This window comes from Vicia villosa, linkage group LG1, assembly GCF_029867415.1.
Source record: "Vicia villosa cultivar HV-30 ecotype Madison, WI linkage group LG1, Vvil1.0, whole genome shotgun sequence".
Classification (NCBI taxonomy): Eukaryota; Viridiplantae; Streptophyta; class Magnoliopsida; order Fabales; family Fabaceae; genus Vicia; species Vicia villosa.
Window position 1 is genome coordinate 61089439 of NC_081180.1, and position 72089 is coordinate 61161527.

The 72089-nt window shown below is 31.9% G+C and overlaps 5 protein-coding genes across 5 annotated transcripts; 3 read left to right on the forward strand and 2 right to left on the reverse strand.

Moving 5' to 3' along the window:
• Window positions 1-13146: 13146 nt before the first annotated feature.
• On the forward strand, window positions 13147-14591 carry LOC131643883 (uncharacterized). The gene is made up of 2 exons (XM_058914232.1): window positions 13147-14028; window positions 14394-14591. Exons 1-2 carry the CDS (start codon window positions 13147-13149, stop codon window positions 14589-14591), a joined length of 1080 nt encoding a protein of 359 aa, XP_058770215.1.
• Window positions 14592-21711: 7120 nt separating this feature from the next.
• Window positions 21712-23706, forward strand: LOC131639227 (F-box protein SKIP2-like). Its single transcript, XM_058909728.1, has one exon. The coding sequence runs from the start codon at window positions 21792-21794 to the stop codon at window positions 23511-23513; it is 1722 nt and encodes a 573-aa protein (XP_058765711.1). The 5' UTR covers window positions 21712-21791; the 3' UTR covers window positions 23514-23706.
• A 12653-nt stretch (window positions 23707-36359) lies between these two features.
• LOC131639252 (protein RER1A-like) lies at window positions 36360-39059 on the forward strand. Its single transcript, XM_058909752.1, has 3 exons — window positions 36360-36805; window positions 38245-38425; window positions 38539-39059. Exons 1-3 carry the CDS (start codon window positions 36462-36464, stop codon window positions 38590-38592), a joined length of 579 nt encoding a protein of 192 aa, XP_058765735.1. The 5' UTR covers window positions 36360-36461; the 3' UTR covers window positions 38593-39059.
• Window positions 39060-39828: 769 nt separating this feature from the next.
• On the reverse strand, window positions 39829-42614 carry LOC131639238 (cysteine proteinase mucunain-like). The gene is made up of 4 exons (XM_058909737.1): window positions 42015-42614; window positions 40677-40912; window positions 40376-40516; window positions 39829-40290 (listed from the first exon to the last, which is right to left on the reverse strand). The coding sequence occupies exons 1-4, from the start codon at window positions 42460-42462 to the stop codon at window positions 40012-40014; spliced, it is 1104 nt and encodes a 367-aa protein (XP_058765720.1). The 5' UTR covers window positions 42463-42614; the 3' UTR covers window positions 39829-40011.
• Window positions 42615-63525: 20911 nt separating this feature from the next.
• LOC131639244 (cysteine proteinase mucunain-like) lies at window positions 63526-65751 on the reverse strand. The gene is made up of 4 exons (XM_058909742.1): window positions 65288-65751; window positions 64973-65208; window positions 63978-64118; window positions 63526-63891 (listed from the first exon to the last, which is right to left on the reverse strand). The coding sequence occupies exons 1-4, from the start codon at window positions 65709-65711 to the stop codon at window positions 63613-63615; spliced, it is 1080 nt and encodes a 359-aa protein (XP_058765725.1). The 5' UTR covers window positions 65712-65751; the 3' UTR covers window positions 63526-63612.
• Window positions 65752-72089: the final 6338 nt, after the last annotated feature.

Below are 72089 nucleotides of genomic sequence, written 5' to 3' on the forward strand. Positions count from 1 at the left end.
ACAGTGATGAATGTGAAAGGCAAAACAAAAGATAATGAGAAGGCCAGACAAGACATGGAACGATGGTGTAACAGAAGAGAGTTGGAGTTGAAGCCTCTACCGAATGGAAAGTTATTAAAACCCAAGGCTTGTTTCACTCTGACTTCCCAAGAAGCTAACGTTGTTTGTCGATGGCTTAAAGATTTGAGAATGCCCGATGGGTATTCATCGAATTTATCAAGGTGTGCTAACCCTAACACTGGGAAGTTGCATGGAATGAAAAGTCACAATTGTCACATTTTTATGGAACAATTGCTACCAATTACATTTGGCTCGCTACCCAAACATGTTCTTAATCCACTAACTGAAATTAGTCAGTTTTTTAGAGATATTTGGGTGTCAGTTTAAAAGTGGAAGACATCATGAAGTTGGACCAAAACATTGCAATCATTCTTTGTAAGTTGGAACAAGTATTTCCTCCTTGTTTCTTTGACTCCATGGAACATTTACCTGTGCATCTTGCATATGAAGCTTTTCTTGGTGGACCAGTTCAATTTAGGTGGATGTATCCGTTTGAAAGGTTCATGGGTGATTCAAAGCGATCAGTGAAGAATAAAGCAAGAGTTGAAGGTTTTATATGTGCACATTACTTGCATCGAGAAACATCACATTTTTGCAGTCATTATTTCAATCACTTGATGTTAACTCCTAGAACCATACGGAATCCGGTAAATGTCAACAAGAGGAGTCAACTCACCTTATCAGTATTCGGTCTTCCAGGTCGACCTTCTGGAAAGAAGAGTGTGCATTGGTTGACCCAGAAAGAAATGCAATTTGCACATGTCCATGTCTTGATCAACTGCGTTGAAGTTAAACAATATCTTGAGTAAGTTTACCCAAATTTTTTTACCTTTGTTGACAATGTCTGTATACCAAACTTATTAAACTTATGGTGTATATTTTGTAGGGAATTTAACAATGCCTATTTTCATAGTACCAGTGTACAGTCAACATCCGACGTCATTCATGCTCAATTTCCCTTATGGTTCAAGCAAAGATTGTCTAGCGTGTTTCCACCAACTCCAGAAATACTCCATTTGAGAAACTTGGCAGAAGGCCCTATTCAAAGCGCAAATGATTGGCACACATACTTCATGAACGGATATAAGTTTCACACTGAGGCATGGACCGAAGGGAAAAAAACCATAAACAGTGGTGTATTTGTAAAAGGAGTTACAGATGGCGGTGAAGACGACTTTTATGGAGTTATTAAACATATCTACGAGTTGGTATACAATCACTTGGATTCAGAATATAAAGTTGTCTTGTTTTATTGTGAATGGTATGATCCAAGTAGAGGCACAAAAATAGACAAGTCATACGGTACTGTTGAGATTCAAATGAACCGGAAATACAAAGAGTATGACCCTTTCATAATGTCAAATATTGTTAGGCAAGTTTATTATGTACCTTATCCTTCATTTGTAACACGTAAAAGAGGATAGTGTGTTGTAATAAAAACAAAACCGCAAGGTCATATTGAAAATGGCGATCAAGTAGAAGATGTTGCCTATCAAGTTGATGATGTTGATCAAATTAATGAAGTGGTTGCAGCTGAAGACATTACAAGTTTGTCTGATACAACTGTTGAGGGACATCAAGTTGATGCATCTATATTGTTGGTTGAAAATAATTTGGATGAAGAGAATGATGAAGAGTTTGAATCCGATGACAATAATGAAGAGAATGACGAAGAGAATGATGAAGAGTTTGAATCCGATGACAATAATGAAGAGAATAACGAAGAGAATGATGAAGAGAATGATATGGATAACGAAGATGAAGAATAACTAAACATTGAATGTAATATCAATTAAATATCTATTTATGTGTTAATGAATGTCTATTAAATTTGTTAATGAATATATATTGATCTTAATGAATTTATTATCTTTGTTGATGAATAATAAAATAGGTAAAATGCCACCTAAGAGTAAAGATATTGGTAAGAAGAAGTCCCAACGTCCGAGGATAGTAGTATGTGACGTGCCTCACTCGGCCGTGTGTCCCCCCCCCCCTCAGAGTCATGTTGATCCTATGTCTTTAGCCAGTACTCAGGCTTTTACCCTATTACTCTCCTCCCACACATTCCCGTCTGGGGTACCTGCATCTTTCCAGTACTCAGGATCCAGTTTGCCTTTCCCATCGACTCAGATGCCGCCATCCTTCCAGTATAATGGTGCGCCCTCGTCCTTCCAGTAGGCAGGAGGACCTAGCTTTCCATTCACACATACTCGTGTGCCCTCGCCCAGTTTTCCATTCGCCCATACTGGCCTGCCTTCATCCTTCCAGCAGACTGGAGGATCTGGTTTTTCATATCCCATCCAGATGACTTCATCCTTCCAGCAGACGAGAGGATTTAGCAGTACACGTCCGACACAGGCTGGACGATCTCCTAGTCCACGTCCAACACAGGCTGGACGATCTCCCCGTCCACGTCCGATACAGGCTGGACGACCTCCCCGTCCACGCCCCACACAGGCTGGAGGCTCACGCACCCCACATCCCACACATGTACCAGCACGTGAGGTTGATGAGGCAGTTGATGAGATAGATGGAGCTGATCTTCGTGGGAAGGATGATCCCGATGAGATTCATGTCGTTGACGGTAGATTTTGGATTTGGCCCGAAGGAAGCAAGTAAGTTTCCTATTTAAAAACTTTTATAGTATGTATACATTTTCATTTTTTGTATAAATTTATATTTAACATTTTCATTTTTTGTTATAGTTTTGCGCCGAGTCGGACTGCTGCTAGGATTGTTAATTATATAATTTAGCAGATGTATAAATCATCTTTTAAGAGCTATAGCGAGGTCAAAATTAAAGATGAATGGTTTAAAATGTTTAAGGTATTGTTATTTATTGTTATTTATTTAAGTTGTGCATTTAATTTATTTTTTTAGTTATGGTTATTTAAATGAAATTCTCATTATAATTACTTAACATTTTATTTTAATGTCATACAACATTGCAGGAGAAATGTGTGTGGGATCCGTTGAATGAAAAAATGGTTCAGAAAGTTTTCAATACCAGATGCTCTAAAAGAATGTCTGATATGGTGCAGCGAGTAAGGGAGAATTATGAGCTTCACGGCATCCGTCCTAGCTGGATAGGCGAGAAGGTTTTTCAGGAGCTTGTTACATATTGGAGGACTCCAGAATTCCTGGCTAAATCAAATACTTTTAAGAAGACGAAGGCATCTGAAAAGGGGGGTTGTGTCAATACAGTTGGAAGTATTAGTACCGCGGAACATGCCCGATGATTGGCAAAAATTTTAAAATTTTTAAGTTACATCTTTATTCAAATATATTTTACTAATTATTTTTAATTATATTATTTAGGCTAAGGAGTTGGGGAGAAAACCATTGATGCCTGAGTTTCTTTCGAGGACCCGGACAAGGAGATCGGGAGGTTTTGTCGACGAGCACACGAGATTGTATCTTGTAAGAAATGAAATTTATGTTGTTTATTTTTTTTAATTTAATAAAAAAATTGTGACTTTATTTTCACGTGACAACCTATAAATTGTGGCGTGAATTTCATGTGGCAATTGATAAATTGCCACGTGAAAATCACGTGGCAAATCATAAATTGTGGCGTGAAAATCACGTGGCAACTTTTTAATATATTTTAATTTATAGTATGTACATATTTATTTAGTATAATTAAATATGCATGTAAATATTTAACTAAATTTTTTTTATTGAATATGTGTGCAGGGTGAATATGATAGATTGCTTGCAATTTTTCTGGAAAATAATCCTCAATACATGCCAGCAGAGGGGGAGCCGCTTAACGCTGATGTTGATCACTATATTTGGTGTGAGGTTATTAAAGAAAAAGGGCCTAATGGTTGCTTTTTTGGGGCTGGAAATTTGGCGTCCAACTATAGAGCTGGTGATCGCAATCTGTTTCAAAGAGTTATGGATGGAGAGGGTGGATCGCGTCAACCAAATCAGACACGGGAACAAACTGAAATAGTAAGGCAATTGGCGAGACGCGAAAATGAGGCCCTGAGGCAGCAACAAGCGCAGGAGATGGAGATGATGCGGAAGACGCAATCTGATATAGAGCAACAGCATGCGCGGCAGATAGAGGGCATTCTGAAGAAGCAAGCTGAGATGGAGGAGCAGATGAGACGATTTATGCAAGATGGTGGAAATTACAGTACTGTTCCTGATCAAGAGCCGGAGGATGACGGAGTGGATGATGATTTTAATCCTGATAATTATTTTCCGAATGATGATGATGCCTCTTAAAAACACTTTGTATTTTATTTGTTTTAAATTTATATTTATGTAACTTATTCTACATTTTAATTCATTAAAATACCAGTTTTAAATTTTTAGTTTTATTTAATTGAATTTATTATATAAAATTTATTATATGAATTTATTTTATAAAATTTTATTATATAAATTTATTATATAAATTATATTTTATACATTTTATTATATAAATTTTATTATATATAATTTTATTATATATATTTTATTATATATAAATTTTATTACATAAATTTTATTATATAAATTTTATTATATAAATTATATTTTATACATTTCATTATATATATTTTATTATATATAAATTTTATTATATAAATTAATTTATTATATAAAAATACAATTATACTTGCGTTATTTAATTTTTAAAAATAAAATAACATTCAAAGTAGCGACGTGAGACCAACGTCGCTATAAAAGTCAATATCACAGTCCCCCACACCAGCCACACCTGCTCTGCGTGCAGGGAGATGTTCCCCATATAACTTTATTGCGGCGTGGGAATCACGTCGCTACCTTCTGACGTGTTTTCCACGTCGCTACTGAGTTGCCACACGTGCTCCTACGACATAGCAGCACACATCGCTATTGTTTGACTGTGACGTAATTTTTAACGTTGCGACGTGACGTCTACATCGCTGCAGAGCAGTTTTTTTGTAGTGTTATGATCTTCTATGAAAATAGTAAGTTACAGTGTAAAATAAAATAATAATAATAATAATAATAATAATAATAATAATAATAATAATAATAATAATAATAATAATAATAATAATAATAATAATAATAAATAAATAAAAGTTTAAGAAACTTGAGAAAATAATTGTTGGTTTAAGGATGTCATGAGTAAAAACTTTTGATTTTAGAAATTAATTGTTGGTTTAAGGACATGTGTGTTGTGGTGTATTTACTGTTAGCAAAACGTATTGAAAAAAAAATGATGATTCTATGCAGGGGTGTACATGGGCCGGTTTTGATTGGATTTGGCCAAATCTAATATCCAATTCATATAGGACATTTCAGTTTGGATGAGGTAAAATAAGCATCTATTACATTAGGGAAATTTTCATTACACCCATATGTTTCGTCACAAACTCTCAGTGAAAACCCTAAAATATCCCTATATTTCATATATGCATCTCCGAAGACAAATCTTTTTTTAAAAAAAAAAAGGTAACTTCGCATATGCATATCCGAATTCAGCATATTTTACACAAAAAAAAGGTGATTTCGGATATGCATATGCGAAGTCACCCTTTTTTTTTTAAAAAAATGATGCCTTCGGAGATGCATATCCTAAATAAGTTGTGTTATATCAGAAAACGCAAATAGCCACCCCACACTCTTTGCATTCTCTTCAAACACCAAATACTCCTTACAAAAAAAATCATTTTTACCAAAAATTCTATTGAAGATTCACACTCCACAACCTCCATTCAAGCATTCCAACTTCAACTCAAAGCTCAACCACTTTGTAAGTTTTTAATACCTTTACCTCAAGCTCAAAGTTAGAATTTAGAGTTGTTAGATTTTAGGACAATGTGTAGGTTGATCTTATTGTAGTTCAATGTTGGTGTTTAGATGTACAAAATTGAATTATGGATAAGTTAGGGTAAGAAATGGAAGTTTCTCAAAAATGGATGTTCACAGGTTATTTCGGAAGTGCATATCTAAAATCCCCTCTTACCAGTTTCGGATATGCACTTGCGAAATGTGCTATGAGTTTTTTTTTTAATTTTCAAATTTGTTTCATACTCTAACTTAATTTTAATGGTTATTAACCAGTGGCATTTTTTTAGAAAAATGACTGACAAACAGGCACCGACCAATCGACTAAGACGGGGGAGGCCAACCCAGACAACCTCGGCTCGGCGTGAGAGAGACGTAGAGCAACGAGTGACTCGGGGAGGAGGTCGAGTCCATGTGGAGAAGCCGCCTAAGGATTCTCATCTACACCGAGGAGTCGTCTGTCTCGTGCGTCTTTCTCTTGTGAGGTTACTTAGGAGAAGAAGGAGGTACCACAGCACGATGAGTTATCTAAGGAGGAGGTTCACCTTGAGCACGACGAGGATGCTCAAGACGATGTTCATGATGCACGGGAGGACGACTACCCAAGTGGGCCTTCAGACACATCTGTCTTGATATACTATCACGACCATGCCGCTCGACATATTTGGGATGGCGGGGTTGTTTTTTATTGCACTTTTAAGTTAAACGGTTTACTTACAGATATTTGAAATGAATTTAAACAGTTTATCAGGGTACCAACTACAACTAACATTGTTTTCTTTGTTGTGAAATGAACGAATGCCCATAAAATTCGTGAACCATTCGCAGAAAATATTGATCTCTTTAAATCGCATGCTAAGTGGTTTAATGATGTTGTTGCTAGATTCGGACTTGGCAGATTATTGTACTGGATATGTTACCATGAGCCACGACATAAAGGGGCACTTTCTGAGAGGTGGCACAAGGAGACGTCATCTTTCCATTTTCTTGTTAGGGAGTTGACGTTCACCCTCTATGATGTTTCCTGTCTACTCCACCTGCCTATCAGAGAGGTTATTGGACCATTCCCGGATACATAGGGTTGAGGTCGTCGAGTGGATGGTGGAATATCTGTGTATGGACCCATATATAGCCGATTATGAGTGCAGATCAACAAATGGCGCACATGTCTGATTCTCCAGCCTGAGAGAGCTTTATTAGAACCACTTTGTGGCGGAAGCTGAGGCAGAGGATGAGGGGATGCAGTTTTTATTGAGTACCACTGAGCTTGTGTTTTACGGTGTTAGTTCATGTTCTTGCTTGGCACGTCCCTCTTTGTGGAAAAAGTGCCACATACGTGGACGTGACATACCTTTGGTACACTATGGATTTGAGTACAATTCACGAGGGGAACTAGGAGGCCGTCATTCTGGTATACCTATACCAGAACCTGAATGAAGCATGCAACTGGAGGACCAGATAGTTGACTGGCTCTTGCACACTCCTCACAGTATATTTCTTTTTAATTATATAACATTTAATCTATTATTTGTTAAGTTTTACTAAAATATTTTCATATTTGTGTTTTAGGGCTGGAATATCTCTTACTTCCACCGCATTCATGGCTACGATCCTTATATGTCGTACACTGACACCATGCCTAGGGCTGCACGATACGTCTTCCATAGGGGGAATCATGAAGTGGGGTCATATCGGGTATACCTCGATCGTACTGCTCACGATGACATCAACTAGACGCCCTTCCGTGATTACCAGGAGGTTGTCCCCTTCGACCGCATCTCGTTATATTCCAGATGGTTGGCATGTGAGATTAACACCATTGTCAGATATCTGCCAGAGCGGTGCATCAGACAATTTGAGCGCGTGCAGATGATACCTAGGTTTCCATTTGTGGCTGCTCCCGACACCATTACCTACCGACATCTCACTCGTATCTTTCAAGATTGGGAGCATCATTTGGTGCCTGAGGAGTATCGAAGTATGTGGTCCACCCAGAGTTGACACTGTGTAGATGGATATGTGACATGGTTTTATCAAGTGTCACATCCTATCTTGACACCTGATGCTCCTGGGCATCCACCTAGGCCAGTGCATGAGGAGCTCTTGGAAAATTAGTAGGCCGAGGATGATCATGCCACTGATCTCCTATCGATATGCCAGTGGATACAATTGATTGGGCAAGACGCATTGTAGAAATGGATCATTCAGGAGGGCGGTGCAGAGGCGGTTATCATACTGCAGAGGATGGTTAGTGGACATCCTGTGCGGCGGCGTATATGAGGCAGAGGAGGTCGCATGGAGTTAGGATTAGGAATACTCAGTAGTAGTGGTAGCCTATATGTTTATGACTTTTTTTTGGTGTTGTAATATTTCTACATTTTGCACTTATCAGAACAATGATTTCCATATTTTGATATTTTATTTTAGTCTACGTACTTTTTATTTACATTACATTTTATCGGATAAAAAGGTATTAAATTTAGTTACTATGATTATAACAATGTAATTTTGTAGTTTTTTTCAAAAATGAAATACTTAGAGCACATTTCGCATATCCGAAACTGGTTTAGAGTGTTTTCGGATATGCATATCCGAAACATCTAAAAATGTGAAAAGGGTGCCTTCAGATATGCATATCCGAAGAATATTTTGGAGTTTTCAGAGGTGTTTTTCACCCTATATGGGTGTAAAGAGAAATTCTACTACATTATTGGGTCGGTTTGGACAAACCCACTAATTTTTAGGTTGGATTGGATTGAGCAATGGGTTGCCCAAATATATATTTTTGTTTTATTAATTTTACAAGAAATGGATTGGATTGAGTCATCATAATTTTTCCTAAAAATTACTCAACATTTCTATCTTTTTTCAAGAAAATAGATAATCTATTTGTATTATTTTTTGGCTAAATTACAATTTTGGTCCCCCTATTTTAGCTAACTCATGAAATCAGTCCCCCTACTTATTTTTTAAACAATTTTGGTCCCCCATGTCCATTTTTCATTCAAAAAACATTGTTGTGTACTATTTTTTAGATACGTAGCATACTTTTATTGACTTGGAATAAAAAATATTAATTATTGACCACGTTTTCTTCCTTTAACCGTCTTCTCTGATCGTCGTCTTTTTCTCCCAGCTTGTTCGTTCATCTCTTTCATTCTCCAAAAAACGCTCTCTACATTCTCTCTCGTTTATAAAGTATCCCACAAATACAAAAAAACTAAAAAATCAACATTTTTTGGACGAAAAATGGACATGGGGGACCAAAATTGTTTAAAAAATAAATAGGGGGACTGATTTCATGAATTGACCAAAATAGGGGGACCAAAACTGTAATTTAGCCTATTTTTTTAATATCATAAAATAATAAATGATAACATAAATTAATAAAAAATATCAGAAAATACTAACAAATTAAAATTGTATAAGATAAAATCATATTAACATCAAAATAACCAAAAAGTTAAACATTCAAAATACGTAAATTTATTGTTCACTAAAATGATAAATGTTCAAGAGACTAAAATTGGAACAACTAACTTAAAATTCATCAAAATTATTAAAATTGTAATAATAAATATTTGATTAGTGAGTCAATGGATTTTTTGGGTCTCAGTTGTGTTTTACCTGAAATCCAATTTTTTTAATTTTTAAATCCATATTTATTCAATAATCCGACCTAATCCACTTTTTAAAATTTTTTTAGACGGATTTAACCGAATTTTGTGGATAGATTCAACCCATACACACCCCTAATTGTATGTTGTTTATACTGTGGCCTGTGATAGAAAAAAATATATATTTTTCTAATGAGAATGTTTGAAAAGTTTATCTTATCTATTTATAACTAAGATTTGCATATTCTACAAGCTAATTTAAACTTCAAATTATTAACATCATTAATTAAGTAGTAATATCATTAATTAATAGATTAATTATTAAATAAACTAATTAATAAAATACTTAGTGATATAAAAATTAAACTATTTAATATATTATTTTAGTAACATTAAAACATTTATTATGTATTATATATTACTATTGTAGTTAGGGGTGAAAATAGGTTAAGCCGATAACAAAGGCCAACAGGCTAGCCTATATAAGCTCAAGCCAGACCACACACTTTTTTAAATTGAAAAGATATAGACCTTTTATAAGCCTATATAGTTAAAAAGGCTAGGCATCAGGCCCTAAGCAAAACCTTTTAAGCCTATTAGGTCGGTCTATTTAAATAAATATGAATAATTGTTTATTATCATTATGTTATATTTTATACTTTGAATTAAAATACATAAATAAAGTTTGATTATCTTGAAGACCTTGTGAAAATAAGATGAAAACACGTGATAAACATTATTTTCATAAGTTCTCTTAAACAAATAGTCTCACAGAACTTATGCTAATAGGTAAGTTAAAATAAGTCAATGCAAACAAATTTTTAGTCTCTTGCTTTTTAAGTTAGTTAGTCTATTTAAATATTATTTTAATTGCTTATTTATACATGTATAAAACAAATAGGCTTTTATGTAGGCTAACCAGACATTCGAAAAGGCAAGGCTCAGGCTTAAAAACAAGCCTACGACAGGCTACAAGTTAGACTTAGACTTCAATTTTTTTTATCGGTCAGGCTCAGGCTTGACAAAACCTAACTCGATCTAGCCTATTTTCGCCTCCTAATTATAATTAATTATACAAAATGATAAGATGACCTAATAGATAGAGTATTACTTGTTATTGCAAAGGGGCAAGGATTTAATCCCCCTTGCGACAAACAAACAATTATTACGTGGAATAACTAAATATTAAAAAAATGAAAAAGTAAATAAAATAGCCGCCATGTCAGAAAAAATAGATATATGAGGACTTATAAAAACAATTAAGATCAAATTCAAAAATTCACTAACTTATAGACCAAAAAAATTATTTAAGCCAAATTATTTACCAACCTTATCTTTATCTTCAAAGAAATTCCTCAAGCCAAATTATTTACCAACCTTATCTTTATCTTCTAAGAAATTACTCAAGCATTATACATAAACACACTAAATAATCTACCACTTGAAAACATCAAACTGAGTCCAATCAAAAGAAGGAAGAAAAAGTAGTATCAAACATTCAAACTACTAATAAAATGGAACAAAAAAAAAAAAACAAAACTAGCTCCAACTTTTTCCTTTTTCAAAAACCCAAAAATAAAATCAAAACTGAAGACTAAAAATAAAATAAAAATGAAGAACACAACAAACTAAAAGCTATACAAAGGGGACCAAGTCCAAGTCAAAATTTCCACTTTCACTGTCATCACCGTCTAAAGTCATAACATATCTAGTGCTTTGCAAAAAGCAGCTAGCCATTATCAATCGATGCGAACGCCGAACTATTCAGCAAAAGCCACAGCAAAAGCCACATACATACATGGTCCCCATAATAAGCATTACTTCCATTTCCAAATTCTTCGTTGAATTAAACTATGAAGAAACATCGGTGACTTGGGCTTAAAATGATTTTAAATTATTAGTATTACTTTTTATATTCATTAGTGGTATTTGTTAATTTTACTAAACCGAGTCCAATGAAAGGAAAGTCATCGATATGAACGGTACACGTGAATATAATAACCAGTATCACACGTTAGTAGCTTGCAGGCTTATCAACGCGTACTAGAAACTACAATGCAGAAGGGGCATTTGCGGCCACTCGTATAGGGTTGAAGTGGAATAGATGTAACTTATGAGTTTGGTTCTTTTATAAAGAGTTGTTGTTGTCTATTCTAAAAATTAGTTAAAAGTATTAAATATAGAATTGAGTTTTTTTTTTTAAGTTATTAGATTAACAAATAACTCAAAACATTGTATGTATGATGGAGAAAAGATATCTGGAAAAATACTTGCATGAGCACAAACATAACAAATGGCTTTACAAACAACCAATCACAAATTTTTATTAATTAAAAAACAAAAATATCTTTTTTCTCTCTCCTACTTAATTACAACCACCCCATGAATCCAATTAAAAAAGAAGTTAAATTTTAAATAAATTTAAAAAATTCTCTTTTCTTATTGGTTGTTCCTAACACTAATGATTTATGTTCGTATCCAGGCAAGTTTTTCTCAGATATCTGTTGGAAAAACTAATTATATTAGTGGATTAGAAAAATATCTGTGCGTGGGCACGTATAAATTTATTTAAAACTATATATATATATATATATATATATATATAATTTAAAATAAATTATTTATTTATAAAATTAATAATAATAATAATAATAATAATATAAATTCTGTTATATTAATTAAATAATTATAAAAAAAAGTTAGTAAAATGGAGAAAGAAAAAAATTTAAAAAATTAATTCTATAAAGATAAAATAGGTATTTTGCTGATAGTGACCTGTAAGAAAAAGATTTTTTTTATATTTTAAAATAAGAATTTTGTGTCTCAAATAAAGGTAATTATTAATTAAAATAAAATACCTATTTTATTAATAGAGGCCCGTGAGAAAAAGAGAAATTTTAACATTTGAAAATAAACATCTTGTGTCTAAAATAAAGACAATTACTCCCTCCGTCCCATAATGAGTAACCCAATTGAAATAATTTAGTGTCCCAAAATGAATGACCCATTTCAATTTTCAATAATTTTTTTTCCTATTCTACCCTCAAATTAATTAAACTTTCACAATTTCCAATGCATGATTAGGGGTGTTATGGTAAAAATGTTATTCTCTCTCTTACTGTTCTACACTTTTTTTAATATGTGTGAAATGGTGGGCTGGGTCACTCATTGTGGGACGGAGGGAGTATTAATTAAAATAAAATTGATATTTTGCTAATAGTGACATGTGAGAAAAAGATAAATTTTGCAATTGCGACAACATAGGGGCGATTTCCAATACGTTGCGGCGATTTCCGACGTACTTTTAAGGCATCGTTTTCTTCTGGTTTCCATCGGTTGTTTGTGTCTTTGATTTGGTTTAAACTCCTAATCTTAGGATTAGGACCTTTCGGAGCCATTTTCAAGTGGTAGAAATCAGTTGGTTTAGAGTATGGCGCAGAGGAAGGCCAAAAAACAGGGTTTCAGCTTCTCCGATGCAACCCACGAGCTCGATGAAACAAACAGAGAATAGCACCACCTTACAAGAGATTCCAAGTGTTGTAGAAAATACTCCTTCAGAGGATAGCAATGGGGAGGAATTAATTTCGCAGGTTTTGAAAAAGAATCTGACACTTGTGAATAAACTTGAGAGTATGAAATAAGGGGGAAATTATGGGTTGATGTGATTAGTGGAAACTGACTTCCTACTAATGGTATGGTAATCTATTTCACCGCGCCTAAGATCGTCGAAGGTGAGTGTGAAGTTGAGATAGAGCAGGCTGATATTGAAACTGGGGTTTTATTTTGGGATTCTTCTATTATTATATACACTTTAGGTAAGAGTTTAAGCATGAATGCGGTTAAACAATTTATGACTAAGTTTTGGAGCTTTGTGAAACTCCCTGATATGTTCTTCCATGATGAAGGGTATTTAAAATTTCACAGTGACTTAGATAAAGAACAAGTTCTCATAAAAAGTCCTTGCACAATTCATGGGGTACCTATGATCCTTAGGGAGTGGAGCGTTGAGTTTGATTTTAAGCGAGATAAGCTAAGAACTCTTCCCATATGGGTGAAGCTACCCAACTTGCCTCTTCGTCTTTGGGGTGCAAAAAGCTTAGGCAAGATAGGAAGTGCTCTAGGTAACCCCCTCTTCACGGACGAATGTACGGCCAATAAATTACATGTATTATATGCTCGTATTCTTGTTGAGATAGACATTACAAAGAAACTGAAGGAGTTCATTATTATTAGGAATAATGATAGCAAGAAGATTAACCAGCCTGTTGAGTTTGAATGGAAGCCAAAATTTTGCGAAAAATGCCAAAAGATTGGTCACCAATGCTTGAATGAGAAGCCACAAGTCATGAAGCAATTAAGGGCCAAAGTAGAGCAGAGGGTACCTACCACTATTACTGAAGATAATGCTGCAATAGAGGCCATAGCAGTGGACCAGCCTAGTACCTCATCATGGGTTCAAGTCTCTAACAAAGAAAAGAGTAGAGGTAAAGCTATTTTACAATTTAACTTCAACTATAATGTTGACCTTGCATATCATAATGGATTTGATACACTTAAGACTTGGCATGATCCTCAAGTGTTTAGAAATACATAGCTATGCTCATTTCCTAGAATGTGAGGGGCATAAATAATATTGGAAAGTGCAAGGAGGTTAGCTTCCGCCTCTATAATATGCACCATTTTATTGTCATTTTGCTTGAGACTAGAGTAAAAAATAATAAGGCTGGTACTGTTAGGGGTAGACTAAGGCAGCAATGGTCTTACCTTAACAATTATCCTTACCACTATAATGGTAGAATATGGGTTCTTTAGGATGAGTCTAAAGTCCAAGTGGTTCCTATTCATTACCCATCTCAATACATGCATTTTGGAGTTTATAACCTAGCTGGCAGCTTTAAATACTGGTGTACTGATGTTTACGCTTTTAACACCATTGGTTAGAGGAAGAGGTTATGGCTGGATATTGAAAATTTTCATCCACAAATTAGTGGTGCTTGGCTAATCATGGGGGATTTTAATACTGTTCCTAGAGCTTCTGATAGAGTTAGTGTTAATGTGGTTATGGAGTATGAGTTTGCAGATTCAATTCACTTGATGGATAACTTAGATCTTCATGAAAAAGATAATGTGGGTGACTAATTTACTTGGTCTAACAAACAACCTCAGGGGACCATATATTCAAGAATTGATAGGGTCATTGCAAACTTGGATTGGCTTTGTCAAAATGTTCATACTACTCGACATATCATGGAGCAAGGGGTCTCTAACCATGCCCTTCTTTGCCTCAAAGGTTCTGAGCAGGTTTCTCCTAGGAAAGCTCACTTCAAATTTCCTAATATTGTTACTAATGTAGAGGGTTTCCTGCAAGGTGTTCGTGAAAGCTAGATCATCCCTTTAACTGGAAGCCCTATGTATATCCTCTAGAAGAAATTACATAGGCTTCAACCTGTCATAAGAGATAAAAGTAAGCCTCTTAAGGGTGTCAAGGATCAAATTGTGAAGGCTAGAGATGAGTTATAAGCATCTCAACATAACCTACTACATGACCGAATGAATCCTCAAATTATTGAGAAATTGAAGAGTTGTACTATAAATTTCATCAATTTGAGCAACATGGAAGAATATATTCTGAACCAAAGAGCAAAAATCAATTAGATTAGAATAGGTGATAGTAATAATGCATTTTTCATGCATATTTGAAGAGAAAACTTAAGCAATCTTATTGTGCAGACAAGGAATTTTTAAGAAGGGGAAAATGTAAAGAGCCATTAATAGCACGTTGGTCACTCTCATTCCCAAGACTTCTAATGCTAGCAGGGTGAAAGACTAATGCCCTATATCTTATTGTACTATTACTATCATCTACAAAGTTATATCCAAGATAATGGCTAACATATTGGGTAAAGTCCTCGACAAGATCATTTTCTCCTTGCCTATGAGCTAACTAAAGGGTATAGTAGAAAAAAGGTACTCCTAGATGCATGCTCCAAATAGATCTCCAAAAAGCGTATGATACAATGGAATGGAGCACCTTAGAAACCATCTTCCACGAACTGAGTTTTCCTCACCAATTTATCAATTGGATTATGATTATTGTTACCAGTGTGTCTTATAGGTTCAGAATTAATGGTGATCACACTAGGATCCTCAAGGGAAAGAGAGGTCTTAAATAGGGTGGCCCCCTCTCTCATTTGCTTTTTGTCATAGTTATGGAGTATCTACATAGAGTTCTTCAAAATCTTAGAACCAATCCGAACTTTAATTTCCATGCTAAATGTGAAAAGTTGGGGATCATCAATATAAGCTTTGTAGATGATCTCCTCCTTTTAGCTAAAGGAGACCCTATTTCAATTGAGCTGCTCATGAAGGATTTCCATGAGTTCTCCAAATCCACAGGGATGTTTGTTAACCCCATGAAGTGCAAAATTTACCATGGAAATATGGAAGAGAAAACTAAAGAGTCTATTGCGAGAATCACTTCTTTCAGTGAAGGTCATTTCCTTTTTAGGTATCTTGGTATCTCCTTATATAGTAAAAAGTTACTGATGGCTCACTGTTTACTTTTAGTTGATAAAATGGTTGCTAGAATTAGACACTGGAGTACTAGACTCCTTAGCTTTGGTGGTAGAATTCTTTTGATCAAAAGTGTGTTATTTTCTATAGTCAACTTACGTTTACAATGCATTCCTCTTCCCAAAAAAGTGATCAGAATTGTTAAGGCTGTTTGTAGATTGTTCCTTTGGTCAGGAGGGGATAAAATCACTAGAAAATCCCCTGTGGCTTGGGATAAAACTTGTTGTCCCAAAAAACAGGGTGGCCTGAATATCATTTCTATGAATCCATTTGATCTAAAGGTTGCATTTTTGTCTCTGAAGATGTCGTGGGACCTGTGTGGTAAATCTGATAGCCTTTGGATCAAATGGATTCATTGCTATTATATGAAGAATGATGATAATTTGCATGTTCCTATAAAAACTACTTGCTCTTGGATCCTTAAATCCATTATGAATAAGAGGCAAGATTTTTTTTAAAATTCAAGTTTGGCACGACATGATTCAACGCTAAAAGTTTGCAACTAAAGTAGCTTATCATGAGCTTAGAATGAAATTTCCTGTTGCCTCGTGGAAGAATATTTTCTATCATAACCAAGCTAGACCGCAGGCATTGTGTACATTATGGCTAGCTTTCCATAACAGGCTTGCCACTAAGGAATGAATTCACCGATTTTGTCTTGTGGCCTCTGATGTTTGTTAATTTTGCAGGGAAAAAGAAACTCTAAATCACATATTTTTTTGCTTGCAACACTTTTAAAGATATTTGGAAACATGTTTTGAGTTCGCTGCATATTGATCATAATCCTTCAGGCTGGGAGGATGAACTTAATTGGATGCTTAAGACCAGTAAAGGCAAAGGCACCAGAGCTGATATTCTTAGGTGTGCTTTTGTTGAGGTGGTTTATGAATGCTGGTTATTTAGAAACCTCCATTTCTTTGGGAAACATATGAGTAGGGACCTCACAGGACCAAAGTTATTGATATTGTTTTGTATAGGATATGGATGAAAACTAATATGAGGCATTTCTTTGTGAGCTTGATGATGCCTTAAGTGTTTTTTCATCATCTTGTATTTCTTAGTGTGTTTGTGTTGGCTGGATCCTGTGATATCCATGTTTTGTAATGGTTTTTTGGTTATGAAATAAAGTTTATTCTTTCCACACACAAAAAAAAAGAATTTTGTGTCTCAAATAAAGATAATTGTTAATTAAAATAAAATAAGTATTTTGTTGATGGTGACTTGTGAGAAAAAGAGAAATTATGATATTTGAAATTAAGAATTTTGTATGTCAAATAATAAAAATTGTTAATTAAAATAAAAGATGTATTTTTCTGATAGAGATATGATAGGTATTTAATAAGATAAATTATATATTTGGGCAAAAGTGGATTTGGAGAATTGGTGAGAGGGAAAGAGACAGAAGTGAATTTGAATTTATATATTATGCCATGGGTCACAATGAGATTGAATGAGAAGTTACAATATTTTGGACATTTGGCATTTACTCATTAGTCCTTTTTCATGTGTAAAATTTTAAAAGAAAAATGGTATTTTAAGGCATTTGGCGGTATGTTCTTTTAATGGATAGATAGTTGAAACATTATGGTCGATAAAATATATCTCTAATTTCAGTTAATTGAACTACTCTTGTGTAATGGTCAAGACAAATGGTAGTAGGATCCACAAAGAAAGTGGTGTGAGACGTGGAGAGAGAAGCAAATTGCCAAATGTCCGTTTGAAGGATTACTTACGTGAATGAGGCTTTATATAATAAGGGAATAATGTGTGAAGTCATTTTCTAATTTCTCAAATCCCCTTCTTCCTCTAAAATTTACCTCTTTTTTTTGCAACTTTTCTCATTCTATAGCTATCAATTTCAGTGATTTTTGAAATGTCTTTCACCTTGGAGTTCAATTAATACTACTAAATCAAAAGTGCTACTTGAATTCTTCCATCAATTTAGTTTGATCATTACGACGGGTGCTTTCATTTCAACGTGGCAGATAATATGCGTATGAAGGAGTTGTATGCAGAGCTTAAGAAAAATACAGAAGAGACTAAGCAGAATCGTGTGAATCTGCAGTCATATATGGAATGAATGGAAGCTGTAAACAACCTGCATTTTGGACGGATTGAATGTCACAAAATTCAAATGAACACAGGCTCACGCATATCATAAAGGCGATGGAAACACTTCGGCAATGCAAGGAGTCTCCTAGATCTCACGTCGGTGGATCGAACTTAAGCAAACAATTGTTTCATGTAAGGACTGTAAAACTTGAATTTCTTAGATTTGACAGAAAAAAGTTATGGATTGGATTTTTAAAGTTGAACCGTTCTTTGATTACTATGATACTCCTGATTTGGATCGAATTACTATAGCATTTGTGCACTTAGATCAGAATGCAGTCCCTTGGTTCCAACTGATGCAAAGAACCCAACACTTCCAGTTTTGGCAAATGCTAACTAGAGCCTAAGAAATTGATTTTGGTCCTTCAATATATGATTGTCCTCGTGCAACCTTGTTCAATCTCAACCAGACCAATGTTATGAATGAATATTACATCGAATTTACTACTTTGGCTAATAGAGTATATGGATTGAGCAATGGTGCACTTATATATTGCTTTATAAGTGGTTTGCAAACCGATATTCGTAAAGATGTGATGCTACATGGCCCACCAATTCCTTTTCATACAAAACCAGTAAACCTTAAACCTTAAATCTTAAACTAGAAACACCATAAACCAGACCTATGTGAAATTTCTAGTATATACAAAACATGTTAATATTGATGTCCGTACATCAGTACTTGTCAAGACAAATGTTACAACATCTGTCTCCAAACTGGGCAGATTCATCAAGCTGTGTTTGATACTGAATTACAAATTGCAGAATGATAAATCACACAGAAAGTTGTTAACACAGTTTGGTGCGACATCACCTACTATGGGAACTACTAGGCCAGGAAGGAAATCCACTATTAGCAGTATAGTTCAAAGCCTAAACAATCCCAATTTACAATTTCTCTCCTAATCACTACCCAATGCAACTTCTATCTAGAAATCGACATCTAGATATGGGAAATCGCCATCCCGCTTCCTAAATCACCTCAATGATATCTAACAACCCCAATCCCAGTGACTGTATCAAGAACAACCCAACAGGAAGATTATTCTTCCAAACCAAAACTCAACTCTCTTGCTTAAACGCTTCAAGAGTGAGAACAACACTCAACTCATTACCTAAAGGCTTTTAAGTGAGATCATTACGTCTACCACAAGTATCAGAAGATACAATGGTGACTCAAACCTACAACTCTAAACTTCCCCTAATTTACAAAATATGACAAGTTCTGAGTTACATTAGGTCAGATATTCTCTTTTAATACGCCTCTGCAGTCCATGGGTTTCAAATTATATATCCAAATATTTCTTGATCCATAAGCTGATTGATACACCAATTGTGTAGATAAATCTCCTTAAATCTTCGAACACAGATATCAAGTTTCCTAAATTGTCTTAACATCTAATTTTGGAAACTTGTATACAGCTGGAGATATAAAACTTGTTACCAATTAAGTCTTCTTGACCTGCGAAATATACTAATATATATCCAAAAGAAATATCACACAATCAAATCAAATCTGTCATGATTTAAAACAGCTTATGTTGTTCTTGTATATCATGTCACAATATCTTTCCTGAGCAACATGTTAGAACATCTTCCATAACATCTTTGTAGTAAACCATATTTTAGCAAAATTGTATGAGTCCTAAAATCATGGTACTAACATTATGCATCAAGACCAAAGAAACCAAAACATAAAAGGAAAATCACCTGCTGAAATGCAAATCAAGAAAGAAAAAAAATTTATGCTACTTTGGTGATGGAGAGTTTTCTTTCAACCATAAGTGTCCTAATAGACACTTGATGTTACTATAAGTATATGAGAACTTTGAGGATGATTCAGAGAAAAAACTCCTGATCATGGGGAGCAAGAAGAGAGTAATGATAGTGAGTAACACCATTTATTTTTAAATGCATTGAAAGGATCAAATGGTCTAGGAACAATGGGGTTTCAAGGAAAAATGAACCAATTACTTACTAACTAAGTTAAACGTTATATGCTTTTTAAAATTAGGTTTTTCTTTGATAAGAATAACAATTCGTTGATAGGTTAACTGATAGTTTGTAGTTTATGTTTGATGATTGATAACAGATAACTTTTAATTTATAGCTGATGATTGATAATGGATAAATGAGTTGAATAACTTGATACACTTAACGGCTGAACTAGCTGATAAATATAAAATGATATAATTGTTTGGTATTCTTTGTATTTAATACATAGTAACTGAGTTATAGTAAATTAAAATAAATTATAAAGGGTAAAAGTGAGTTTTAATTAAAATAAAAGAATAAGAGTAGAAGAAAAAAATGATAAGCTATAAGCTAAAATATTGTTTAAAATAACGTTTAAAAAATAAGCAATAAATTAGTAAAATAAATCATAAATTCGTGATAAAAATACCATTATCAAACAAATTGTTTCTCATTATATGGATTTATAATTTATGAATTATAAACTATAAATTCAAAATATATCTTGCCAAACATAACTTTAAAAAATATTAAAAATTAAAATAAAATAATAACTATTGTAAAATATAAATAAAAAAGTTAACAACAGACCAAAAAATATATACGAAAAAAGCTAACAAATAACAAGTTAATAATTAATAAAAGGATTAAATATTTTTTTAATATGTAAAATTTCAATGTTTCAATTTTAGTATGTTTAATATATATATATATATATATATATATATATATATATATATATATATATATATATATATATATATATATATATATATATATATATATATATATATATATATATGAAAAAACCTAACAAATAATAAGTTAATAATTAATAAAAGGATTAAATATTTTTTTTAATATGTAAAATTACAATATTTCAATTTTAGTATGTTTACAAAATTTTCAGAGCATCTAGATTCTAGATCATACAAAATTATTTCGAAAGCAATTTTTTTGGTAAAATGAAATATGTTTAGTTATCATTTTTTATATCTATTTTAAAAACCTTATTAAAAATTCATCACCAAAATCTTAATTGTTTTTAAACATGAATGAATTAGATATAATCAAATTTTAACACCTTGTAGATAAAAGTAGCAAAAAAATTGATTTCAAATCCTTCTTAGTTTTATTCTAATATATATTTTTTAATATTTTAGATATATTAAATATATATTGTATATAGTTTAAATATATTTATCATTCAGTGTATTCAAAATTTTAATTTTTTATAATATTTTTTTTAAAGAAAGTAGTCTAAAAAGCAACAATTAAAACTTTGATACTGTTAATAAACCACAATCAATCAAATATGACAATGTAGACCAGAATACATGTACCTTGCCAGAAAAAAAAAACAGAATACATGTATGAGGTCTAAATTAAGACTAAATACTACATTTTGTTGATATTAAAGTTGACTGAAGTCAAAGAATTAAATTCTAAAATTAATATACACAATCAATTTTAGCTTAAAATTTTATAACAAAATTAAAGTTTCCAACTATTAGGATAAATTTCTAATTCTAGTGATCATGTAATAAAACTGATTATTTAACCATTTTTCTAACATTTCTAGAAGTCTATAATTTGGATTTGAATGATGATAATACGGTATAAACTCGTCATCCTGGGTGGTTACATAGTCGACACGCGCTTCACCCTTTGACGGGTGAAATGTTGAAACCCTTTATCTCTCTCCAACTCCATCTCTTCTTTTCATTTCATGCTATTCTCACATTTTACAACCTCGTTAAACTTAATTTTATTTCTCTATTATTATTTTTCTTCAATTTTATGGGTCAGTCACCGTCAACCTCCGTTACCTCGCCGGAGATTAACCGCCGCGATGTTTCCAATATTAACCGATTCGGTCACGGTCACGGTAACGGTAACGGTTGCGGTGATATCTCTGATGAGTTCTATGGAGGTTTACGCCGTGATTATACGGATGAGATTCCCGATGAGTGTTTGGCTGGGATTTTCCAGTTTCTGGATGCAGGAGATCGGAAAAGCTGCTCCGTCGTGTCGCGTCGGTGGTTGCGCGTGGAAGGTGAGAGCCGGCAGCGGCTTTCGCTAAACGCGGAGGCGAAACTGTTGGATTTTGTTCCGTCGCTGTTCGCTCGATTTGATTCGGTGTCGAAGCTGGCGTTGCGTTGTAACAGGAAATCGACGAGCGTGAATGATGATGCGATGATTCTGATCTCGCTTCGTTGTAAGAATCTCACGCGCTTGAAGTTGCGCGGGTGTAAGGAGATTACCGAGATCGGGATGTTAGGGCTTGCGAGAAATTGTAAGAATTTGAAGAAGCTTTCGATTGTGTCGTGTTTGTTTGGGGTTAAGGGTGTTCATGCTGTTGTGTATAATAGTGAGGTTATTGAGGAGCTTTCTGTGAAGAGGCTTCGAGGAGATAACGATGATGATGCTGAATCGGTTTATGGTAATGGAAATGGTTGTTCTTCGTTGAAATCGATTTGTTTGAAGGAGCTTGGTAATGGGCATAGTTTTATGCCATTGATTGTTGGTTCGAAGAAGCTTCAGAGTTTGAAGCTGATTGGGTGTGTGGGGAATTGGGATTCCACGCTTGCGACAGTGGGGAAAATGAATACTTTGGTTGAGGTTCATCTTGAGAAGGTTCAGGTGAGTGATGTGGGTCTTGTTGGTGTATCGAAGTGTTTGAAGTTGGAAACTTTGCACCTTGTGAAGACGCCGGAGTGTTCAGATGCTGGGCTTGTTGCTGTTGCTGAACGTTGCAAGATGTTGAAAAAGCTTCACATTGATGGGTGGAGGACTAACAGAATTGGTGATGATGGTTTGATTTCTGTTGCGAAAAACTGTCCTAATTTGCAAGAGCTTGTGTTGATTGCGATGTATCCTACATCGTTGAGTTTGGCTGAGATTGCTTCGAGTTGCCAGGGTTTGGAAAGGTTTGCTCTTTGTGGAATTGGTACGGTTACTGATGCGGATATTGAGTGTGTTGCTGCTAAGTGTGTGGCGCTTAAGAAATTGTGTATTAAGGGTTGTCCTGTGTCGAATATTGGCATTGCAGCATTTGCTTCTGGGTGTCCTAATTTGGTTAAACTCAAAGTGAGAAAGTGTGTGAAAGTTACAGGTGAAGTCGCGGGGTGGCTGCGTGTAAGGAGGAGTTCTTTGGCGTTTAATTTTGATCACAATCAAGTTGAGGGATTGGATGGAAGTGGTAGTGATGTCGGGGTTCAAGAAACTACCATGGCTTTTCCACAAATTGACAATGAAGTTAACCCTATTGATGATTCTCCTTCAACCAGCAATAACAACGACAACCGATGGTCGATGTTCAGGTCCAAGTTCAATTTCGTGCCTTGTGCTTTCAGAAGGTGGACAAACATTGATACTATCTCTAGTAACAGCTTTTCTTAAGCATTTGTAAGAATGGCTATCCATTTTACCACAATTATGTTTGATGAAGCTCTTCTTGCTTGTTCAGTGTCAAGGTCCTTGAATTATTTATTGTTCATTGAATTTTGCTTATATTATGTTAATTTATGTATCCAATCAATCACCTTGATTGACTATTCTTAATCATTTGTTAGAATGGCTATACATTTTTCCACATTATGTTTGATAAACTCTTGCTTGTTTGGTGTCATGTTCCTTGAACTATTTGCTCATCGAATTTTGTTGTTTTGATTGATTGATGTCACATTTATATTTCCTGTTTTGATGATTGATTATTCCATTTTCATTGTCACTAACATGTTTTTCATAATTCATACTAAACCCTTGTCACTACTTCACCTTGATGAATTTGTTGTTGATCAAAATCAAACTAAAAGAACATTAGAACATTATGGAAACTGAATTTCTTTTGTAGTGCTTGATTAGTTGTTGTACAAACATAAAGTCATAAACATTAAGATGCAAAGAACATTGGTATTTTTTCTTTATCATCCTATTTACTTTACAGTTGTAATTTGTTAATTTGGCATCTTTGTTTCTTAGTTGGCATCCAATAGTATCTTTTTGTAATTCATTGATGGTTCTCGTGTGTCACCCACACTTATCATGTAGCTTATTTTCTTCTATGTTAAGTAAATGCTCACTAATAGAAGTTTTTTATTCTTTCTAAAATAGTTGGGCATCCTTTTGTGATTCTCTCCTCTTACTATGAATGATCTATTTATAAATAAAATGTATTTAGAAATAAATATCACTTTTTAATTTTAAATATAATATTATTTTTTTCTAATTATATCTCTATCTAATATTATTTGCATTGCTCTCAAGTTGATTTTTTTTCACTATATATCTCTAGTAGTGGTAAATACTCCATCTTATTATTAGTATAAGCAATTTTAGTCACTCTAGAAACAAAATTATACAACTTTAAACTATTTAAAGCTAGTTTTCTAAATATGTATCTTATTTAATTCAAAAATATTTAATATGGATTTTTAATCTATTAAATATTAACCAAAATGTTTTAATAAATTTAATATTTCTTTCATCTGAAAAATATATTTAATTAACTTTCCTAAAATTTATGATCTGATAATATTTTCTAGAAAAATTTAGATAGGCGCAAACATAACACTTGATTTTACAAAATATCAATCATAATTTTTTATTAATTAAAAAATAAAATAAAATATTCTCTCCCCTTCATTATCAAACCATCTCATAATTTTAATTAAAAAATAAATTAAAGGTTGTTTTTAAGAATAAGGATATAACTTCGTTTTTATGCAAGTTTTTCTTTACTTTTCCAATATGGAGATCAACTTTCCTTGAATTTGCATATGAAAAAATATATTTCCAAAAAGGAATGTTATTTCCTGATTCATCTTGAGTGTTATTTCCTGATTCATCTTGAGCGTTTGTGGTCCAATCCCTCATATGTTTGAAAATAGTACCCGACAATCTAATCTTGTTCTTGCACTCTAAATAATATTTAAAATGTTTTCGATTGCAAGTGATGTGTGTAGATCTCGTTCTTAGAGTTATTTTATACATCATTTAAGAATCTTGAGCTAATCCTTGAACTTGATTCTCAAATCTCAATTTAGTAATTTTGTTGATGTTTTTCGATTCTTCAAAAAGTAAATCTACTACTTCCTTGCTAAGGGAAGAGAAAGAAAAACTAAAGATTTGGATCATGTGAAGTGTGTTAAGGATGAAGAAGGCAAATCTTAATTTAGGAAAAAGATATAAAGGATAGGTGAAAATCATATTTTTACGATTTATTTAATGAAGGATATGATATTTTACCGGATTCCAACAAACTCGACATTAGAGAAGAGGATTTGAACTATAATTACCAAAGTCGGTGGAGAGGTTGTGCAGTCTGTGCTGCTACACTGGGCCTCTATTAAATGAGGGCCTCAATTTCTTTTATAAATGGCCTAATGTAATTGATTCCTATAAAGAACAAAAATTGCTATCTTAAGTAATTTCACAAAGATACTTAAACACCCAACAAGTTTAGGTACAATTAAATAGAATAGAAATAATAATAGAGTATATTTAGCATTCTTCAAATCAATTAAATAGAATTTAATTGTTAATTTATATGTTTTATTCTGTTATAAATTCAAAAAAATTCTTTTTTTTATTGTTAATGCTATAAAGTTTTCTTTTAGAATGAAGACCCATTTTGGTCCCTCACAAAAACTACAGAACTCAAATTAGTCCTCCACAAAAAATAGGACCCGATTTAATCCCTTACAAAATATAACCGGGTCATATTAGTCCTTCTGGGGATATTTTTTTCTAACCGATTTTTTCTTCTACTTTTAAACCGTGACTGGACCGCCAAGTCGTATTTTATTTTTCATTTTTCATTTTTTAATTATTTTTAATTTTGTTTTATTTTTAAACAATTCAGATTTTAAAATATAAAAAAAGATAAGATTTGTTTTGAGAAGGAATCGAACTTAAGACATTTAGGTCACATCCTATGCCTTTACCACTATGTCAACATACATTGATGACAAATAATTGACATGATTTATAATAATATTAAACAATTCTGAAATCAAAACAAAAAATATAAATTTTGATACCTACGGGGTCTCAAACCCAAGTCCCTTCAAATTAAATGGTAGTCACTTTATTGTAAATATGAAAAGTAATCTAAGAGGGGTTGCATGAATTAGATTAATTGATATTAGTGACTATCATTAAATTTGAAGGGACTTGAGTTTGAGACCTCATAGGTACAAATTTTATATTTTATATTTTAAATTTAGAATTGTTTAATATTACTATAAATCATGCGAATTATTTGTCACAAGTGTACGTTGGCACAGTGGTAAAGGCATAGGATGTGACCTAAATGTCTTAAGTTCGATTCCTTTTCAGAACAAATCTTATCTTTTTTTGTATTTTAAAATCTGAATTGTTTAAAAATAAAATCGAAATTAAAAATAAAAATCAATTTAGTATTTAAAATATGAAAAATGAAAAATAAAAGACGACTTGGCGGTCCAGTCACGGTTTAAAAGTAGAAGAAAAAACCGGTTTGAAAAAAATATCCCTAGAAGGACTAATATGACCCGGTTATATTTTGTAAGGGATTAAATCGGGTCCTATTTTTTGTGGAGGACTAATTTGGATTCTGTAGTTTTTGTGAGGGACCAAAATGGGTCTTCACTCTTTCTTTTAATAGTTAATTTCTTCTATTTTTTTGTTAATTTATTAATTTGTAATTTTATTTTCTAATTTTTAATTATCTCTTAATTTAAATTTAATAGAATAATGAAAATTTTCAAACCTTATTTTTTATTAATAGTCCTCTATGTCTCATTAAAGGTCTCATATAATTAAAAAGATTAAAAAATTAATTTTAAAATATAAAAAGCTTAAAACAAAAACTAATGAATTGCATTGTGAAGTTTTTGATTAAAATATGTCTCTCACTTATTTTATTAAATAGTATTTATGTTATTAATAAAAATGATTATATTTTAATGATTTATAATTTAAATACTTTTTTTTTAAATTACACTTATTTCATTAAGGCCCTTTTTTAATATTAGAACAGAGCATCCTAATTAATTGAGACGACCTTGATAATTGCTGTTGTCAGATTTAGAAACACGAGATAAAGGAAGCATTGAAATGAAATAGTAGCAATAAGGCAATTAGACCAAACAACAATATCTATTGAAGTGTGAAAAATCTTGGAGATAGAGGTATTGAGTGGCTCGTCAAACTCTTTAATAAAATCATGAGGTCAAAATACATGTCGGATGAATGGAGAAAAACACTTTAGTTTCAATCTATAAGAACAATGTGGATATACAAAATTGTACAAATTATAGGGGGATTAAGCTTATGAGTCATACCTTAAGTTATGGAAAAAAGTAATAGAACAGAGCTTAAGAAAAGAGACTCAAGTCATCGAGAGCCAATTTGGTTTTATGCCGAGAAGATCGATTATTGAAGCAATTTATCTATTACAGCGTGTGATGGAGCAGTATCATATGGACCAACAAGACTTGCACTTAATTTTTATTGACTTGGAGAAGGCGTATGATAGAGTGTCTAGAGAGATTTTGTGGAAAAACCTAAACAAATGGGGGGGGGGGGGTTAGAGTTGCATATATTTGAGTTATCCAAGATATGTATGAAAGAGTATCGACTAGTGTTCAAACACAGGGTAGAGAGACATATGATTTCTCCATTACAATTAGTTTACATCAATGGTCAACCCTAAGCCCCTACCTTTTTACCTTAATTTTGGATGCACTCACAAAATACATCCAAGAGTTAGCACTGAGATGCATGCTTTTTATAGATGATATAGTCCTTTTTGGAGATTCAAAGGAGTATTTAAATGAGAGGTTGGAAACCTGGAGATGAGCTTTAGAAATACATGATTTTCGCCTAAGCAAAAGTTAGACAAAGTGTATCGAATGTATGTTTAATAAAATAATAAGAGGTTCTAACTTAGAGGTGAAAGATGAAGACCTTATTATCCCTCAAGTCACACGGTTTAAATATCTTGGGTCTGTAATACAAAATGATGGAGAAATAGAAGGGTATGTAAACCATCGAATTAAAGTTGGATGGTTGAAATGGAGAAAGGCATCATATTTTTTATTGGACGGCGGTAAAACCTATTTTGCACAGAACCAAATGTTGGGCGGTTAAGAATCAACACGAGAATAAAGTAAGTGTAACAAAGATGAGAATGTTATGGTGGATGTATGGTAAGACTCAACATGGTAAAATTAGAAATGAAAATCATTAGAGAGAGTGTTGGGGTAGTGACTATCATAGGGAAAAGAGTGGAAAATAGACTTAAAAGGTTTGGGCATGTAGAGAGAAGATCTGTAGATTATGTAGTAAGGTAAGTAGACCTGATGGAGAGAAGACAAATAATTCAAGGAAGAGGAAGACCTATAAAGACTATAAGAGAAGTTATTAAGAAAGATATCAAGATTAATACTTTGAGCATTTGTTTACTTGTTCATGCATTATTTAAGCTTCCTTTACATAATATTTTTGATCACTTAATTGTATGTTGTTGAATGTTAGTTTTGTATGTCTATTTGCATTTTGCTGCATGTAGAATATTGATCTTCGTGTTTTGTATCCGATCTTTGTTGTTGTATATTCTTCTTAGTCGTTTAACTTATATATTCATATGGAATTATTTGTTTTTGGTTGGTTATCTAGCTTTTACACTCATTTCGATCTATCTCTTTTTGATGTTGTCAAAGGGAGATAAGTTGTAATGTCAGTCTATAATTGTTTTATATGTTTTATGTTGTGTTGTTTGTGTGCAATATTTCAGGGGGAGCAAAAGTGTTTTTGCTTTTGGCTCGAAGTCGACTCAATTCCAAGTGAAAACTTGCCAAACATAAAAAAGGAGGAGACTGATACTGTATATCCCTAGGGGAGACTGAAGTTGCATGTCCTTAACACATTAGTGGGAACACCCCCAATATGTTTATTTTTGTTTCTTGTCTTATGGCTTTTGTTTATTATCGTTTATTGAGTATCCTTCATGATTTCACATCTCTGTATCAAGTTCGAATCTATTCGTTTTTAACATGCATAAATTAATGGTTAAATTTGAGCTTGATCACGATGCTTTTAGTCAATTGTATGAGTCGTTGGAATAAGAGCCATGTGTGTAATTGGTTCAATTTAGGTGGGAAGAAAAATCTCAAGTATCTTGAAAATTATGAAAAATTGAGATTTTGTGTGTTTGATTCGAATCAAGCACATATCCTAACTCAAACGAAATTGAATAGAGGCAAACCAAAGTTTTTCAAACACCTTGATTAGAATTAGACTTTTAACCTGAGTCGAATCAAACAGTTCTGGGTCACCTATACGTCATTTGATTCGAATCATACTTTACGCCTGATTCAAATTAGTTAGTTTTTCTCACTTTTCTCTTTTGGCTCTGTTTGAATCGATTCAAATCAAAATTTACACTTGATTTGAATCACGAGCTTTCTGATTCAAATAAACCTTTACACTTGATTCAGATTAGACGTGAAATGGGTAAAAATCTTTATGCTTCCTTATTCCAATTCACTTGCCCATTTGACTAAGACCATGCAATTATTTTGATTCAAATCTAACTAACTTTTTCCATCCATTTTTGTGCTTAATCTCAAGCACATATAAATCATTTTGTCATCATTTTACATATACAATCTTACACAACTTTGCACCATTTTTTTGCATTCTGATTTTGTAAAATAAACACCCTCTCATTTTGAAGTTCAAAAACCCTTTCAAAGAAATTATTTCATATTCAACCTCTAGTTTGATTTCAAATCTTGATAATGAGACATTTGTAATTGTGTGGAGAAAACCATGTTATTTCTTCCCTTCCAAATCTCATATATAGTCTCGACTATTGCTATTTTTCAGAACTTTCCTTTTCCAGCCTTTTTCATTTGTTTCATTGATAAGCAAACTACATTCTCTTTACCATCTCACCGGGTTTCGCTTGTTGTTGAGCCACTCCAAAATATCACTCCAAATCTTCATAGGAACTCTATATTCAAAGAAGAGATGTTCCAATGACTCCTCACCATCACAAAAACATCTTTTCTCATTGATGATACCAAAACGAAAAAGTATATCCTTTATGGGTTATCTACCTTTGAAGGTCATCCATAAGGTGAATATGGCTTTTGGTCTCACATAGTTATTGAGTAGCATTCTCTTCCAAGTCACATGTTCAAGGTCTCCCATGAGTGCTCTATACATGGCAACTGTTTTATACTTTCCATTTTGAACCGCATCCTTCCAATAATCAGTATCTTTCATAACATCTTGCGTACTCATAATTTTCTTTACAATACACGAGCTGTTGTTCCTTAGTTGCCACAACATTATGTCTTGATTTTTGAAGAACTAAATATCTAACCATCTAATTCAAAGCTTGTCAGCTTTGGTATGAATGTTCCAAAGGAGCTTACCAATGATTGTTGTGTTCCACACCTGCAAGGAAACAATATCAGACTACCAACAAATTTTGGAACACAAACATTCTCCCAAGCAATGAGAGCCTTCTTACTCAACACATAAGTTCCTCTCAATAAGTAGGTACGACATATTACTTCGATCTATTTTATAATTTTCTTGGGGAAGTAGAAAATTTGCATCTAATTTATAGTAAATGCAAAGAAAATATTGTTGATCAATTGACATCGTCCTGGATAATTCAACAAACGAGTCGTCCAATGCTTAATCTTTGTCATTATTTTGTCAATTAGAGGTCTGAAGTGGTGGATGGATAATTTTCTACTCTAATTAATACTTTATATCTATTATTTTCTCATTGTATCAATAATTAAAATGCATCAATAATTGATCAAGCAAAAAGGAAAATGACACTCTTTTATTCTGAAGTCTATTAAAATGGAATCAATATTCCTCTAATTTTAAAATATACATTAACCTCTCTTAAAGTTATTAAAATGACAGTGTCACCCTCTTTATTTTTTAGCGATAGCTAAAAATTATAAGTATAAATAACCTTTACCTACAATTTTTACTTATCACCAAAAACTTTCTTTTATATTTGTAAATATAGAGAATGCTAATGCATATTTTAAAATTAGATTGAAGTGTCAACCCCATTTTAACAACATCATCAGAGAATAAATGTATTTTTTTCTAAACATAATTTGATAAAATTACCTTTTTATATTTTTTACTTATTAATATTTTTTTAATTTGTATGAAAAAGTCGAATATCACACTCATTTTAGAAGAAGAAAGTCATAGAACGAGGTTATATGAACCCATCTAATTATAATTAAAGTTATAGTTTAAGTTTAAAAAAACATGTATATCACTACTCTTGTTAATTGTTATGAATTACTAAATGCATTATGTTTCGAAGGTTAAAAAAAATCATTTCTCAACCAACTCCAAATATATCTTATATACCGCATAAAATTCCATTTCCCCCCCAATTTCTGTAGATGCACATCCGGAAGCACCCTAAATTTTGATTCCTTCCGTAGCTCCGTCTACAGAAGTGTAATAAATTAGTGTATATGTGAAAAAAATACGCATAAAATCAGTTCATGGAAGTTTCCGTAGGTGCATCTACGGAATCTCTTAGCGCCACATTGTTCTGTAGATGCATCTATGGAAATGTCTGATATAGTTTGAACCAGCATGATCACTCTACCCATTATTTCATTTCTTCAAACTTTTCATTTTCCACACCCTAAAAACCCTACACCACCAATACCCTATTTCACTCCAACACTCGAACTTTTTGGTGCAACAAATCAAAGGGAGCAAGAAGATATTGAATCTCAGGTAAGTAATCACTTTCAACCACTACATTGTTCACATTATCAATGTTTTTTGCTGTAAAAAAGTTACGTAGCTTCCGTAGATCCATTTACGGAATAGTCCCTGCAGTTTTTTTCCAGCATTTTGTAATTCTGTGTTATTTTGACAAAATATGTTTGGTGAACCCCGATAATATATCAAGAGAATTATCTACTTTAGTCGATGTTTGTACGAGTATCGACGGGGTAGTCGCAAATGTGGTAGATGTCAGAGGTGAATTTAGTAGCAAGCAAGACTTTGATGATCATGAAAGCATGCTAACATGGATTCGTAGGAATGCAACTAACCTTGGTTTTGATGTGGTGATAGGAAGATCAAATAATGGTACGACAAGAAGAAACTCGTTTGTAACAATATTGTGCAAAAAAAGCGGGAAATACCATCCTCCTCTAAAGAATTTTAAAAGAGACGACACAAGTACTAGAAAATGCGAGTGTCTATTTAAAATTCGTTGTTACATGTTGGTTAGCACGAAGTGGAGATGCTCTATTGTTTGTGGTTTGCATAACCATGATTTCTGCACAAAATTACAAGGCCATCCGGTGGCATGTCGGCTCAATCCGGTTGAGAAGACATTTATTCAAGACATGTCCTTGAATTTTATCCAACCGAAAAATATACTTGCACATTGAAAAGGAAGGAACCAGACAACATATCAAATATAAGGCAAGTGTATAATCAACGGTATCACAATAAAAAGGGGTGTAGGGGAGATAGGAGTGAGATGCAACAATTGTTGAAAATATTGGATGATAACAAATACGTGGTGCGGTACAGAAATTACGATAAAGAGGTTATGGTCCGAGATATTTTTTGGACTCATCCGGATTCTATAAAGTTGTTCAACACTTTCTTGATAGTGCTCCTTCTCGATTCTACCTACAAGACCAACAAGCATCGACTCCCATTATTCAAGATGGTCGGTGTTACATCCACCGAGAAGACATTTGCCATTGGTTTTGCTTTTTTGGAGTGTGAAAAAGAGGATAATTTTAGGTGGGCATTGGAGGTGTGTCACTCACTTTTGAAAAAAAGTCGAGATGTCTAAGGCGATTGTTACGGACCGCGACCCCGCTTTGATGAATATGGTTGCAAAGGTATTTCCTTATTCCTATGCATTACTTTGTCGATATCACATATCATGTAATGTGAGAAGTAAGGTTAAACCCGCTATGAGGACGAAACAAGTAGCGACCGAAGGTGGGAAAGCGGTGGAGCCTGAAGTGATTGTTGACAAAATAATGAATGCATGGGCGCATATTGCAAGTTCGTCGACAAAAGAATTGTATGCCGATGCCGTATTGCAATTCCGGAAAATATGTGAAAAATATCTTGATTTATTGAAATACATTGAAAGCACCATTCTTGACAAAGTGAAAGAGAAGTTTGTTAGTGCGTGGACTGATAAGGTCCGACACCTTGGGAATACAACCACCAATAGAGTTGAGTCGGCACATGCTACTTTGAAAAATTGGTTGTGTGATAGCAAGGGTGATTTGTGTAAAGCATGGGACACCATAACATTGCAATATAATCCTTTTTTGTGTTTGTGTGTTGGTGTGTATGTGTTTCAAATTGTTTAGGTTTTGTGTTTCCTACACCCTTTACCAAAACTGTGCCTTCTTGCCTTCTATTCTTCTAAAAAAAAATAGCAGGAAAACTTCCGTAAATGCATCTACGGAAGGGTGTTACGTTGAAAATTCAAGGTGTTTACCGTAGATGCATCTACGGAACGGGGAAATCTATGACCCTTCCGTAGATATATCCACGGAACATTCTGTAAACAGAGATTATGTGGTCCATAGTCTCCAAAGGCTTCTATATATTTTGGGTTTCTAGGTTTGCATTACACACAAACACAAACACGGTTAGTGCCTTGAGTTATGTGATTGGAATTCATGTTTGGCTAAAACATAGTAGCAGCAATATGTAATAGGATTTGTAGAACTTGCAAATATAAATATGAACAAAACAGGTACAACAACAAGATGTTCTATGGAATGGTAAGACATGTTTTGTGACATCATGTCTTATGTGACATTGCGCTTGCTGAAGCTGGAATGTGAAGATTCAATATGTAAGTAACAGATGCAGAATATTCCATGGAATATTATGTAATCCTATTTGGCGCAGAATTAACAGTCAAAAGAATCAAGTCAGAATATTGAAAATTGTGTAATTTCTAATTGTGGAGACAATTTAGGAAACTTATGATTAAAGACCTTTCTTTTAGCAGAAGATTTCTGCTGATTTGTAACAACAAATATAGCTGTGATTGTAAGCCCAACAAATATAGTTGTGATTGTAAGCCCAAGTCTAGTTGGGAATAGGTTATAAATAGAAAGCTTTGTAACCTAGTTGAAAGGTAATCCGATTTTAAGAAAGATGTGATCATTAGGGTTAGCCGTGTAAGTGAACCACCCGGATTGTGTGATGGTCACTGATTTGTGCCTCGAAGCCTGTAGGCAAGAGGTTTATTTTACTCACTCAGAAGTTGTGAAGCAATGAATGCAGTTTTGTTCTTGGAGGAAGCTTTGAAGCAACTTAAAGGTATATTTGTTTGTGTGCTTAGAGTGTTGGAAATTAGGCCGTCGATGCAGTGGCTGAGGTGTTGACTGCTAGACATCATTGCGATGATTGGGAGTGAGAATGGTTTCTCATATCTAGGGAAGACCTAGGTAGAAGGGTCATTGGGTAGTGATTAAGTGAGAAGTTGTAAACGGGGAGTTTAGCTTCGAATTGATACTTCTAATAGTGGACTTCATCCCTGGCTTGGTAGCCCCCATAGTAGGTTGGTTGAACCGAATTAGGTGAACAATTCTGTTGTTCTGTTATTGCTTTCCTGCACTGTTATTGGTATTCCTATCTTGTCTGTTTTAGAATGTCAGATCAGATGTCACGATATCGTACATGACATCTGAGTTATGTCTTACCAGAATTTCAAACACAAACACCAAACACAACAATGTCTCGCATTAGGCCAAATAGATGTCACCGAACATCCATGAAGCGTTCTGATCCTAAACCGGAATACCGCATAAGGGAATGTCATGTCATTTCCTCTTCCGTCAAACCCCCACGCCAGTTAAGTTTTGGAATATCCATTCCTTCAACCAACTCAAGAGGACTCTGATGTCTTTTTTAGAGGGGAGTACAAATTCGGCGAAGAAATCAGAAGGATCCAGAGGCTTAGAACAAGGACCTCTTCTAGGACTGGAGAAAAGGAACATTGGTGGGATGAAGTGAAATACGACATTGATTCCATTCAAATGATGCATGGATTAGATGACATTGTTGTAACCGTTGTAATTTCTTATATCTCTTAGTTTTCTTAATTTTATGTTTGAAATTTCGTTGTAATGCCGATTAATCAATGAATCAATGCAATATCTTTTATGGTTAAAAATGCCTCTGTTCTGTTTATTGGGTTTGGGCTGATATCGTAGATGCATCTATGGAAGTCTTCCGCATGTGCTTCTACGGAACAAAACAACTAGGGATGTTCATGGGTCGGTTTGGGTTGAATTTAGCCAAAACCATAACCCAACCCATACATGGTACACTGTTTTGGGTGAAGAAAAATAACCACCCACAATATTATTGGGTTGGTTTGGGTAAAACCACAAATTTGTGGGTTGGATTGGGTTGGGTAATTGGTTACCCAATATTATTTTTTCTTATATAATTATTAATGATATGTTACATTTTTCTTAATAAATAGTTTAACATATTACTACTGTTTTTTTAAACATCAAATGTCAAAATGTATAATGTAATTTATCATAAACATGTATTTGTAAAAACCAAAGTTACATTACAGTAAAACTTAGAATTGCATAAAATACTTACAATTTATTAGAATTAGCACCAAAATAATCAAAATGTGGCATCCTAAATAAGTTAAAATCATTACTTACTAAATAAAAGATGTTCAAAAAGTTGAAATTCAAGCAAGCAAAATTAAAAACATCAAAGTCATCACTTGTCAAATTACAAAAAAGAGAAAAAATATAGTCACTCAATAACCCATGTGTTTTGTGGGTTGGGTGTGGGTTTACCCATAACCCAACTATTTTGAATGTATTTTCATTTTTGAAAACCGTATTCACCCAAATAACCCAACGCAACCCACTTTTTTGGATCGGTTTGGGTGGGTTTATTGGGTTTACCCAACCTATGAACACCCCTAAAAACGACGTTAAACAAAAAAAAAAGTGTTTTCGGAGATACATCTGCGAAAATACGAGGACAAATTGATCAATTCGGTGGTGCGGAAGAAAGACATGATGTTGGTTGAGAAATAAAAAAACAAAAACAATACTGAAGACCGGTTAAATATAAGACAAAGAACCGGGTTAAACCGGAGGAAAACCCAAACCGACACGTGATAGCAATAAAACTGAAAAAAAGAAAAGAAATAAAAAACGAGAAAATGGCCCATGACTAAACTCGACCCGCAAAACAGAGGGTTGAGATATCGAAAAAGATAGTTCTTGTATTCATTGAAAGCGCGAGTGGGTCCCAACGATGAACGCGGAAGACGCATCTCCGGCAGCGGCCATAACGCGGTGGAAGTTCGAGGCATCACGGCGGTACCAACACATTCTCGATAAATCAACGCCGCACGTCGGGCAGCGATGGCTGGGTTGCCTCGTGGTTGCGTTGGTTTACGTGCTTCGTGTTTACATGGTGCAAGGCTTCTACGTTGTATCGTACGCTCTCGGCATTTACATCCTCAACCTCTTGATCGGATTCCTTTCGCCTCAGGTTGATCCGGAGATTCTCGATGCTGATCATGGGCCTTCGCTTCCTACCTCCGGTTCGGATGAGTTTCGTCCGTTTGTTCGTCGTTTACCTGAGTTTAAGTTCTGGTAATTTTTTCCCTTTTGCATTTTGATTTCTAGGGTTTCGTGTTTGATTTTTGTTGTTGTCATTTCTGATTTCAGATGTTCGATTTGTAATTTATTGAATGTATTGTGGAGGTAGAAGATGAAATTAAAGTTAGATAGAAATATTTAATCAATCTGAATTTGGAACCTCAAGTATGTGATTAATTTGTGTGACTTGAATTTGGTGATTTGATCTTGACTTATGGATCCCCTAATTGATATTCTTCAGCATTACCCTTACCAAAAGAATGTTGATTCTGATAAATCCCGGTTTCCACCACAACCCAATTCCAGCCCCAATTTTAAGGGATATCATTCATTGTCAGCTTCTTTAGCTTCAATGTTTGATGATGTCTGCTGACACTCAAAGAACCGATAAATATTGGAAAAGTCTTACTTTGGCAACAAATTATAACCCATCAAATGAATTACTTTAAAAGTAATTATGGATAAAGTCAAACTTTGTAATGATGTGATGTTTATGATTAATTGGTAGTGTAAATGTCTTCAGAGTGGCCGTGTAAAACATCTTTACCGTGACAATATGTACGAATTAAATCATTTTGCAAATAGTACTAGTTTAATGCGTTTTTTTGTATCTGCAAATACTCAATTTGGCATTGTAGCTGAAGAGCAAGTCTCGCGAGGTGGTTCGGTCAAGTCTACGGGACGTTGTCTTGATGCTAACTAAGTGTGTCTTGGCTAACAATATTGATAGTTTCCTTTTCCTGGTTCAGCTAAGCTTTCTTCCTGATCTTTTAGCTCACATCTGTTGGAACAGCTAAATGCTTGTCAAGTGAACATTTGTGTTATTTTCAAATAATTAGTTATCCAAACAAAACTTTACATATTGCTTGGTTTGGAATTCATTACCCAAAGTTTCAAATTGTTTGATATTATGCTCCATTGAATTGTTATTCTCGAGGTTACTAATGTTGTGTAGTTTAACAAGCATATTTGTTTTGCAAAAACTGTAGCCTAAAGGGTTATCTTAAAAAGATTGTAGTCATGCGTGGAACTAAAAGGATAGATAATGTGAAATTAGCAAATTAATTTCGTCTATGATTTCTTTTTTGACAAGAATCTAGATTTTCTTGACACAAATTATGATTTGTTCAGAATGCCCACAATACAATTTAGTTTCTATATCTGTGACTATTATGAGCTCAAGGAAGAGATCTTGTTAATGGAAGAATCTTTTCAGGTTTCTTATGCTTGTCGACATGTCTCCCTTTCTGCTTGCTTTGCTGCCTTGAAACTAGAGTTTGACAATGTTGTATATACCTTATTTCTACATGAAACAAATACCATTTTGTAATATAAAACATATGCTATTTTGATGCTCATCTATCCGGGTTTTGTACTTTGAAGTTATAAAATAAGTTTCGTTACATAAGAAAATTGTTTTCCTTTGTGAACAGGTACTCAATCACAAAGGCATTTTGCATTGCGTTTGTGATGACTTTCTTCAGTGCGTTTGATGTCCCCGTGTTTTGGCCAATACTCCTGTTCTATTGGGTGGTTCTATTCACACTTACTATGAGGAGACAAATAGCTCACATGATCAAGTACAAATATGTACCATTCTCATTTGGAAAACAGGTAAATTTAGATTTTCATTCATGCAAAATTGTCATTTAGCGGTGCTTTTTTATATGATTATTACTTCTTTGCCGCTGATGATAAATATTTGGTTTTGTTTAATTTTCTTTTAGCGCTATGATGGGAAGAGAGCATCAGCAGAAAGCACTAGACTTTCAGAGGACTGAATTTTCAATTTAACTGAAACTTCATTTGTTTCATTTAAGTCACAGACCTGCATGTAGCTTGATATCATTTGCAGTAAATTTTGGAAGCTGGAGCAACATGAAGAAGTGATGGCATCTGAGAGAGGTTTTCGTTATGGTCTAGTATGGACAACTGGTCATTCAATTCCCTGTTGAAAAATTGTTAGACTTTAGACTTCCTGAACTCTAGTTAAGGATTTAGCTCTAGGGGTGAGATGTTGTGGTTTATATTGGTTCTTTATCTTAATTCCTCTACCTTTCTTTTCTATATCTGTATAGATGGGAAAATGCATCTTACTCTTGAATTCTTATTCAAATAATGAGTTTTAGGTAGCTTGAGTAGAATGAATCCCCTTCTGTATTTGCAATGCCCCTGTACTGATGGTATCTCTTGAACTGTTTCTATTTTATCTTCAATCCAGCTTTTGAGGAACACCCTTTTCTAGAAATCAGCCTACATGCTAGTTTTGTTTGACTGGGAATTATTTTTCTTGAATATATTGAAAATTTAATTTTAATGAAATGATCATTTGGGCCATCAAGAAGTCATGGACCTGTCCCTTGAAAGTATGTTTTATTGGCATACATTGCTAGGTTAATTCACCTTGTAAACTTCAGTAAATGCCATGTAGGTTTATTAATATACCACTGCTCAGATAATTCAACTGGCAAACTTTTCTAAATCTTGAGTGTAGCAGAGTTGATTGTGTGAAGTTAGTAAAAGTGGTGGTGCCCATGGTTAGTGTTATGGAGAGTGAGTATTCTAACTCAGTACAGCAGTTTCTTTATAATTGATTTAATTTGCGGTGGTTGTTATTACATTGATTGGTTGCCACATGTCATGTTTGATTTAGTTGAATGATATGAGAAATAATCAGAATTATGCATACTGGTTCAAGCCATGCTATATCTGGTTAGATTGTTGTTAGATGTATTTGTAGGACAATCTTTACTCTAATAGTTCATTTGTTCTGGTGTTAAAGCATGTGTATGTTATTGGTTATGCGGTGGCACTGGCATGTCATATGAAAGTTTTCCGTTTCAGTTATTAAGCTCAATACGAAATGCTGAACAATTTATAAGCTGTATGTAGCACCACAAAATGTTTCGAGTGCTCTCTATATTAGTCATTGACTATGACATGCTGTTTTCTATAATTTATAATAGACACCAACTTTTCATATTGAAGAACAGGGGTGCAGGGTGTTGGGAAAAGTCTTTATAAATCCAAATATAACTAGCAGGTTGAATTCATATTAAACACTGAAATTTAAAGATAGTGAAAGCCACAGTACAAATTCATAGAGGTGCAGCTTTCACATGAAGCAATAATCTATATACAAGATTAACTAATAGCCATATTAATTTAGCACTTGTTGAGGTAATGATAATGATGTTGGTTCAAGCACTGCTAACAAGCACTTCATTTTTTTCATTATCTGAATTAGTGACTGCAGAGTTTTGACCATACTTCACAGGGTATGAGGGTTCTATTGCGATTCCACACTTTCCGGTATAAGTTCTTTTCACATTACGTTCCATCTTGAAGTAACCATCTTCACCCCAGTTAGTCCCCCATGAGTTCCTCACCAACCAATAATCAACACCATTTTCAGAACCATATCCAACAGCCACCACAGCATGATCTAAGCTTGTCCCACAGTTACCAGTAAATACACCCTGGAAATAATAATTAATAGACATAAGTTTATTAGCATGCCATTTTAAGTGATTTGGGTATGATTTTGATTATGAATAAGCTTACAGATTGGTAGAGCTGCAAAGCCCTTCCAGAAGCCTCAATAGCAACGCTAATAGGTTGATGAGCCACAGCTTTCTTTAATGCATTTTCATTATTTGATGGAACATCCTCATATCCATCAATGCTCACTATCTTGGATTTTTTCTGCATCATTACAAGTACCCATATCATTAGAAAAACAATTCTTGTATGAACGTGTGACACAATCAATCAACAACTCAAAAAACATTATAAGAAACATCAAAGAATGTGCCATAGTTATTTTAGTATTATCTTCTAGCACTATTTTTTTTAAACTACTTACTCTTGTTGGATCACATCTCCCCTCAAATCCCTTGTATGGATAGTTTTGATCTGAATCTATCCCACCATTTCCAATTATGAATTCAAATGCATAGTCCATGAGACCACCATTGCATCCTTCATTGAAAGCCCTGTCACAATCTACAAGCTCTTGTTCTGACAAAGACACAAGCTTCCCTGTGACTATCTTGTTTATAGCTTCCACCGTGGTTATGGTTGAAAATGCCCAACAACTTCCTGCCTCAGTTCAAAATATAGTGTAAATTAATAATTAATAAATAAAATCCATCTACACCGTAAGGGTTAACACTTATTAGAAGAATCATATCATTCAAACATGTCTGAATTATTATTTTTATAGTATAATTTTAATGATTAAATTAACTGTGTGTTTGGTTCTGTAATAATAATAATAATAAATTTAAATGAATTAATTTTAAAATTGATCCAGATTAAAAGTGATTTGGTAAAATGATTTAAGTTTCTATACATTTTAAATTTTAACAGTGAGTTGAGTTATAAATTTTGATGTAAAAGTCACTTTTATACTCAAAATTTATAAATTCTAAGTTTAAATAGAGTAAATCATGAAAGACAAAAATTAATTCTATTTTAAGTGAACAAAATATGATAAAATCAATCAACACTTCTAAAGTTATTTTTCAAAATTGAAACCAAACGTTACAATAAGATAATCCTAGTTTATCGGGTTTACGTTTTTCTATTTAAATCAGTGTACATGATTGTTGAGTAAAAGTATTATTGGCCAGTAGTAGTTAAATTCTTTTTAAAAAATTCACACACATAACTGTGAAAATCAAAGATTAAATTTTAATATTGACATTCAATCTAACGATATTAACAATTTAATTTGATTACTGCTCAGCATACTTATGTTATCTTTAATTTATTTCATTTAAACTGTCTTTCCAGCTTAATTATGCATTTTAACATATATTTCATATATGTATTTTCTATTTCAATTAGAAATTCCATAAAGAAAAAGAAAAATATTTCAATAATATTTATTTAGACATTAATTTTCTATTTATACTTTAATAAACCATTTTAGAAATTAGCTATATGATTCTTAAGTCAAAATATAAGAGTTTTTCGGTAATTAAAGATTGTCTCAAAGTTTCTATAAAAAAAATATATGTAAGTGACCTTTATTGGGCAAATATAAAGTTTTATGTGGAAACAAAGTATAAAAGAAGAGATAAAGTTTATTGAAGTGAAATTTAAATAAAGTCCTTAACCTATAAGTAACCTTTTGTTGTTAAGATAACTTTAAAAAAAAAAAATTATTTAAAATCATAAGAAAGAAGAAAGAACTTACCACACATTCCTTGATCTTTGATGTGAGTAACAGCACCTTTCAACCTCCAATCAACATGCACCGGCAACCGGTCACCGGAGTTATAAGCGTACCGGTGACCGGTGATCTTATTTTTCATAACCCTGCGTTTAGCATCACTCCTCGTGCCCAAATACATGTCACGATATTCCTCATTAGTTATATCTGCAAACTTGTTCAACCCAACAATATAAGTGTAATTTTGAGCATTGTGTTCATCAATGAATTTTAAATTATCCTTAAAAACTTGAAATCTTTGGTCTTTTTCTCCTAACCCGTTATACACTTTTTGGTGTTTTACCAACCACTCCTCGTACATGGTCATAACTTCATCGTTACTACGACCAGTTGGTATTGGTATGTCTAATGCTAACGAGAAAGTGATAAAGGAAAGGAAGAGAAAGAAGGGTAGTATGGTCATTGATGCCATGATTGGTGTTTGGCTAAGCAGAGAAAGGATGGGTTAAAGGTTTTGGTGTGAAGAAGATATGGTGTGAGTGTGGGTATTTATAGTGATGAAAATATTGTTTTATATTCGAAGATGTTTTGATGAATGCAAGGAATCTTAGGCAAGTGGTGATCAATGCAAATTGAGGTGGGAAATTGTACTAATATATCTAAAGAGTCACCCCATGTGACCTTAAATTTGAGGGTGAATAATAATTGAAATATAGAATTAGAGAAATTAACTATTCTTTATTGAATCATTCATTAGTTTATGAGAGACACTTGCGTAAAAGAAATTATTTTTACATTTTTGTTAGGTTATCAAATTGTTATTATATACTCTCATAGTAATATGTGTTTTTTTCTTTCTAAAATGGATTTATATTTAGCATCTTTTAATAGACTTTCTTTTTACTACTAAACAATTTTTATTTTTGATAAACCATTAGACAAACTCATGGAGTTATAGTTTTCTTTTCTTGAGTGAAAAGAAAATTCAAAAATGATAACTAAGAAACAATATAAGGGGGAAGAAAAAATTCCTCTACCAAATCAAACATGTTATTGTGGTCGATATTTGTAAAGTGATATGCACAAAGATTCACTTTTCGATAAATATATTTGTTTTTACATTTTTACTTTGTTCGATCCACGGCAAATAATGTTAGAAGGGGATTTAAATGAAGATTAAGAGTCTTCTAAAAGATGATCATATTAATCACAACAATGAAATCCATCTCGACAAGCACGTAAGAGAAATCCAAACTACTTCTGAAACTCACCCATCTGCATTTGAAACCATCCATCAACCTTCTGTGTTCATTACTTCTGAAACAAATCCATCAAAACCTGAACTATCAAATCCCCAACCTTCTGAAATTTTACCAACCCTATCTATATCTTCCATAACCACTATACCTGAACCATTTCAACCACAAATTCCTGAACCACTACTATCCCAAGTTCAACAAACACAAACTCGACCTTAAAAACAACCACCAATTTTTGATTTTCTACCTTCAACTTCCATCCATAACTCTTTTTGAATTAATATCCCTGAAATTAATTCCTTTCCATATGACCATCCTTCACTACAACATCAAACAAATGTCATCACCGTATCTGTTATTGGCACCGAAATGGATTATATCATAAAATATCCCCCCTCTAGTGACTCTTCAGTGGATGTTGTCAATGTCTCATCTGATTATGAAGATGAGATTATCGTAGAAGCTGAAGTAAACCAAAATAATCCTTCTGACCGAAAATTCCTTGGAACCAATTTCCTTCCACATCCTTAACCATCTGTTGATGAATTATTATTACAATTTGAAAGTGAAGCCAATAAATGTCCGCGCTCTTCAATTCAAGTTTGCACATACTGTGTAAATCCTACTAAGAGTGGTGCACTCTAGACCAACTTTAGAAGGTAGATAAACTCTTGCTTCCGGGAGTTAAAGAAAATTTTCAGAAGAACTCCCATGTTAGACTTACTAGTGTCATGCAACCTCTTTTGATGAAGTGAAAACAACTTTGTCTTCCTGCTCCAGAAGCTAATGTGACTATGAATGAATCTGAGCAAGCTGACCCTGAGCCAGATATTCAGATTGAAGATATTTTATTTCAAACATCAATTAATTTCTTCAACTTCTAACACTGCTTATGAACCGATTACTAACATTGTGACTATTTCTAGGATTGAGAAGTTTTCAACTTCTGCTTTTGAAGATGTGCCTCAGGTACTTATGAAGACTCTGGAAGAGATTAAGAAGGAAAATGCAGTGGTCACAACTCGTTTGGATAAACAAGATGAGATGCTCAAGGCTCAAGCTCAGACCAACTCCAAGCTGAAACATATGATGTCAACTATTTTGTCAAGACTACCCACCCCACCCTGAACTTTTTTTTTTTTTTTACCTTTATAAGATTTCTAGTTTATGTTTTCTAATTTTCTAGTTAAATATTTTGTTTATGTATCTTATCTTTTTCAATCAATCAAGTTCTTATTTTCATTTATCTTTTTAAGTCTTTTTTGATCGGTGACGAATGGGGAGAAGTGTAGATTATGCCTCTAAAAATGTTTGACTGATCAGGAACTCTGAAAATGTTCACTGAACAATTCTAATCAGGAAATTCATATGTTCATTAACCAGGATTAGAAATTTAGAAGAAATATCATGTTTTATAACCTGATCCTTTGATAAAAAAGGAAATCCAACTAGACTCATGTGTCTTCATTAAGTTCTAATAAAAAACCAGGTTCTGAGACTAAGAAACCATACATCATTAATCAGACTCTGATAACATCTTAAGCAGGGAAATATTCCTTTTGTGCTGATTAAAGTGTTTTATGTATCAAAATTATTTTATAAGTCTTGAACTCAGGGGGAGCCTATGAACAAGCTAAGATAATTTTTGGTAGATTAAAACTTAAGGGGAGCTAACTAGCTTACTTTGATATGTTTTATTTGATTAAACCAAGTAAAGTTTGTTCATCAAATTACATGGTTTTGTCATGGGTCAGGTTGATGTGCATAAGGTATATCCTTATGCACGGTGCATAAGTCTCGTACGAGTAATATTTAAATTGTTCCGAGTAACATTTTAGTTAGAAACGAGTAATAATATCATAATCCATGAATAATATATGCATTATTTGTACACATCTATTAATTATGAGTAAATATTAATTGTGAGTAATGAGTATAATATTTTGAGTAATATTTACATCATTCTGAGTAATATTGAATTTTAACTATTTTGAGTAATATATTCATTGTTCTGAGTAATATTTATACTATTTTGAGTAATCTGTATATTATTTTGAGTAATAAATATAATACTTTGAGTAATATAAACAATATTTGAGTATTTATGTACCGTGCATAAGGATATAACTTATGCACATCAACACATCCCGTTTTGTCATCATCAAATAGGGGAGATTGTAAGAACAAGATTTGGTTATGCATCTGGCCTTAAGTTTTGATGATAACAATACATAGTTTTTTAAAGAATAATTTTATACTCTAATGGTTTTTTTAGTGTGTAGTTGAAAGCTAATAGGTTATTACTCTAAAGAAGAGACATATGATGTCATTAGTTTCTGAACTCAAAACACTATGACTCTAAAGAGATAACAAAGTGTGCTTTACAAAGAAATTCAAGTCTGGAACGCTTCTAAAGAACACTCATCAATAGCTTCTGAATCTAACTCTGATAAAGCAGCTTCTGAAGATTATCAAGCTCTAAATTTCTGTGCTCCACAGACTTTGAAGACCAAGTCACAAACACTCTAAAGATTAGGCTTTGAAGATTCTGAAGACCAGGTTCTGAAGACTCTCTCATACAATTTTTGATCCTTCTAAGCATGCTTCATCAACACGTATTTTGAAGCCTTTTAATATTAGAAGATAAGATCAAATAGGTTTTACGTGAGAAAATAACACATAGTACAAGATCAAATATTCTTTCCACTATACTGATTTTGTGGATAAAGGACAGTACTATTGTACCAATTTGTCTCCCATTTTCATAAACCGTTATGCCAGGATACACCTATACATTTTTTCAATTACATCTTCACCCTTCAATGGAGCTTATATGAAGAAGCCTTAGAAGAATGGAACAATAACAATCCTTCAAGAACGTGAACAAGAACACTACAATTCTGTGCGAAAAGAAAAGCATCAAGCAAGGAACTTTTGTTTATACACTTGCTCTCAAACACTTTTGTGTTAATCATTGTATGTCATTTGTGTAATATGCTTTCATAGAAGCATTCTTATAACACACTTTGTATCTCAACTTTTGAGTTGTATTTCCTTGAGAGACTAGAGTATAGTCAGGATTCTAAAAAAGACATTGACATTAGGTCTTTGTGGTTGTAATCATTTTGGTTATAGTGGATTAAATCCTTGTGATAAGGAGAAATCACCTTGGCAGGTGTACTGGAGGTAGCTTCATTAATAGCAAACCATGATAAAAATATTGGTGCTCATTATTTTTATTCAAAGTTATCTCACTTTTGTTTGGGTAGAAAAAAATTCAATCTTGAAACCCAATTTAAACCCCTATTTTTTGTGTTTCCTTAACCTTCATTAGTGCTAATGACCGTTTTATAAATAGGACGTGGAACAATGTCCCAAACGTCATTACGTTTAAATTGGATAAGTTCTTCTTGCATAGCAAGTAACCACCCCTCGTCAAGTAAAGCATCAGATATCTATTTAGGTTCAATTTAGGGAATGGAAGCAGAGTACTTACATAAATGATTAATTTGTGATCTTGCACTTACTTCCCTTTTGACGTCTCTAAGAATTTGATCTAACAGATGATCCTTTGCGATTGTCCAATCTTGAGGCAGCTGGTTCGAGGTCTCTTGTTTTTCATCCTCATGAAGCTTTCCTCTTTATCATCATTAATGTCTTCCTCTTATTTTTATAGAGGATCCTCTTTGAGACTCTCATCATCGATCAATCTTTTCGTTATCACACCTGAAACATTAGAACAAATACCTTTTCTCGACTTATGGGGTAAGGTCTCATCAAATGCAACACGGATAGATTCTTCTGCAGAAGAAGTTCTATGATTATAAACTCTATAAGCCTTACTCATAAATGAGTAACATAAGAATATCCCTTCATTAGACTTAACATCAAATTTACCAAGACTGTCCTTTCCATTATTTAAAATAAAGCATTTGCAACAGAAAACACGAAAAATATGAAATATCTGGCTTTCTACCTTTAAGTAAATCACCGAGTTTCTTATCTAGGATGGGTCGAATGATCACCCTATTTAAGACATGGCATACGATGTTAATTGCATCCACCCAAAATTAATTAGGTAGGCTCATCTCACTTATCATAGTCCTTGCCAATTATTATAAAACACAATTTTTAAGCTCAACAATACCATTTTATTGTGGAGTTCATGGACATGAAAAGTTATGAGCAATCCCATTTTCGGAGGAAAAGTTTTGAAATTGATGGGTATTGAGTTCACCACCATGATCACTACAAAGAGTGATGATTTTCAAACCAAAAACATGTTAGACAAGCTTAGCAAAATTAACGAAAGTTTCATCCTTATGGGCTAAAAATAACGTCCAAGTAAATCTAAAATAGTCAACAAAAATCACAAATCCGTAATATTTTCCTCCTAAACTTCTTGTCCTCGAAGGGCCAAATAAGTTTGGATGGAGAAGCTCGAGATGTTTTGATGTTGAAACTACCTTTTTCGATTTAAATGACACATTCCTTTGCTTTCCCATTTAACAAGCATCACACATTTTGTCTTTCAAAAATGGCATTTTATGAAGATCAATTACTAGATTCTTGGATACTATTTTATTTAGCAAATCAAAATGCATGTGACTAAAGCGTTTATGCCATAACCAAGAGTCTCCACCCTTAGCTAATAAACACATAGTTCCATGCATTGACACATCATCTAGATCAAGTATAAAGAATTTATCAATCCTAGAACCCTTAAATACAAGGTCATTATTTGCCTTATGTTCAATTAAACAACCAAGAACATCAAAAGTAACAATGTACCCCTTGTCACATAATTGGCTAACACTAAGAAGATTGTGTTTAATCCCTTTAACCAAAAGTACATTCTCAATGGTAATTGTGGACAGATTTCCTACAAAACCTTCTCCTATTATGGTACCTCTTATGTTACCTGCATAGATGACATGACCATTTCTTTCTTATCTAACTTGATGAACATGGAAGCATCGTCACGAGTCTCGAACATCTGCTATCTAGAAACCATAATCTTTTCACAGAAACAAGACATTCATGTAGACTATCAATTAGGTAAATTTAGGTCCCTAAATAGTGGGTCCTTCGGGTTGGTTGAGGAATACTTAGAACCCATGCCATCTTACCATTTGGAATTTGGAAGTTCCAAATGAGACATTAAGGCATAATGTGTCCTTTATCACAACAATAATGGCAAATAACTTTAGATGAAATGCTTATTCTATTTCTCCTAGTGACACGAGGTTTTTTTAATGAAAAACGTTCCTCTGTCACTTGAAGAACTAGAATAAGAACATGATAGTGAAGTAGCATGAGTTAATTTTCATTTGAGATTTTCAATTTCAAGTTTTAAAATTGAACATTCAACACATTATACTTTTTCCATCTTTTCAACTTAAGTATCAGAAACATTATAACGCTCATCAACTAGAGATGTATGCACGTCTTTAAGACTATCTAAAGCACGATAAAGATTATTTATCTCCTTTTCAAATTTCAAAATTATTTCTTTTTGGAGAGAAATCTTCTTAAAAATGTTTATTGAATTAACATACATGTTATTAAAAGCTTTTGAAAACTTACTATAAGAATATTCATTTTCGCAATCAGAATTATATACCTGTGACGTTTCACTTTTCTTACGTGCCATCAAACATAGGTTGGTACACTCATCATCTGAACCTGAGCAAGAATCCGAGGAGGAGCTCTCACCATCTTCTTCACATGTAATATAGGCTTTACGATCTTTGGAACTTTTTCCCTTATCTTGTAGAATTCCTTATCTTTCTTTTTATGATGTTTGGTGAGACTAGGGCAAGTTGTTATATAGTGAACCAATTTACTGCGTTCTTTCTTAGGTGGATGAGTGTTTCTAAAGTTTATTAAACCCTTGTCGGTATGCATGAGCTTGTTCCGTCTCAAATATGTATTGTAGCGCTTGACGAATAAACCCATCTCCTCTTTTTTAGGAGATTCTTCATCATAATTGTCACTTTCTTCATTTGATTTACTAGCTTTAGATGATGAAGCTTTCAAAGAAAGATCCCGTTTTTCTTCTTTTCCTTTCTCTTTCTTTTTTGACTTTACTTCGCTATCAGCAAGTCATTTCAATTCATTTTCATGCTCGACTAACTTTCCAAATAGCTTTGTAATATCCAAAGTACTAATATCGTTTGCTTCTTTGATAGAGGTAACCTTTGGTTGCCACTCCCTGCACATAGACCTTAATATTTTGTTAGTATCATCTTTGTTGGAATAGGTTTTACTCAAGTTGCTTAATTTTCTGATTAAATGGAGGAATCTACTTTACATGGATTCCACAGATTCTCCGGGTACCAGACAAAACAATTCAAACTCCTTTGTAAACATATTAATTTTATAATCCTTGACGTCTTATTTTCTGTCATAGAGAGTTTGGTGAGCATCCCACATACCTTTATCACTCGTATGATGTGAAATTGAGTAGAATACGTTCGCGCTTAAAGCGGATATAAGTACGTTTCTCGCTTTCAAATCACATAAAGCCTTTTTGGTTTCATCATCCGTCCAATCCTTAGAAATAAAAGGTCCCTCAGTGATGGTACACCACAAAATTTTGTCAACTGATAGTAAGTGTACGTTCATTATTGATTTCCAATAAGTATAATTTTCACCTTTGAAAACCAACGCTCTATTGTACGCTCCCTTTAGATCGTTATCATCCACCATATTTTAAATTTTTTTAGAGTGGATTAGACTTAATCAAAAAGACCAGTTCCTGATGCCAATTGTTAGGTGAGAATATGACAATAGGAAACACTCTAGAGGAGGTGAATAAACTTTTTAAAATGAGAATCAACCGATTTTTTAAATGAGAATAACTGGAGGTTTTCAGAGTTTGCGTGCAGAAGTTTGTAGAGAAAAAAGTGAAATAATACTCAATTTCCAATTATTGAGTACTAACTCAAATTACTTTACAAATATCGTAATGCTTAGATGGAGAAATACAACATATGTAGTTGAATTAATTGTATAAGTCACGAGATGTGGTTAAGCAATTAATCAATAATGCGAATTCTAACAGCATAATGTTTCTCATATTTCAATCACCACTAAAGCTCTTGACCGGTTCCCAATTCCAACAAAACCTAAGGTTATCAAATAAATCTCTATTTCCAAAATTTAAACCTCAACATGCATGTTCTACGAAATTCAAATTGAAAAGTAAGGGAAGAGAGATGACACCGGGATTTGTAGTGGCTCGACTCTATCGTCTTCGCGTGAGTCTAGGACCACTTTAATATTTGTTCCTTTTATTTTGAAAATTATCTTGAGAGTATATAAAATCACCAATCCACAATAATGCTAAAGAAAAATAACAAACAAACTCTTCAATTTGGATTTTGACTTACATATGGCCAAATGTCAAACTCATATGCGCAATCTTTACTCGATCAACGCTTCCAATCTTCCAGTATCACCAATTTTGCTCAGAGCCTTCATGTCTACCAATCAACCCCTTGATCCTATCGATTTCTTGAGCAGTGAATATGTGAAAATAACTCTACCTTATCTGTAGCCTTCCACACTGTCACTACTAAGGTAATTATGGAGAAAAGAAAGTCTTACTATCACTGGAATTTGTGAGCACCAATGACAATCACCCCAATCTTGCAAGAAATTGAAAAACCTTTATCCATTCAAGAACAATTAGTTTCAAGACAATGTCTCCCTCAATGAATTAACAATCACTCATGATTAGGAAATGAAATTGAAAAGAGGTTGAAGATAAAAGAATTTAAATGCAAGAGTTTCAAAAGAGGTGGTTGATTTTTCACAAAAGTTCACAAATAATTATGAAAATCTTTTTTGAACAAATGATGACAAAAGCTCATATATGTGCTTGAGATGAAACACACAAAAGATTGAAAAAGATTGGTTAGATTCGAATCAAAGTCAATGCATGTAATGAGTCAAGTGAACAAGTGAATGGAATAAAAGAGATTCAGATTTTGGATCTATTTTGTAGTTGATTCGAATCATAGGCCCCATGATTCAAATAATGTGTGCAATAATTGATTTGAATCAATTTCTCTATGGAACTTTGAAAAATGCCAAAAATTTGTGAGATTCGAATCATGTGCAAAGTGTGATTTGAATCAATTTGGACAGAGGTGACATGAAATTGTGTTATTCGAATCATGTGTTAAACCTGATTCGAATCAAATGGTTTTTGAAAAGTTTTGGTCACTTTGGTTTGATTTGATTCAAATCAAATTGAATGTGTAAATGATTGATTCGAATCAAATGCATCAAAACTCAATTTTTTATGAGTTCAAAGTTTTTCTTTGCTCGTAACTTGAATTGAACATATAGTATTTATTCCACAAACTCATGTACTTGACTAAAGACATCTTGAGCAATGTTCAAACATAACCAAATATTTTATGCATGCTAAAAATACTTACGAATCGATTCAAAACTTAATTCATGGTGTGTAATTTTTTAGGGAGACTCAATAAATGATATTAAACGAAAGCAACAAAATAATCGTATCGGAGACACTCCCCTGCATATGATAAGGGCATTGCAACCAACTCCCCCTACGAGTATGCAACTACAATACTAGTTTGAGAAGTTATGTTGGAGTTTTGTAAAGTTAGGATGTAGTTTTGAGAGATTGGAACAAGGTGAGAGAAGTTAGAGTTTCACGCTTATAGCCAATCTGTTCTGAAGTGAATTAAATTAGCTTATATAGGTAATATATTTCACAATGGTTGTTAAAAATAACCATGATGACTTGTCTTGATATTTCACTAATGTTGTTAATCTGAACCGAGGTGACAAGTTTTTAATTTTTATTTAAAATTAGAAATTAAGAGAGCACACCCTATTAATAACGAAAAACACAAAAGTTGCATGTGTTGTCCATTTGCATCCAATTGACTCAACAATTCAAGTTGATGATGTCTTCACATAACCATCGCATTTGGGACCCTTTTTGTTCTTGTGTTCAAACTTGATCTTATTGACATCCACTCCAGTTTAGAGAGAGATGTTAAACTATAAATCACTTTGCATAATTAGTTAGGAGGTTTTAGTTTGTTAAGATTTCAGTTAAAGATACTCACTCTCAGTTTGTTAAATAATACTATGTGTAAATGATCAATAGTGGTTCATTTATCTAACTGAATCTATTGTTATTGAATTCCATTTTTTTTCCCTTTCTATTTTCGTGCAAATGATATTTTTTATTCGGAAATCAATAAGGCTGCCGCACTAGATATGGTCTTTAACTTGTTTATAAGGATATTGGATAGAATAAAGAATGGGAAGAATCTGTGTGACCTCCTTTATAGCTTGAAGAAAAAAAACACTAGTGATTCATGCGTAATGGGCACAAATTCATTTCATTTCTACAAGTTGCAAAGATCCATTGGTGATGCAGTCTGATTGAAAGATTACTTTAATCTGACAGCCACAACGCCCTTGGAAGGGATCACATAAAAAGCCATATATAATTCTCCAACTTGTAAGACACATGACTAAGTCATTCAAGGGGTATGGCTCCGGTGAGTTTGGAAAAGAATACACTCCTTATCTTCAAAATAAGATAATATACTATTTCTTTTGAGATTTTATACTGTTGTTTAACATACATAAATAATTAGGCTCCATGTACAAAACAACAAGTGGTCTTAATTTAAATAAGCTGAATGAATCTACTTTAATTTTGTATTTGTAAAAATATAATGATAACTCTATTGGTTCTGCTGTTGCCTAGTTTGGCTTTAATGAAATTGTGAATGAGTTTTTCCTCTTGTATTCTTCTCTTTTTATATAGTAATTCTGATTAGCCTAACACAAAGTTTAATAAAGGTTTTTCAATGTAATTGATCCTAACTTTTTAAAGGTAATTAGGAATTAGGTTTGATTGTCTGAAAATCCGGGGACTTGTAGAAATATGTTTTAAATTCTCAAGCGATAATAAAAATATACTTTGAAATTGTCAGAAAGCTGAAAAGTAACAGAAAATTATGTGGATGATGCCAAAGCCGCGTGAGGTTGTTGAAGTGTAATTGTATATTTAGATTGTATATTTCCTATTAGTTTGTTTTGAGCCTTAAGTCAGGTTTTAGCTAATTGGTTCAATATGAGTTTAGTATATATTACTTTTGTGGTGTGTAATTTGTAGAGAATAGAACAAAGTGTAGAATCATCTCTCCAACCGTTTTTTCAATTGAGTAAAAGTTAATTACAACTTTCTCTTCATTTTGTTTATCTTGTTCCATTATGCACCAACAGAGGTTGAGTATATAAATTAAAAATAAATGAATATTTCTCAAGTCTGTTATATTTCACACGAGAAGTGTTCGAATAAATCAAATGTCTTTAGAGTATCTCCAATGGGAGAACTAATTTTAGTTGCTTGAACTATTTTGTGTGGGATCAAATTGTCAAATTGTATTTAAGCAACCTCTAAGCAATCTAAACTAAATTTACCCCAATGGTGGTTTCAATAAGCAATTTATATTTTACCCAATCATTTCATATTTGGCTCCACCAATTATCAAAATTAATATTATTTAATAATAAGTAACATAAAAGTTATTTCAGCAAACAACTGACACACAAAAATTAAACAAGAGAGCTTCAATGATAAATTATTAAATTCCAGAACTTATATGTTCATATAGATAATAAACAATCCCATTAGAGTTGCTCTTAAGATCTCTTTAATACTCGCTGACAATGTTATACCCATGAATCATAACGAGGTACAACAAGCTATGGAGTTAGATAAAAAAAACAACTCAATTGTGGTGACAATTTCATCCTTATGATTGTTGCAACAACAAGACATTCACAATTTCTGCCAAATCTTATATAAAATGGACCTTTCATTCCTCTAAATTCTCAACTTAGTACTTGTTTTATGACTAACTGGGGGTGATGAATGCTACGTTAAATTAGTAATAGTAATTGATATATTTTCCACTTGTATTAACTAATCCAACAACATACCTTCCTGAGCATGTGATGTAGCAGTTTCATCCTTGGTGGGTTCAAATTTATTAGGACCAAACATGAGTCACAAATCCAACTTATCCGTATAATGCTCCAGTGGACCAGTAGTAATTCATATGAAAAATCTTTTCGAAATGAACCAAGACCAACAATTGCGAAATATACCACCTCCAATACAAAATGTGGTGCCAGCAAGCTCTATCCAAGGCTAGACCTGTTAGACAGCATTTGTTAGATCCCAATCTTATATATTTGATACCATTAAGAGATATTTTAATGTACACTTGAAACCTATGGATATCTTATCCTAAGTGGATAGATAAGATGGTGCACATGTCGCGAGATTATAAAACTTATGATATCTCAATCCTTTTTAGGGGAGCATGGTGTGACAAAGATGATAAAAATGAACTCTACAAATCACGTTTGTTCCCTTAGTCATTGAGGAGAAATATGGTGTTCCTTTGATTCACTATTACATGGATAGTATATAATTTATTTTGATGAAGAGATAATATGCTGGGGTTAAGATCATCTTCATTTATCTTTCTCTCCATTTTCTTTATTATTATTATTATTATTATTATTATTATTATAATTTTACATGTAAATGACACACATTGTCATGTGATATTTATTGTATATTTAATTTTATATACATAAAACTATAATAATTGAGTCTTCTATTTCTTCTAGAAAATGAAAAAATCCTTACTCAAGGTTTGTGAGTTATTCTCATCGTGATTGTATTTGTTTTTATGAAGATTGATTTTGGAAGAAAGTTGTTAATTCAAATTAATTTTATCTATTTAATCTAATTAAATTCAAGATTGTACAACTTTAGACTCAACACTAACCCTAAATCTTATGTGGTATTATATAAAAACTTTAATTTTTACGTGGCATCTTTAGAGCAATCCTAAGTAAAACGTAATAATAATCTTATGTGGCATCTTTAGAGCAATTCTAATAATAATAATAATAATAATAATAATATTAATAATAAATTATTATTATTATTAAAACCTAATAATAAGTAACAACATATTTCTATTCCAATTTTAAATATAAATTAATTTATTGAAACTCATAAAATCATTTACATTTCTATTACAAATATAAATATAAAGGGTATTTTAGATATAGTTATATTTTATTTATAAAACTCTTTATTATTTTGGCTTTAATTAAAAAAATAAAAATAAAAATTATTTTAATAATTTCTGAAATTACAAACAATACACTATAATAATAATACAAAAAATAAAAAATAAATCCATTAATAATTACACCAACACAAAAAATTTAAAAAATTTAAAATAAAAGAAGTCAAATAAGAATAATTATTATATTATTCATATTTTCATTTAAATTTTGAATTACTTAAAACATGAAAAATATGAAACATAAACTATTCTAATATAAAATCGTAAAAAATAATAGTATTTTGGACAATATTTTCGTAAATCATGATGTCAATCCTTATTTATGATTTTCATAGTTACCCAATCTTACACGTAACTGCAAATATAAATATTCAATTCCATTAATTTTGCAACTCCCGTATAATTTCATTAAATTCCATTTACCCAAACCTTATAATTTCTTTTAAACCAAACTCATTCCTATCTCTATATTTTTTTTTCAAATTCTTCACCCACTCATTAATCAATTCATATTTATTAATTAATATAAATATCAATTAATATATTCATAATTTACTTATAATAAAGGTTATTTTATTTATAAAGGGTATTTTAGATATAATTATATTTTATTTAAAAAATTATTCATTCTTTTAACTTTAATAAAAAATAAAAATAAATCATTTTCATAATTTCTAAAATCATAAACAATATACTATAATAAAAATAATACAAAAAATAAAAAATAAATCCATTAATAATTACAACAACACAAAAAATTTTAAAAGATTAAAATAAAAGAAGTCAAATAAGAATAATTATTATATTATTCATATTTACATTTAAATTTTGAATCACTTAAAACATGAAAAAAAAATATGAAACATAAACTATTCTAATTGTACAATCGTAAAAAATAATAGTATTTTGGACAATATTTTCGTAAATCTTGATGTCAATCCTTATTTTCGATTTTCATATTTACCCAATCTTACATGTAACTGCAAATATAAATATTCAATTTCATTAATTTTGTAACTCCCATATAATTTCTTTAAATTCCATTTACCCAACCTTATAATTTCTTTTAAACCAAACTCATTCATATCTTTATTTTTTTTCAAATTCTTCACCCACTCATTAATCAATTCATATAAATTAATTAATATAAATACAAATAACAAAGGGTATTTTATTTATAAAGGATATTTTAGATATAATTATATTTTATCTATAAAACTCTTTATTCTTTTAACTTTAATTAAAAAAAAATCATTTTCATAATTTCTAAAATTATAAATAATAAACTACAATAATAATATAAAAAAATCCATTAATAATTACAATATCACAAAAAATTTAAAATTAAAAAAAGTCAAATAAGAATAATTACTATATTATTTATATTTTCATTTAAATTTTGAATTACTTAGTTTTTTAAAATAATAAATACAAATCATATATCACAAATATAAAATGTATTTTAACACCTAAATACGATAAAAAATCACTTAGTGATTTATCAATTTGATAGTTAAATCAACTTTATAATTCTGATAATATTAATTGAAATAGAGTCATGCTAACGAGTGTCCCAGAGGTACTGGTTATGGATTCCAAATATATAAAATATTATTTAATTGAATATAATAATTTAAACTTCTAATACATTGAATACAATGGAAGTTTAATGTATTTGGAATCCTTAACCAGTACCCCTGGAGCACTTGTTAGCATGACCCTATTTTAATTAATATTATCAGAATTATAGAAAATATTATTTAATTGAATACAATAATTTAAACTTCCAAATACTTGTATTCAATGTATTGGAAGTTTAAATTATTGAATTTTTTCTTGAAATTACTTGAATCAATAATTTAAACTTCCAATACATTGAATACACGTATTTTCAAGAAAAATATACCTTTTATTTCTTAGAAAAGTCAATTATTTTAATTTTTTTAGATTTAATAAACAAAATATACTATTTTAAACTCTTAATCAGTGCCCCCAAGGCACTCGTTAGCATTGCCCATTAAAATGTTATAAGATATCACTTGGTATTATGGACTTGTAGGAATCTATTTTATAATTTAAATTTTTAATTTTTGATATTCGAATTAAAACATAAAAAATATGAAATATAAACTACTCTAATATACAATCGTAAATCATGATGGCAATTCTTATTTATGATTTTCTTAGGTACCTAATCTTACACGCAACTGCAAATATAAATATCCAATTCCATTCATATAAAATTTATATATATATATATATATATATATATATATATATATATATATATATATATATATATATATATATATATATATATATATATATATATATATATATATATATATATATATATATATATATATAAGGAGGGGATCATTTGACACCGGTGTCAAACATTAACTTTTGACATCAAATCCTACCCGTTTAGTATTATTAATCCAATGGCTAAAATAAATTTCCTTAAAAAATTTATGTTAGTTTTTAAATAAATATATCTTAACCTTTATATTAATAATAATATACGAATAGGATTTGGTGTCAAAAGTTAATGTTTGACACCAATGTCAAATGATCCATTCTTATATATATATATATATATATATATATATATATATATATATATATATATATATATATATATATATATATATATATATATATATATATATATATATATATGAGGACGTATCAAATGAGAACTTTAGTTATTATGAGAACTGAGAACTTTTAATAATAGTCGTAAGATTGAAAATTAATGTCTTAGATTTTACTTAAATTTTAAGAGATAGTAATTAATGGATAGATTATGGTTTAGATACATATCACATTAAAGTAAATCTGAGCATTGATTTTAAATCATACGGTTATTATTAAAAGTTCTCAGTTCTCATAATAGCTAAAGTTCTCATTACGTCCCATATATATATATATATATATATATATATATATATATATATATATATATATATATATATATATATATATATATATATATATATATATATATATATATATATATATATATATATATATATATATATATATAGGAGGGTTATACTGACTCCAAGAGTAAGTTATAATAACTTACTCGACATCTTGACCATTAATTCTTTTCAATCTAATGGTTAAAAATAATAAGTCATTAAATGTGGAAAGAGAAAACTATTCCTTATTATTTTTAACCATTAGATTGAAAAAAATTAATGGTCAAGATGTGGAGTAAGTTATTATAACTTACTCTTGGAGTCAATATAACCCTCCTCATATATATATATATATATATATATATATATATATATATATATATATATATATATATATATATATATATATATATATATATAGGGGATCTTAGAAAGAGAAACCAATCCAGTCCATTAAAATCAAATTTAATGGTCGTGATTTATTATTCTCATTTCTCATAATAACCAAGTGTTCTCACTTGAGTCGTCCCCATATATATATATATATATATATATATATATATATATATATATATATATATATATATATATATAGAGAGAGAGAGAGAGAGAGAGAGAGAGAGAGAGAGAGAGAGAGAGAGAGAGAGAGAGAGAGAGAGAGAGAGAGAGAGAGAGAGAGAGAGAGAGAGAGAGAGAGAGAGGGCATATCATATGAGAATGCCATATTTATATGAGAACGTGAGAATGAATCTGAACCATATATATATATGAAAATGTGAGAATGAATCTGAATCATTAGATTTTAAAATAAATGGTCGAGATTATTTGTCATTCATTTTATTCCTCTCTCCTCCATCATTTATTTTAATAATGGAAGAGAGAGATAAAAAATGACAAGTAATCTCGACCATTTATTTTAAAATCTAATATTTATATTAATTCACATTTATATTTTTATTATTATTTGTAAATATCTATTTGGTCATTTAATCACAAATCATTTTTCAAACAACTACCTTATCAAAAATGGTTAGTATTGAAAACATAATATAATATCATTTTATTACTCTTAAATGATCATTTTGTCCCACTTTCTTCCTTAAATAGATAAATTTCTCTCTTTTTCCTCATCATACAAATGTTTTAGAACTTGACAAAGCATGAGATGAATGGGTGAATTATTCAACACCTATTCAAAAAGAGAATTGATTTTTCTATTTTTATCTAATCCGGTAAGGTTTCATGTTATTTTTACATCTATTCAATTCAAATCAATTTCATGTTCATATTTTATTGTATAAATTTTTGTTTTATTTATTTTGACCATATTCCAGTTCATTTCATATATATTATTTTGATCATATTGATATTTTGTAATATAATTCGCAAATTTATTTTGCATGTTTTGCAATTTGAATGAGTCTAATGAGAGCCATAACTCCTACAAACAACCATCTTAGAACAAAGAATAAAACATACATACCTTACCGTAATTTAGTAATTTGGAGCATCACAAATTTAAGAACTACAATACATATGCTTTCATTTTGATACTTTTTATTTTTTGGGTTTAATTTCCTTCCTCTTTCTTCATATTCCTATATTAGTAGTACTTATACATTCTTTCGAATATAAATTATTATTATTTTTTATTATAAATTATAATTATTATTTTAATCACATATATACTCATAATTATTTTAAAATATGTTATTTATTGTTTTTGTGATAAATATGCACATTCGACTCTTACAATTGCTTTCGTCCAAATCTAATCATACCAATTAGATTATTTTTTACTTAGTACATAACAATATTATTTAATTTTTATTTTAATAATTATGAAGTTTTGTTTTTTTATTTCCAAATTCTTACTCTAAAAAAATCTAAACTCCGCTTTTCAATATTTCTAACATTATCTACGAATTAAATTTTCAACTTTGCTGTTACTATCATATTAAAAAAAATAAAATTGATTCTCAACTTTTCATTATTTACTAATTATCTATCAGTCTAAATCTTAAACCTATAACCTATAATTGACGATTATTAGAAATTTTAAAATTATATTTTTTAAAAAATGTGGTTAGGCCTAACTCAACCCTATAAAACCGACTTTTGGGGTGAGGATTGCCCCCACTTATAAGGACATGTTCAGACCATATATTGTCCGATGTGGGACTCTTAACACACCCCTCCACGCCCAGAAATAGACAACTGGAAATAAATGGCCGGTGGCCCGATAGCGGAAACCATATAAGGTGGCTCACCGGATCTTAAAGGAGGCTCTGATACCATGTTAAGAGATGTGGTTAGGCCTAACTCAACCCTACAAAACCGGAAATCACCAACAATGTCTTAGCAATGGTAACCAAAATTACTATAACATCATATGGTACCAACTCATTGTCTCTACTTCACCGAATACATACTCATTGACTATGTACATCCATAATCACATATTTACTACTTCGGCAATTACTCAAAAGAATTCAAATTCTCCGGCACTACATCCCTACATCCACAACCTTCCGAATCCGATCCATAAATCAAGACATATCCTCTCCGTAGACATATTAATTCTTCACTGCCCACGAGTAGTACGCATATCAACTGCGCCACATCACGTTTTCGCTGCGCACTCTGATTATCCAACTTAGTCAACGTCTGATATGTTTCACTCTTTCATATCCACTCTTTCATAAGTTTGCACAACACGGTGAGCGATTATTCTCGCGGTTTAATATCCATCACTTTTTATACCATTAAGGCAACAAAACAAGCTTCTCTTATCTATTTGATTTTGTCTACTACCAACAAGAGATTAAGGGTGATCAAGTCCACAATTTGTCAATAGATAGTCGACAACCATATTTAAGCATAAATCGTCGTTACTACACAATAGCGTCCTTTAAGAATTTGCACTCAAATTCATTAATAACGTCATAGCCCAATAGTTTCACTTTGAGTTTTACAACTCTCACAACTTCCTTCTCCTTCGATCCCGTCGATAAGATACTAACGTCTAAACATATTACCCAGTCTGCTTCATACTCACTTAGCATTACACAACTGTTAATTGTTCTCCAACTCTAGGATTATTAATATACTCGTACATCACCATTCGTCTTGTCCCAACCAAAGTCCTTATCTTAGCAAAAGACCGCAACAACATTCCTAACTCGTAGTTTTACTCTAATTCCCATAACATCTACCACGTCCAAATATCGTTCCACTCGGAATTTCAACCAAGTCTTCCTCATATCAATAAGTGTTAGAAATCCTCTACAATTCTTCTTTTATGCACGCCGCCACTTTGGCATCACAAATACGACTCCAATCGTCCTAAAGTATATTTCTCCCCCACAATTGACTAATTTAAGCAAATAATCATTTTTCCAGACGTTACAAGAAACTTAGAGGAAAAATAGAAAAAAATGGACGTTTCTAAATATGTACGTTATTTAACGTATAAATTATTTGCACTTAACGAAATTCCATCCTAATACCTTTAGAAAATTCAAGCCTACACCATTATGCCAATCCTTTGCTTTTACCTCTTTGTTGGTATTTAAAGCACTATTCCATCCTAATACCTTTAGAAAATTCAAGCCTACCCCATTATGCCAATCCTTGGCTTTTACCTGTTTGTTGGTATTTAAAGCACTATTTGTGCTCTCTTAATGCAGTTTTTATTTATAAATGAAAATCAATCTGAAACACACAATTTGTAAGCAACTATCAAATAGCATCGTGAATTTTTTTTTGACTTGCTCCTAGTATTTGACATAGAGTTGGACCCATGACATGTTGTTTTTGAAAATTTATGAGTGTACCATTTTATCACGAGAAATCTAAGTTAACACCAAAAATCAGTGTTTTAAAAATCGGACCGGACCGACCGGTCGGACCGGTCGAACCGGAAACCGGCCAGGTAACCGGTATGGTTCAATAGTTGAATCGGGAATGTCATTGAACCGGTCAAAACCGGTGTAAACCGCTAAAATCGGCAATTTTTGTGAACCGGTAGTTTAAATGTTTTTTTTAATTTTTTTAATTTTAAAAAATTAAAACAATATCATTTAATTAAAAGTTAAAATAAAAAATAAAATAAATAAAATAAAAAATAAAAAATGGTTGTTGATGCGGTTGATTTTGTTACCGATGATTTTGATATTGAAAAAGGAGATCCCCACATTAAAACAAATTTTCTTTTATTGAAGCTAAATTTAATAGATAATGGAATTATTTTGTTATAAATTATTCCATTAAATTATGTTGGAATTAAACTTTTATTTATATTTTATAATTATGTACTATTTGATTGTTGTGTGTGATACCTATATGTAAAATTTGAATTTAAATTATGAACTTGTGAATTTTTTTATCATATGATGTTTTCAAAAAATTTAAGGACTAGTTATATTTTGTAGGGACTGAATCATCCGGTTCGACAGATTTTATACCTATATAATTTTGTTATAACGACCGGTCTATTCAACCGAGTTATCCGGTTTAGACATGCGGTTCGACCAGTGACCTAGTGGTTCGACCAATAAACCAGTGACCCAGTACCCTCACCGGTTTAATGTCCGGTTCGGTTTTTAAAACACTGCCAAAAATATACAATTAGATGTACCTTTTGTTTTTTTAATAAGTTTTTTGCATGCTTTGGTTTTTGTGTGAAAGTTAAAATCCTTTGAAATTTTTACAGTGTAGATACGATGTAACATAATATTGGTGTCAACTTAGCACCACTCACTAATTGCAGAAAATACTTTTTACATCGGGTCTGAGTCTGATGTAAAGTCCGACGATGTAATACGTCAGAGATATTTTCGCCTTATTTATGGTTATGCCACCATGTATTGGAATTTTATTTTTGATTTATTTTTTTCATCAGCTCCATTAAATGTCTGATGTAAAATTTTTAAATTAAATTTTTTCACATCAATTTATTATAAAATCTAATGTAAAATTTTTTCACATATATTTCTCACATCAGTTATCTTTATATTTGATGTAAAATCTTGTAACCAAATGTAATATTTTTAGTAGTGACTCATCAATCATATCCAATAATAGGAGTTCAGGGGGCTGGCAAAAGTCTATTATTATCTATAAATCCAAAATACAAATAGTACTCTGAGAACCAAAAACAGTGAAAGCCACATTACAAGTGATTATTGCAAGATTAATACAATATATAATCCAAAAGCCTTACTAATCAATTATTGAGATAATGAGATGTGATGCTGTTTCAAACACTGGTAACAAGCACTTGAATTTTTTCATCAGCTAACTTAGTAATTGCAGAGTTTTGAGCATGCTTCACTGGGTATGCAGGGAACATTGCGATGCCACACTTGCCTCCTCTGTTGTATCTATAATTACGCTCTATCTTGAAGTAACCATTTTCACCCCAGTTAGTGCCCCATGAGTTTCTCACCAACCAATAATCTATACCATTTTCAGAACCATATCCAACAACCACCACACCATGATCTAAGCTTGTCCCACAATTACCACTAAATACACCCTGAAAATAATAATATTAAACCCTATAATTTATTAGCATGAAATTTTAAGTTAATTGTGAATGACTTTGATTATGAATAAGCTTACAGATTGATAGAGCTGCAAAGCCCTTCCAGAAGCCTCAAAAGCAACGGTGACAGGTTGATGAGCCATAGCTTTCTTTAATGCATTTTCATTATATCTTGTAACATTCTCATATCCATCAATACTCACTACCTTGGTATTTTTCTGCATCATATTATTAGGAAAAACAATTAATAATTCCAGTGGCGGATCCAGAAAATTTGTTTAATGGGGGCAAAAATTAAGAGATATTTTTAATAAAAAAATAAATATAATTATTAAATTCTATAAGTCAATGGAAAAAACAATGTCTACGTTGAACGAGTTAAAGAATGATTATTAAAAAGATTGATTTTTAAATAAATTTTTTAATTAAAATTATGCTATAAATGTTACAATGTATTTCAATTTATCAAAAAATTTAATAAATTTAATAAGTTGGTGATTTATATAAATATATTATTTTTCACCTCCCTAAAATAATATATTTAAATATATTATTTTTCACAATAAAGTTGATACCACCTATTAAAATAAATTTATATTAGACTATATAAAGGGACTAAAACTTAACACACAATTTATTTGATCAAAATGATAATAAGAACTTAGAAGAAAATAACTAAATCCTTATTTGGTAATTGATAATAAAAAATTGGTTACTTAAGAATATTTTGTTTATTAAAACTAAATAAAATAGGAGATATAATGCGAGATTAGGCAAAACGTAGAAATAGTATCGGGACAAGAAATTTCAATTTTTATATAATGAGAGAAATACTATATGTAATGTTTAATGGCAAGAAAAAATTGGTGGGGGCATCAGCCCCCATAGGCTTGTATGTACATCCGCCACTGAATAATTATATATATATATATATATATATATATATATATATATATATATATATATATATATATATATATATATATATATATATATATATATATATATATATATATATATATATATATATACCCTTGGAATTATACTTAACAAAATGAAAATAGACACTTACTTTTGCTTGATCACATTTGCCTTCACGTTCTTGGTTTGGATAGTCTTCCTCTGAGTCAAGACCACCATTTTCAATGATGAACTCGAAGGCATGGCCCATGAAACCACCTTTGCACCCTTTATTAAATTTTCTATCACAGTCCACAAGCTCTTGTACAGACAGATTCACAAACTTCCCTGTCACTATCTTGTTAATCGCTTCCATTGCTGCTACTACGGAATACGCCCAACAAGCTCCTGCATCACCATGAAATAATAAAATGAAGCAGATGAAACTGATTAATTCAAAGTTTAATCAAATCAGAAGCAAACTTACCACAACTTCCTTGCTTTTTGATAGGACCAAAAGCCCATCTCCAATCAACAGACGCAGGCAATATCTCACTATCATCTATCTTATAAGCATATCGTTCACTGCTGATGATCTTATTTTTAATACTACTAGTCCTCGTGCAAAAATTCATACGATATTCTTCATTAGTGATATCTGCAAACTCGTTCAACCCAACTCTATAACTGTGATTTTGAGCATTGTGCTCATCAATGAATTTTAAATTATCCTTAAATATTTGAAATCTTTGTTCTTTCTCTCCTAATCCGTTGTACACTTTATGGTGTTTTACCAACCATTTCTCGTACAAGGTCATAACGTCCTCGTTACTACGTCCACTTGACAGGTCCAATGCTAATGACAAAGTGATCAAAGAAAATAAGATCAAAGAGTGTAGTATCGATGCCATGATTGGTGTTTGGTTAAGGAGGGAAAGGATGGGTTAGGCTTTCAACTAGTTGGATAGCTTTGGTGTGAAGAAGATTAGGTGTGAGTATAGGTTTTTATAGAGAGGATATATTGTTTAATATTTGATGAAAGAAAATAAATTATTTAGGCAAGTGCTGAGTAATACAATTATATGAAGTCACACCATGCGATCTTTGAGTTGATAACTTTTTTCTAAAATAAAAAATATTCACACGTAAACCAAATAGTCACACCATGCGATCTCTGAGTTAATAACCATACGATTTAAAATCAATGTCTTGATTTACATTGGTGTGATATGTATTTAAATCAGAATCTATGTATTAATTATTATTTTTTAAAATTTGAGTGAAATCTAAGACATTGATTTTAAATCGTATGGTTATTATTAAAAGTTCACAGTTCTCATAATAGCCAAAGTTCTCATTTGATACGTCTCATATATATATATATATATATATATATATATATATATATATGTGTGTGTGTGTATGTGTGTGTGTGTGGGGAAGCGTATCCAGTGAGAACTAATATTTATATGAGAAACGAGAACTATCAATATCAGTCATTTGATTTAATTAACTGTTATGATTTAAAAATTTCATATAAAGAACACTTTACTTGATTTTTTCTAGTATGGTTCATATTTTTAAGAAAATCATTTACAGATATTCTTACCAAAAATATTTTTATTTGATTGGATTGTTATAAAAATATTGTGAAATATATTTATTATAATTAAAATGTATTTAGTATTTTTATTTTAAATTAAAAAATAATATAAACGTTAAAATAATAAGAATTAAATTTTTTTTAATCATTTTATTTGTATTTAAATGATATTCAATTAAAATTATATCATCTAATATTTTAAAAAATATATTATTTCTTACAAAATTAATATAATTTATAAAAATATTTACAGTTTAATTTTTGCATTTAACATTTTTAAAACAATATAACATGTCTTTCTTTTTAAAACAAAACATGCTACCAAATATTTTAATAACAATGTAATCATTGCAATGGAGATTAATAAATAAAAGTTTAACAATAATTACAAAGCTCATTTATTTATTTATCAATAATTTAAAATTTGACTTTATAAACAATAAGTATGTAAAATTATCATTCTTGTAATTCCATATGAATTAGATTGACCCTTTTTTAATTCCAAACAATAATTTACTTGCTTTAGAAAATAAAATTATTTTATTTTTTAAAACTTCTCGATAATTTAAAACTCTGGCGATTAAATTGTTATTAAAATATTTGAAGTTTTATTTGATTTTAAAAGTAATTTTAGAACAATTTATTTACCTAAATAAATTATGGAAAAATATAATTCTATAAACTATGAAAAAAAATGTTAAATAAGTTTTGTTTAAATTAAATTATTTTTTTAAGAGTTATTATTTTAAAAATATTTATATGATAAAATATAATTTAAAATAATTTTAATATTTGGAAGATGAGTAAACAATTTATGCCTATGATAGTTTTAAAATTATTTATTTTCTCAAGTTTTATATATGAATATTTTTTAGTCTTGAAAAGTATTTATGGTTTATATAATGTTAATTTTAAATAAAAATATTAAATATATTCATATCGTAACTATATATTAAGTATATTTAAGACAAATATTTTAACAATGATTTATCGAGCAAATAAAATAATTTCTTGATAAGAATCTCTCTTTAATGCTTTTACAAATATTAAATGTTATAGAAAAAAATCAAGTAAATTGTTCTTTATATAAATTTTTTAAATCATAACCGGTAATTAAATCAAATGACAGATATTGATAGTTCTCGTTTCTCATATAAATATCAGTTCTCACTGGATACGCTCCCATATATATATATATATATATATATATATATATATATATATATATATATATATGAGTGACCCAATATACTATTTTATATCGATTAAGAAAAGTGTCTAAAAGTAAGAGAGAAAATATTATTTTTACTATAGTACCCTTATCATGTATTGAGATTGATGAAATTTTTATTAATTAGAGGGTTGAATTGGAAAAAGTGTATTGTAAATTGAAATGAATCATTCATTTTAGGACATCATTTTATTCCAAAAAGATCATTTTTTGCGGGACGGAGGGAGTATCAATGTGTCAACTTTAGTAACATGGCACCTCTGATAATTCTTCACCTCATGTGTGTATGATAAAATTCATTGTTAGATTGAAAGCTATAATCATATAGATCACGCCTGTAAAATTTTACATCAATAAAAAATCATTTGATATGTTAAAGAGAATGATCAATACTAACGATTTTCATAAAGTGTTGTAAGACGTTAGTTTTTATGCATCTCGTTGACATGTCAGATGATTTCCAATTGATGTTAAATTTTATAAACATGATCTATATCATAATAGCTTTCAATGCAACGGTGGATTTTAGTTTACGAACATGGGGCGAGGAGTTATTGGAGGTGTCATGTTACTAAGTTTGACACTACGGAGTCAATTGATTTTGTCCTTATATATATGGGCATTATTCAAACACAAATCAATCACATTCATGTCTTTCTTTCGTTTCTCTTTTATCTTATATACTAATTGATGTTCAGACAAATGGTATGAGAGTCATGGTTAGACTTCTATGGGGGAGCAGAAGTGGGATCTTAGTATGGATCAAGGCAAGAGATGTGAGTGAATTATACTTATTGGGGTAATTATTGAATTAGTGTGAGGTGTTAAGTTCCACGTTGACTAAAAATTATGGAAATGTTGGATATATAAAAGAAATGACCCTTACAAACACTACGTTAAGATTTTAGGTATATGCGGTGTCAACGTCTTTTGGATCCTAACGTTTAGCCAATTGACACCTCGACACTCCCCTGACTCATTAACACACAATTAACCCTAGTGCAAAATTTGAGGTGACAAGATTCAACGAGAACGGTATTTTTGAATTAAGGAAAATCAGGGTTAATGATCTATTAGCTCAACAAAATTAAAAAAAGACGTTGTGTGAGGAAAAACTAACCGACATGGAGGATACCGGTTGGGGAGTGATGAAGGAATAAAATGCAAAATTGATTTATTTATGTGTTTTAGGAAATATAATGATTTCTTTAATTTGAAAACATGTTCTGGAGACTTAGAGTCTTCAAAACCAGGAGGTTGGTGGACATATACTTCTTCATCTATATAACCATTTAAGAAGGCACTTTTAACATCCATCTGATATAGAGTGATGTTATTCCGAGTGGAAAATGAAATTAATAAGCGAATAGATTCTAACCTGGCCACTGGTGCAAAGGTTTCTGTATAGTCAATACCTTCTTGCTGACTATAGCCCTGAGCAACCAGTCTGGCTTTGTTTCTTACAACTTCTCCTTTCTCGCTTAGTTTGTTTCTGAAGACCCACTTAGTTCCAATGATGTTAAATCCTTTTGGTCTTGGAACCAGATCCCAAACATCATTCCTTGTAAACTGATTTAGTTCTTCTTGCATGGCAATTATCCAGTCAGCATCTTCCAGAGCTTGATCAACAGAAGTTGGCTCAATCAGAGATACTAGACCAAATTGACATTCTGTATTGTTCTTAAGGAATGCTCTTGTTCTGATAGGATCATTTTTCTTTCCAATGATAACATCTTCTGGATGAGCAGAGTTGAGTCTAGAAGATCTTCTGGGTGTTGGCTCTTCAGATATTCTGAGATTCTCTAAAGAAGCTGCAACTTGATCTTCTGAAACTTTGCTTCTGGGTTCTTCTTGATCTGAGTTAGAGATTTCTATATCTGCAAAATTCTCAAACTTATTTGGCTTTTCAAGACCAAGTTTATCATTAAATCTGATATTGATTGATTCTTCAACTACAAGAGTTTCAGTATTGTATACTTTGTAGCCTTTTGAGCGTTCAAAATATCAAAGTAGAAAACACTTATGAGCTTTAGAATCAAACTTATGCAGATGATCTTTAGTATTCAGAATATAGCATACACATTCAAAAGGATGGAAATATGAAATGTTGGGCTTTCTGTTCTTCCACAAGTCATAAGGAGTCTTATTTAGAATAGGTCTTATGGAGATTCTATTCTGAATATAACATGCAGTGTTAATTGCTTCTGCCCAGAAATGCTTAGCCATATTGGTTTCATTGATCATGGTTCTGGCCATTTCTTGTAAAGTCCTATTCTTTCGTTCTACAACCCCATTTTGCTGTGGAGTTCTAGGACAAGAGAAATCATGGGCAATACCATTTTCTTTGAAATAAATTTCACAGAATCTGTTCTCAAATTCACCACTATGATCACTTCTGACCTTTATGATTTTGCATTCCTTCTCAGATTGAATATGAGTGCAGAAGTCAAAGAACAAATTATGTGACTCATCCTTGTGTTTCAAGAACTTTACCCATGTCCATCTGCTATAGTCGTCTACGATGACTAATCCATATTTCTTCCCTCTGATTGATGCTTTTTTGACTGGGCCAAAAAGATCAATATGCAGAAGTTCTAGCGGCCTAGAGGAAGAGACAACATTTTTAGACTTGAATGCAGGTTTTGAAAACTTCCCTTTCTGACATGCTTCGCAAAGAGCATCTGATTTATATTTCAGATTAGAGAGACCTCTGACCAGATTAAGTTTGTTAATCTGAGAAATCTTTCTCAAACTAGCATGACCTAATCTTCTGTGCCAGACCCACTGCTATTTACTAACAAAAATAAGGCAACTAACCTTTTGGTTCTTGAGATCAGAAAGATCAATCTTATAAATTTTGTTCTTTCTCTTGCCTGTAAATAGGATTGAGCCATCCTTCTGACTGATAGCTTTACAAGACTTTTGATTGAAGATTATGTCATAACCATTGTCACTTAATTGACTTATGGACAATAAGTTATGAGCTAATCCATCTACTAAAAGAACATTAGTTATAGAGGGAGAATTACCAATGCATATGGTTCCAGAACCAATGATCTTACCCTTCTGGTTCCCTCCAAACTTAACTTCTCCAGCATATTTAAGCTCCAGGTCTTGGAACATAGACCTTCTTCCTGTCATGTGTCGCGAGCACCCAGAGTCCAGGTACCATGACATGTTTGCCTTTGTCTTTTGAGCCTTGAAGGAGATCTGCAACGGGGATAATCTTTTCCTAAGGTACCCACATTCTTTTGGGTCCTTTTGGGTTAGTTCTCCTCAAGTTCTGAATGAACTGAGGTTTAGCACAGGATTTATCATAAGATTTTCTGGTGTGTGCAACATATTTCTTGGTGTGTGTTATGTGGAAACTCTTAGAGTTAGATGTGTGCTTTATATCATGAGAATGGCCAAACTTGAACTGATCATACAAGGGTTTGTATGTAATAATCATCTCATCAATAGGTTCAAGTTTATATGGGGTTTCACCCTCATAGCCTATACCAATTCTCTTGTTTCCACTTACACCATATATCATAAAGGCTAGCTGACTTCTGCCTATACCTCTAGATAGAAACTTTCCGAAACTCAAGTCATATTCCTTAAGAATATTGTTCACACTTGGAATAGACTTTTCTAAACTTGAAGATGATTCAGCATCTTTAGATTGTTTTAAAACTTTTTTTTTAAGTTCAGCATTTTCTATTTCAAGTTTCTTAGTCTCAGATGCAAAGAGCTTTTTCAGCTCTTTGTATTTGATACTAAGTTTAGCCTTGATTTCCAGAAGTTCAGTTAAGCTGGAAACTAACTCATCTCTAGAAAGTTCAGAAAATACCTCTTTAGAATCTGAGTCTGATGTAGATTCTGACTCTTCATCAACAGTGGCCATCAGTGCTATGTTTGCCTGCTCATCTTCAGAGTCTGACTCTTGATCAGAAGAATCTGAGTCATCCCAAGTAGCCATTAAGCCTTTCTTCTTTTCAAACTTTTTCTTGGGCGTTTCCCTTTGAAGCTTTGGACACTCATTCTTGTAATGTCCAGGCTCTTTACATTCATAGCACGTCACCTTCTTCTTGTCAGATCTTCTGTGTCCAGAAGATTCTCCTTTTTCAGGCCTTTTGAAGTTCTTGAAGTTCTTGAACTTTCTCTGCTTGCTTTTCCAGAGTTAATTTACTCTTCTGGATATTAGAGATACTTCATCTTCTGCTTCTTTTGATTCTGACTCTTCAGAATCTTCTTCTTCAACCTGAAAAGCGTTAGTGCATTTTTTACTATTAGATTTTAATGCAATGGACTTACCTTTCTTCTAAGGTTCATTTGCATCCAGCTCTATTTCATGACTCCTCAGGGCACTGATCAGCTCTTCAAGAGACACTTCATTTAGATTCTTGGCAATCTTGAATGCAGTCACCATGGGTCCCCATCTTCTTGGTAAGCTTCTGATGATCTTCTTCATAT

Bases quoted from the DNA above. Each gene is read 5' to 3' on its own strand.
- LOC131643883 (XM_058914232.1), top strand. From the start codon at position 13,147: ATGGTAATCTATTTCACCGCGCCTAAGATCGTCGAAGGTGAGTGTGAA. The intron at 14,029-14,393 runs GTGTTTAGAAAT...ACCATTGGTTAG, and splicing joins AGACTTGGCATGATCCTCAA to AGGAAGAGGTTATGGCTGGA.
- LOC131639227 (XM_058909728.1), top strand. From the start codon at position 21,792: ATGTTGAAACCCTTTATCTCTCTCCAACTCCATCTCTTCTTTTCATTT.
- LOC131639252 (XM_058909752.1), top strand. From the start codon at position 36,462: ATGAACGCGGAAGACGCATCTCCGGCAGCGGCCATAACGCGGTGGAAG. The intron at 36,806-38,244 runs GTAATTTTTTCC...CTTTGTGAACAG, and splicing joins TTACCTGAGTTTAAGTTCTG to GTACTCAATCACAAAGGCAT. The intron at 38,426-38,538 runs GTAAATTTAGAT...ATTTTCTTTTAG, and splicing joins CATTCTCATTTGGAAAACAG to CGCTATGATGGGAAGAGAGC.
- LOC131639238 (XM_058909737.1), bottom strand. From the start codon at position 42,462: ATGGCATCAATGACCATACTACCCTTCTTTCTCTTCCTTTCCTTTATC. The intron at 40,913-42,014 runs GTAAGTTCTTTC...GAACTGAGGCAG, and splicing joins CAAAGATCAAGGAATGTGTG to GAAGTTGTTGGGCATTTTCA. The intron at 40,517-40,676 runs GTAAGTAGTTTA...GTAATGATGCAG, and splicing joins GGAGATGTGATCCAACAAGA to AAAAAATCCAAGATAGTGAG.
- LOC131639244 (XM_058909742.1), bottom strand. From the start codon at position 65,711: ATGGCATCGATACTACACTCTTTGATCTTATTTTCTTTGATCACTTTG. The intron at 65,209-65,287 runs GTAAGTTTGCTT...ATGGTGATGCAG, and splicing joins CAAAAAGCAAGGAAGTTGTG to GAGCTTGTTGGGCGTATTCC. The intron at 63,892-63,977 runs GTAAGCTTATTC...TATTATTTTCAG, and splicing joins CTTTGCAGCTCTATCAATCT to GGTGTATTTAGTGGTAATTG.